This window comes from Hordeum vulgare, chromosome 7H (genome assembly GCF_904849725.1).
Source record: "Hordeum vulgare subsp. vulgare chromosome 7H, MorexV3_pseudomolecules_assembly, whole genome shotgun sequence".
NCBI classification, from domain to species: Eukaryota; Viridiplantae; Streptophyta; class Magnoliopsida; order Poales; family Poaceae; genus Hordeum; species Hordeum vulgare.
The window spans coordinates 534,938,441-535,010,529 of record NC_058524.1 but is presented as its reverse complement, the minus strand read 5'-3'; the positions used below and the strand labels follow the sequence as shown (position 1 = coordinate 535,010,529).

Here is a 72,089-nt window from a genome sequence, read left to right as displayed (position 1 = left end):
CGCCGCACCATGATCTCCATCAACGTGTCGCCATCGGGGTTGTCGTGCTACTCATGCTATTACTACTAAAGCTACATCCTAGCAAAATAGTAAACGCATCTGCAAACACAAACGTTAGTTTAAAGACAACCCTATGGCTCCTGCCGGTTGCCGTACCATCGACGTGCAAGTCGATATTATCTATTACAACATGATCATCTCATACATCCAATATATCACATCACATCGTTGGCCATATCACATCACAAGCATAACCTGCAAAAACAAGTTAGACGTCCTCTAATTTTGTTGTTGCATGTTTTACGTGGTGACCATGGGTATCTAGTAGGATCGCATCTTACTTACGCAAACACCACAACGGAGATATATGAATTGCTATTTAACCTTATACAAGGACCTCCTCGGTCAAATCCGATTCAACTAAAGTTGGAGAAACTGACACTTGCCAGTCATCTTTGAGCAACGGGGTTACTCGTAGCGATGAAACCAGTCTCTCGTAAGCGTACGAGTAATGTCGGTCCAAGACGCTTCAATCCAACAATACCGCGGAATCAAGAAAAGACTAAGGAGGGCAGCAAAACGCACATCACCGCCCACAAAAACTTTTGTGTTCTACTCGAGAAGACATCTACGCATGAACCTAGCTCATGATGCCACTGTTGGGGAACGTCGCATGCGAAACAAAAATTTTCCTACGCGCACGAAGACCTATCATGGTGATGTCCATCTACGAGAGGGGATATTCGATCTACGTACCCTTGTAGACCGCACAGTAGAAGCGTTAGTGAACGCGGTTGATGTAGTGGAACGTCCTCACGTCCCTCGATCCGCCCCGCGAACCGTCCTGCGATCAGTCCCACGATCTAGTGCCGAACGGACGGCACCTCCGCGTTCACCACACGTACAGCTCGACGATGATCTCGGCCTTCTTGATCCAGCAAGAGAGACGTAGAGGTAGATGAGTTCTCCGGCAGCGTGACGGCGCTCCGGAGGTTGGTGATGATCTTATCTCAGCAGGGCTCCGCCCGAGCTCCGCAGAAACGCGATCTAGAGGTAAAACCGTGGAGATATGTGGTCGGGCTGCCGTGGCAAAGTTGTCTCTCATCAGCCCTAAAACCTCCGTATATATAAGGAGAAGAGGGGGAGCCTTGCCTTGGGGTCCAAGGACCCCCAAGGGGTTCGGCCGAGCCAAGGGGGGGCAACCCTCCCCTTCCAAACCGAGTCCAACTAGGTTTGGATGGAGGAGTCCTTCCCCCTTTTCCCACCTCCTCTTTTTTTCTTTTCTCTTTGATTTTCTTCTTATGGTGCATAGGGCCTTCTTGGGCTGTCCCACCAGCCCACTAAGGGCTGGTGCGCCACCCCCAAGGCCTATGGGCTTCCCCGGGGAGGGTTGCCCCACCCCCCCCCCCCCGGTGAACACCCGGAACCCATTCGTCATTCCTGGTACATTCCCGGTAACTCCGAAAACCTTCCGGTAATCAAATGAGGTCATCCTATATATCAATATTCGTTTCCGGACCATTCCGGAAATCCTCGTGACGTCCGTGATCTCATCCGGGACTCCGAACAACATTCGGTAACCAACCATATAACTCAAATACGCATAAAACAACGTCGAACCTTAAGTGTGCAGACCCTGCGGGTTCGAGAACTATGTAGACATGACCCGAGAGACTCCTCGGTCAATTTCCAATAGCGGGACCTGGATGCCCATATTGGATCCTACATATTCTACGAAGATCTTATCGTTTGAACCTCAGTGCCAAGGATTCATATAATCCCGTATGTCATTCCCTTTGTCCTTCGGTATGTTACTTGCCCGAGATTCGATTGTCAGTATCCGCATACCTATTTCAATCTCGTTTACCGGCAAGTCTCTTTACACGTTCCGTAATACAAGATCCCGCAACTTACACTAAGTCACATTGCTTACAAGGCCTGTGTGTGATGTTGTATTACCGAGTGGGCCCCGAGATACCTCTCCGTCACACGGAGTGACAAATCCCAGTCTCGATCCATACTAACTCAACAAACACCTTCGGAGATACCTGTAGAGCATCTTTATAGTCACCCAGTTACGTTGCGACGTTTGATACACACAAAGCATTCCTCCGGTGTCAGTGAGTTATATGATCTCATGGTCATAGGAACAAATACTTGACACGCAGAAAACAGTAGCAACAAAATGACACGACCAATATGCTACGTCTATTAGTTTGGGTCTAGTCCATCACGTGATTCTCCTAATGACTGTTGGGGAACGTCGCATGGGAAACAAAAAATTTCCTACGCGCACGAAGACCTATCATGGTGATGTCCATCTACGAGAGGGGATGAGTGATCTACGTACCCTTGTAGACCGTACAGCAAAAGCGTTAGAGAACGTGGTTGATGTAGTGGAACGTCCTCACGTCCCTCGATCCGCCCCGCAAACAATCCCGCGCTCAGTCCCACGATCTAGTACCGAACGGACGGCACCTCCGCGTTCAGCACACATACAGCTCGACGATGATCTCGGCCTTCTTGATCCAGCAAGAGCGACGGAGAGGTAGAAGAGTTCTCCGGCAGCGTGACGGCGCTCCGGAGGTTGGTGATGACCTTGTCTCAGCAGGGCTCCGCCCGAGCTCCGCAGAAACGCGATCTAGAGGAAAAACCGTGGAGGTATGTGGTCGGGCTGCCGTGGGAAAGTCGTCTCAAATCAGCCCTAAAACCTCCGTATATATAGGTGGGAGGGAGGGGGGCCTTGCCTTGGGGTCCAAGGACCCTCAAGGAGTCGGCCGAGCCAAGGGGGAGAACTCCCCCCCCCCAAACCGAGTTGGACTAGGTTTGGTGGGAGGGAGTCCCCTTCCCTTCCCACCTCCTCCCTTTTTTTTCCTTTGATTTCTTATCCTTGGCGCATAGGCCCCTTTCGGGTTGTCCCACCAGCCCACTAAGGGCTGGTGCGCCACCCTCATGGCCTATGGGCTTCCCCGGGGTGGGTTCCCCCCCCCCCCCGGTGAACTCCCGGAACCCATTCGTCATTCCCGGTACATTCCCGGTAACTCCGAAAACATTCCGGTAATCAAATGAGGTCATCCTATATATCAATCTTCGTTTCCGGACCATTCCGGAAACCCTCGTGACGTCCGTGATCTCATCCGGGACTCCGAACAACATTCGGTAACCAACCATATAACTCAAATACACATAAAACAACGTCGAACCTTAAGTGTGCAGACCCTGCGGGTTCGAGAACTATGTAGACATGACCCGAGAGACTCCTCGGTCAATATCCAATAGCGGGACCTGGATGCCCATATTGGATCCTACATATTCTACGAAGATCTTATCGTTTGAACCTCAGTGCCAAGGATTCGTATAATCCCGTATGTCATTCCCTTTGTCCTTCGGTATGTTACTTGCTCGAGATTCGATCGTCAGTATCCGCATACCTATTTCAATCTCGTTTACCGGCAAGTCTCTTTACTCGTTCCGTAATACAAGATCCCGCAACTTACACTAAGTTACATTGCTTGCAAGGCTTGTGTGTGATGTTGTATTACCGAGTGGGCCCCGAGATACCTCTCCGTCACACGGAGTGACAAATCCCAGTCTTGATCCATACTAACTCAACTAACACCTTCGGAGATACCTGTAGAGCATCTTTATAGTCACCCAGTTACGTTGCGACGTTTGATGCACACAAAGCATTCCTCCGGTGTCAGTGAGTTATATGATCTCATGGTCATAGGAATAAATACTTGACACGCAGAAAACAGTAGCAACAAAATGACACGATCAACATGCTACGTCTATTAGTTTGGGTCTAGTCCATCACGTGATTCTCCCAATGACGTGATCCAGTTATCAAGCAACAACACCTTGTTCATAATCAGAAGACACTGACTATCATCGATCAACTGGCTAGCCAACTAGAGGCATGCTAGGGACGGTGTTTTGTCTATGTATCCACACATGCAAATGAGTCTTCATTCAATACAATTATAGCATGGATAATAAACTATTATCTTGATACAGGAATTATAATAATAACTATATATTTTTTATTGCCTCTAGGGCATAATTCCAACAGTCTCCCACTTGCACTAGAGTCAATAATCTAGCCCTCACATCACCATGTGAATTACATTGTAATAAATCTAACACCCATAGAGTTCTCGTATCGATCATGTTTTGGCCGTGGAAGAGGTTTAGTCAGCGGGTCTGCTACATTCAGATCCGTGTGCACTTTGCATATATTTACGTCCTCTTCCTCGACGTAGTCGCGGATGAGGTTGAAGCGTCGTTTGATGTGTCTGGTCTTCTTGTGAAACCATGGTTCCTTTGCTAAGGCAATGGCACCAGTGTTGTCACAGAACAAGGTTATTGGATCCAGTGCACTTGCCACCACTCCAAGATCCGTCATGAACTGCTTCATCCAGACACCCTCCTTAGCCGCCTCCGAGGCAGCCATGTACTCCGCTTCACATGTAGAATCTGCTACGTCGCTTTGCTTGGAACTGCACCAGCTTACTGCACCCCCATTAAGAATAAATACGTATCCGGTTTGCGACTTAGAGTCGTCCGGATCTGTGTCAAAGCTTGCATCGACGTAACCTTTTACGGCGAGCTCTTCGTCACCTCCATACACGAGAAACATCTCCTTAGTCCTTTTCAGGTACTTCAGGATATTCTTGACCGTTGTCCAGTGATCCACTCCTGGATTACTCTGGAACCTACCTGCCATACTTATGGCCAGGCTAACATCCGGTCTAGTGCACAGCATCGCATACATGATAGAACCTATGGCTGAAGCATAGGGGACGGAGCGCATATGCTCTCTATCTTCATCAGTTGCTGGGCACTGAGTCTTACTCAATCTCGTACCTTGTAAAACTGGCAAGAACCCTTTCTTGGACTGTTCCATTTTGAACCTCTTCAAAACTTTATCAAGGTATGTGCTTTGTGAAAGTCCTATCAGGCGTTTTGATCTGTCCCTATAGATCTTAATGCCTAGAATGTAAGCAGCTTCTCCTAGGTCCTTCATAGAGAAACTTTTATTCAAGTAACCTTTTATGCTCTCCAAAAGCTCTATGTTGTTTCCAATCAGTAATATGTCATCCACATATAATATTAGAAACGCCACAGAGCTCCCACTCACTTTCTTGTAAATACAAGATTCTCCAACCACTTGTATAAACCCAAATGCTTTGATCACCTCATCAAAGCGTTTGTTCCAACTCCGGGATGCTTGCACCAGTCCATAAATGGATCGCTGGAGCTTGCACACCTTGTCAGCATTTTTAGGATCGACAAAACCTTCGGGTTGCATCATATACAACTCTTCCTTAAGGAAACCGTTCAGGAACACCGTTTTTACATCCATCTGCCAGATTTCATAATCGAAAAATGCAGCTATTGCTAACATGATTCTGACGGACTTAAGCATCGCTACGGGTGAGAAAGTCTCATCGTAGTCAACTCCTGGAACTTTTGAAAAACCCTTTGCCACAAGTCGAGCTTTATAAACGGTCACATTACCGTCAGCGTCCGTCTTCTTCTTAAAGATCCATTTGTTTTGAATAGCCTTGCGGCCCTCAGGTAGTATCTCCAAAGTCCACACTTTGTTCTCATACATGGATCCTATCTCGGATTTCATGGCTTCTAGCCATTTGTTGGAATCTGGGCCCACCATTGCTTCTTCATAATTTGCAGGTTCATTGTTGTCTAACAACATGATTGATAAGACGGGATTACCGTACCACTCTGGAGCAGCGCGTGATCTCGTCGACCTGCGTGGTTCAACAGAAACTTGAACTGGAGTTTCATGATCATCATCATTAACTTCGTCCTCAACCGGCGTCGCAACGACAGAGGTTTCCCCTTGCCCTGCGCCACCATCTAGAGGGATGAGAGGTTCGACAACCTCGTCAAGTTCTATCTTCCTCCCACTCAATTATCTCGAGAGAAACTCCTTCTCGAGAAAAGCTCCGTTTTTAGCAACAAACACTTTGCCCTCGGATTTGAGATAGAAGGTGTACCCAACTGTCTCTTTTGGGTATCCTATGAAGACGCCCTTTTCCGCTTTGGGTTCCAGCTTTTCAGGCTGAAGCTTTTTGACATAAGCATCACATCCCCAAACTTTAAGAAATGACAACTTTGGCCTTTTGCCATACCACAGTTCGTATGGTGTCGTCTCAACAGATTTTGATGGTGACCTATTTAAAGTGAATGCAGTTGTTTCTAATGCATAACCCCAAAATGATAACGGCAAATCAGTAAGAGACATCATAGATCGCACCATCTCTAACAAAGTACGATTACGACGTTCGGACACACCATTACGCTGTGGTGTTCCAGGCGGTGTTAACTGCGAAACAATTCCACATTGTCTTAAGTGAGCACCAAACTCGAAACTCAGATATTCACCCCCACGATCAGACCGTAGGAATTTGATCTTCTTGTTACGATGATTTTCCACTTCACTCTGAAATTGCTTGAACTTTTCAAATGTTTCAGACTTGTGCTTCATCAGGTAGACATAACCATATCTACTTAAATCGTCAGTGAAGGTGAGAAAATAACGACATCCGCCGCGTGCCTCTACGCTCATTGGACCACACACATCGGTATGTATGATTTCCAACAAGTCACTTGCACGCTCCATTGTTCCGGAGAACGGAGTCTTAGTCATCTTGCCCATGAGGCATGGTTCGCACGTGTCAAGTGAATCAAAGTCAAGTGACTCCAAAAGTCCATCAGCATGGAGTTTCTTCATGCGCTTTACACCAATATGACCTAAACGGCAGTGCCACAAAAATATGGCGCTATCATTGTTTACTCTAAATCTTTTGGTCTCAATGTTATCTATATGCGTATCGCTATCAAGATTCAATATGAACAATCCTCTCACATTGGGTGCATGACCATAAAAGATGTTACTCATAGAAATAGAACAACCATTATTCTCAGACTTAAAAGAGTAACCGTCTCACAATAAACAAGATCCAGATATAATGTTCATGCTCAACGCAGGCACTAAATAACAATGATTCAAGTTCATAACTAATCCTGATGGTAACTGAAGTGAAACTGTGCCGACGGCGATTGCATCAACCTTGGAACCATTTCCTACGCGCATCGTCACTTCATCTTTCGCCAGCCTTTGTCTATTCCGCAGTTCCAGTTTCGAGTTGCAAATGTGAGCAACAGAACCGGTATCGAATACCCAGGCACTACTACGAGAGCCGGTTAAGTACACATCAATAACATGTATATCAAATATACCTGATTTTTCTTTGCCCGCCTTCTTATCTGCCACATACTTGGGGCAATTGCGCTTCCAGTGACCCATACCCTTGCAATAGAAGCACTCTGTTTCAGGCTTAGGTCCAGCCTTGGGTTTCTTCGGCGGATTGGCAACAGGCTTGCCGCTCTTCTTCGAATTGCCCTTCTTGCCTTTGCCGTTTCTCTTGAAACTAGTGGTCTTTCTCACCATCAACACTTGATGCTCTTTACGGAGTTCAGACTCTGCGACTTTCAGCATCGCAAACAACTCGCCGGGAGACTTGTTCATCCCTTGCATGTTGTAGTTCAACACAAAGCCTTTATAGCTTGGCGGCAGTGATTTAAGGATTCTGTCAGTGATAGCTTCTTGCGGGATTTAAATCCCCAGTTCAGCTAGACGGTTTGAGTACCCAGACATTTTGAGCACATGTTCACTGACATACGAGTTTTCCTCCATCTTGCGAGCATAGAATTTATCGGAGGTCTCATACCTCTCGATCCGGGCGTTCTTCTGAAAGATAAACTCCAACTCCTGGAACATCTCAAATGCTCCAGGACGCTCAAAGCGACATTGAAGTCCCGGTTCTAAGCCATACAAGACTGCACATTGAACTATTGAGTAGTCCTCCTTACGTGCTAGCCAAGCGTTCTTAACATCCTGATCAGCCGTAGCGGGTGGTTCATCTCCTAGCGCAGCATTAAGGACATAATCCTTCTTCCCATCTTGTAAGATTAGCTTAAGATTACGAGCCCAGTCTACAAAGTTGCTTCCATCATCTTTCAACTTAGCTTTCTCTAGGAACGTATTAAAATTCAGGATGACTGTCGCGTGAGCCATGATCTACAACACAAATATATTCAAAGTGGACTTAGACTATGTTCAAGATAATTAGAGTTCAACTTAATCAAATTATATGCTAAACTCCCACTCAAAAAGTACATCTCTCTAGTCATTTGAGTGGTTCATGATCCACTTACACTATCCCAAGTCCGATCATCACGTGAGTCGAGTATAGTTTCAGTGGTAAGCATCCCTATGCTAATCATATCAACTATATGATTCATGATCGACCTTTCGGTCTCATGTGTTCCGAGGCCATGTCTGCACATGCTAGGCTCGTCAAGCTTAACCCGAGTGTTCCGCGTGCGCAACTGTTTTTCACCCGTTGTATGTGAACGTTGAGTCTATCACACCCGATCATCACGTGGTGTCTCGAAACGACGAACTGTAGCAACGGTGCACAGTCGGGGAGAACACAATTTCGTCTTGAAATTTTAGTGAAAGATCACCTCATAATGCTACCGTAGTTCTAAGCAAAATAAGGTGCATAAAAGGATTAACATCACATGCAATTCATAAGTGACATGATATGGCCATCATCACATGCTTCTTGATCTCCATCACCAAAGCACCGGCACGATCTTCTTGTCACCGGCGCCACACCATGATCATCCATCAACGTGTTGCCATCGGGGTTGTCGTGCTACTTATGCTATTACTACTAAAGCTACATCCTAGCAAAATAGTAAACGCATCTGCAAGTACAAACGTTAGTATAAAGACAACCCTATGGCTCCTGCCGGTTGCCGTACCATCGACATGCAAGTCGATATTTCTATTACAACATGATCATCTCATACATCCAATATATCACATCACATCGTTAGCCATATCACATCACAATCATACCCTGCAAAAACAAGTTAGACGTCCTCTAATTTTGTTGTTGCATGTTTTACGTGGTGACCAAGGGTATCTAGTAGGATCGCATCTTACTTACGCAAACACCACAACGGAGATATATGAGTTGCTATTTAACCTCATCCAAGGACCTCCTCGGTCAAATCCGATTCAACTAAAGTTGGAGAAACCGTCACTTGCCAGTCATCTTTGAGCAAAGGGGGTTACTCGTAACGATGAAACCAGTCTCTCGTAAGCGTACGAGTAATGTCGGTCCAAGCCGCTTCAATCCAACAATACCGCGGAATCAAGAAAAGACTAAGGAGGGCAGCAAAACGCACATCACCGCCCACAAAAACTTTTGTGTTCTACTCGAGAAGACATCTACGCATGAACCTAGCTCATGATGCCACTGTTGCGGAACGTCGCATGGGAAACAAAAAATTTCCTACGCGCACGAAGACCTATCATGGTGATGTCCATCTACGAGAGGGGATGAGTGATCTACGTACCCTTGTAGACCATACAGCAGAAGCGTTAGAGAACGCGGTTGATGTAGTGGAACGTCCTCACGTCCCTCGATCCGCCCCGCGAACAATCCCGCGATCAGTCCCACGATCTAGTACCGAACGGACGGCACCTCCGCGTTCAGCACACGTACAGCTCGACGATGATCTCGGCCTTCTTGATCCAGCAAGAGAGACGGAGAGGTAGAAGAGTTCTCCGGCAGCGTGACGGCGCTCCGAAGGTTGGTGATGACCTTGTCTCAGCAGGGCTCCGCCCGAGCTCCGCAGAAACGCGATCTAGAGGAAAAACCGTGGAGGTATGTGGTCGGGCTGCCGTGGGAAAGTCGTCTCAAATCAGCCCTAAAACCTCCGTATATATAGGTGGGAGGGAGGGGGGCCTTGACTTGGGGTCCAAGGAGCCTCAAGGAGTCGGCCGAACCAAGGGGGAGGACTCTCCCCCCCAAACCGAGTTGGACTAGGTTTGGTGGGAGGGAGTTCCCTTCCCTTCCCACCTCCTCCCTTTTTTTTCTTTTCCTTTGATTTCTTATCCTTGGCGCATAGGCCCCTTTTGGGCTGTCCCACCAGCCCACTAAGGGCTGGTGCGCCACCCTCATGGCCTATGGGCTTCCCCGGGGTGGGTTGCCCCCCCCCCCCCCCGGTGAACTCCCGGAACCCATTCGTCATTCCCGGTACATTCCCGGTAACTCCGAAAACCTTTCGGTAATCAAATGAGGTCATCCTATATATCAATCTTCGTTTCCGGACCATTCCAAAAACCCTCGTGGCGTCCGTGATCTCATCCGGGACTCCGAACAACATTCGGTAACCAACCATATAACTCAAATACACATAAAACAACGTCGAACCTTAAGTGTGCAGACCCTGCGGGTTCGAGAACTATGTAGACATGACCCGAGAGACTCCTCGATCAATATCCAATAGCGGGACCTGGATTCCCATATTGGATCCGACATATTCTACGAAGATCTTATCGTTTGAACCTCAGTGCCAAGGATTCGTATAATCCCGTATGTCATTCCCTTTGTCCTTCGGTATGTCACTTGCTCGAGATTCGATCGTCAGTATCCGCATACCTATTTCAATCTCGTTTACCGGCAAGTCTCTTTACTCGTTCCGTAATACAAGATCCCGCAACTTACACTAAGTTACATTGCTTGCAAGGCTTGTGTGTGATGTTGTATTACCGAGTGGGCCCCGAGATACCTCTCCGTTACACGGAGTGACAAATCCCAGTCTTGATCCATACTAACTCAACTAACACCTTCGGAGATACCTGTAGAGCATCTTTATAGTCACCCAGTTACGTTGCGACGTTTGATGCACACAAAGCATTCCTCCGGTGTCAGTGAGTTATATGATCTCATGGTCATAGGAATAAATACTTGACACGCAGAAAACAGTAGCAACAAAATGACACGATCAACATGCTACGTCTATTAGTTTGGGTCTAGTCCATCATGTGATTCTCCCAATGACGTGATCCAGTTATCAAGCAACAACACCTTGTTCATAATCAGAAGACACTGACTATCATCGATCAACTGGCTAGCCAACTAGAGGCATGCTAGGGACGGTGTTTTGTCTATGTATCCACACATGTAAATGAGTCTTCATTCAATACAATTATAGCATGGATAATAAACTATTATCTTAATACAGGAATTATAATAATAACTATATATTTATTATTGCCTCTAGGGCATAATTCCAACAATGACGTGATCGAGTTATCAAGCAACAACACCTTGTTCATAATCAGAAGACCCTGACTATCTTTGATCAACTGGCTAGCCAACTAGAGGCTTGCTAGGGACAGTGTTTTGTCTATGTATCCACACATGTATATAAGTCTTCATTCAATACAACTAGCAGGGTCACCGCACATTTGCGCGGCTAGATTTAATGGTTTATTCCTTTTGGTATTTTAAATATATGTTCGATTATATTGTCTTGATGATTAAATATGATAACTTGTTATTAAAATGAACAATTAAATAATTTTCTTGTCAATAAAAATGGAATCATTTATGAATATATGTTTGAATATCAAATTTGTAAAAAAATAATGGCTCGGTTAATTATTGTGCATTAGAGCTGCAAGTGCCCTTATAAGATGAGTGACGTTCCTGTAGTCCATTATTTAAATACTTGTGGGTTCTTAATTAAAAAAATTTTGTCACTTAGTGTAGGCTGCATTTGGGTGAAGCAATCATTTACATCTTCATTTGTATTATATAGATACTTATCTCTCATCGCTATGTTATTACGTGGAAAAAAGCATTTATCTCTCCATTTTTTCAGTAGCAAGACCATCGTCACTACCTATCAATCTACTATATTTTTGTAGTGACCTGAGACACTATATGTTTTCTATCTCAGCATGGATAAATTAATATTCCTACAACAAATCCCATGTGTTTCTTCTCTTTGTCGCTCCTCTCTTGGCTCCCTCACCATCTGCCTCATGTAGATCATGCTCCTTTTAGCGAAAGAAGTTCATTGTACGTCTTGTGAATTTGATTTTATATTGTTTTTACTTAATGATTTACTCAAAAACTTTACATGCCTAAGGGAAAGCAAATAGTTTGCATGTTTTTATTTTATTTTGCAAGTTCGTTTATTTATTTTTGTTCTGTTGTGTTTGGAACATCTGTTTTCTATTAATGCGTCGGATATTTTTTGCATTCTTATTTGGAAAATAGCCCTCACATCTGAATACTTCTGTTTTCCTCAGAAAAATGGAATGGTCTAGTTGATAAATGTGACCTCATTAATAATGGTTAGGGGAGTAAATATGATACACTAAGAAAATGCTTATGTTATTGCAAACCTTCAGTAGTTGCAATGTAATTTGAAGTATGAAATGATATTGCTCTGTATTGATGTCGAGGTAAGCCCGCAAGACGACATGGAGAGATCATGCAACTGTTCACCTAAGCTAAAGCAAATACATATTTACATAGATCAATCCCACACACTAAAAAATGGACCTGCCATTATAGTTGGTTCATCTATTTTTTTTTCTTTTCATCTAGCAAAAGACAATTGGAATTCCTGTATTCTCCATAGTATTACTTAGCATTAACTATAAGTCAAACAACTAAAAGTGCAACTCATTTTTTTATTTTTATTTTCTTGTTAAAAATTATGGCATGTTTGGATAGGGTTTACTTTTTGTGTGCTCCATGATAACATAGTTTAAGTTTAAGGTAAATATCTTAGGGCACAAAATAATACACTTATTATGATAGAGCGTAAGATATGTTAGTAGGTTTATTTATTTATTGATAGAGTTGGTACAACTCAGAAGATAAAAGTAGCGAAAATATGTATTAGGGTGACCTACTCCAGCCTGTGGTGCAGCAGCATACTTAGAACAGTGAACCGATGGCGATGAGCTATATAAAAAATGGTGATGCTCCCAGGGGTACAAAGTGAATGTTGGTTCATGGTCAGATCATCGTAGTCTTTTTTTGTCGTGTGGATATAATGCAGTTGCGTGACAAATCGAGTTTAGGAGGAGCGAGACAAATATAATGGATTCCTGATGTACTCTATCTTTTGATTTTCATCGCCGGCAGCACCAACCCATAAATTAAGTACTGCTATATGCAAGACATGAATATCAATCTTTTTGACTAAGCCGGTCGGCCGAGACGTGCTTTGCTCCCAAGCCAATAATTTCAGTAGATATATCTCCCCTAATAATAAAGCGCGAGCGCTTCTGTCGTCCGTCGCTGGCGTTTTACAGAAAAGTCCTTCTGTTCCTTCGAAATCAACCCGCGGTCCTATAGTAAGTGGAAAAAACATTTCGTTGTTTTTGTAAAAAAGCCCCTCGGCAGAGTCGCTCCCCTCCCATGACCAAGCTCTACCACTCCGGCGCATCTCGCATGCGCAGTGGATGCTCCCCTTCTCATCCTCCCTCGTCGTCGTCCGTGTGCGTCCTCCGGGCGAAGCCCCCGCACAGATCCGACAACGGCGGGCCCTCTGGTGCGTAGGAGCAGCTCAGATGCGACCATTTCATCAAGTTTTTCTCTCTCGACCCTCTTGCAGATCGCGGCGACGTCCGCTCCGGGCGAAGCCCCCGCACAGATCCGACAACGGCGGGCCCTCTGGTGCGTAGGAGCGGCTCGGATGCGAGCATTCCGTCAAGTTTTTCTGTGTCGACCCTCTTGCAGATCACGGCGACGTCCGGTGTTTCCTACTGAACTTTGGTGGAGAACGACGCGTTCTGGTTCTCGGCATTGAACCAACACAGAAACAAGTCCTTGCGCCTGTGGAGACCGTGGGCAGGTATGCCATCTTCATCGGTCATCAAAAGTGCCTGGTTGCTGATGCCGCCAAGTTCCCATCCGTTCAGGCAGACTGCGTCTACCACACTCTAGATTTTGGTAAATTTGCTTCTATCTGGAAGCACAGCATCAGTGATGGGAAAGACGAGAGGGTGTTTGATGCCATCGGTTTCGTCAAGGAGGACAAGCGGTTTGTACATGTCGGTGCCCGTCCTTTCACCATCATCCAGCTACTCTCGAGCCACACCATCAATCTCAGCGATTCTGAACCGGCATCAAAACAAAGCTCATAAGGTGCCCACAAATCTAGCTCTGTCTTTTGGGATAGTGATTTCAATGACCGACAATGCTATGTCTTTGTTTTGCCTTAATTTGTTCCGGACAAAACCAGGTTTGACTCTATGGGGATCGCGGGGATCCGAAGCGATCTGGCTGAGATCGGGGGTAGGGTGAGGTGAATCTCCCAGATCGCGTCGTCGCTGCTGCCGTTCGGGGAGGAGGAGCCGGACGAAGGGGAACCCGTCGCCTCGACGTGGCCGGAGAAGTAGCTTGATTTCCCCCTCTTCATCAGCGAGCGTTATGCAAATGGTAATATGCAGCGCCGATTCAGATAATGGGTAACTTAATTTAGTGCACTGGGATGAAATGGGTGGACATTGTGGTCTCAGTTTGAGCGTATTGATTAGTGAAAAAAGTAGATACTGGAGGTAGTGTTAGAACTTTCGTGCAAAGATCTCAATCACGTTCATCCTGAATTAGTTAATATGTGCATCTTTGTGTCCACAAACTCCTTTCTCGATTGGAATAATTCTATGTGGCTGAAATGGTTTACTGATGCTTTGGTAGCTAGCTTTTGATACTTTTTGATTAGTTACTAAATAATGTTATGGCATAATTGATATCACGTAGTCAGCATGAGAAAGATCTCTATTGATGAAATAGAGCTTCTCAATTTCTTCAATATATGCAACGGTACACTGTTAATATTTACAGTAGTAGTTGTCAAATTGATATGTATTTTTTTACAATGTGTATTTTTCGTCTCTGCAGAAGCGCTCTCTGCTTAAGTCTGACCCAGAATCCCATGTTCCAGGAAGGTGGGAAGCTTCTTGAAAGATGGTATAGAATCCCAATCTGCATGTTCCAGGAAGGTGGGCAGCTTCTTGAAAGATGGTATGGAGGTTCTAGATACCATGTCTGAAGTATCACCAAGAGAAGAAATAGTAGAATCATATCCTATTGGATTTGAAACAATATCTAATTCTGGAAATGAATTGAAGCTAATTCATACTGAAAGTACGTCAACTGATTATTCCACAGAGCGCTCTTCACAGAACTTGTCTGCTCAAAATACTTCAGGTGTTCAGCTGCCAGTTGATAACTCTTACCTGGTAAATTCAGTATGCTTTGTACCTGGTTATCAGAATGATCTTGCTGTTACTAAGTTATTGGCATAAGATTTGGTATGTGGCAAAAATAAAGTAACATTGTGCTCCGCGCATGTCATGCCAATATACAAAGATCCTGGTTGGATTCGTTTTTAGCTTTCCATTTTCTTGTTAGGGAGTAATTGTAAGGTCTATAATTCTAAGTTCAACCTTTAATTGGCAACTAATAAGTGAACATATGATTGATGATTTATGCGTAGAGAGAAAACTTAGTTCAGTTTTTAAAATAGTAGTTGTACTATTCCTAAATTTTGTTCGAATATCTCGCTATTCTCTTAGACTTGAACTATTCTCAGTTTCCCTTTCACTCGATACTTCAGTGCTAACAAACAATCTTTTCTTTAATTGGCAGCAATTTCCAGTTGGGTGGGTATTGCTCGTTTTCATTTACATATATTTTCCAGGGCTTTTGTTGAAACACAATAAATTGTCGTAGACTACAATGATCATATTTGTCTTTTCATTCCTTGGCTAGCTTAAATTTTACCAATCTGGTACATGGTTGGCATAGGAACTAAGATGTGGAGATACACTTAGCTAATGTCAATCATACTGGAGGAACAAAGAAGTTTATGTCAGTATTTTTTCTGTTCAAGAGATTTTGTGGCCCTTCTTGTTATGTCCAATTGTTAAATATAACACTGCATCAACCAGACCTTAATCCTCCACTTTTGCATCAACCAAATTATTTATAGCATTTACATCAGTTTGGTGCAATTTGATGAACTTGAATTGTTTTCTATTGGACATTATAACTTTTATGAGTTTTTGGTGTTCGCCCGTTGCAACGCACGGGTACTTTTACTAGTAGTCCCTATGAGAATTGATGGATTGTGTTTATAGTAGTACTTAAGTGTCAAGCTTCTTTCCTTTTAAAAAAAATCGTAATCAGAACAGGACTTCTTTTAGCGGAAGATTTCTTCCCAATTTCCTAGTCAATCACTTCTTCCCTAAGAAAATAATCACAGTCGTGGATATTTGGTGTATTAGAAAAATATTGGTGGGCCATACAGAGTCTGCTTAGAATAATTTAGACGTGCATGCAATAGTCTGGTTCTGCACCATTGATGCATGCATGCGTGCATGTCCTAGAACGTTTTCCATTAATACGTGTTTAGTTTACCCCTTTCAACGCTTTTTATAGCTTGCACGCGTCGTACTGCGGAAGGAAAGGTCCATCCCAATACCACGGTATAAAAAAATAGTACTTGTTTCCTGAAAAAAAAATAGTTCTGTGTACGTGCTTAATCATCACCGTTGATACATCTTAGTTTTTAGAGTGTCAAATCTTCATCGTTCGTTTTCTATTGTTTTAAGTATATAATAGATTATAGCATGGATAATAAACGATTATCTTGATACAGGAATTATAATAATAACTATATTTATTATTGCCTCTAGGGCATAATTTCAACAATATGGAAAACACGATATCGGTTAAATATTAACCGGTATAGGAGGGATTCATTATCCCTCTCAAGGAACTGATAGCGTGTCATAGCGGCGCGATCAAGGAAAGTTGTATGGAGCGGGGGATCTCCTTCGCGGATGGGTACTTCAAGAAAATTTGATATGCAAGTGGCATAGATCCCACCAAAGAAATCCCCTTCATTAGCATTATTATTCAGCCTCCTTGCTATTATAGCTCCCATGTTGAAACTTCTATCACCCGTTACTGCGCTCTTAAGAATACTAAGGTCAGGTGCACAGAGGTGACAATGCTCAATCTTGCCGTTAATGCATCTACCTATGAAGAGGGCAAAGTAATGCAAGGTAGGAAAATGAATGCTCCCCATGGTAGCCTGTGTAATATCTCTAGTTCCTCCAACAGTTATACTAGAGAAAAAATCTCTAACCGAAGATTTAGGAGGATCATTGAGACTACCCCAATCAGGTATCTTGCAAATTCTATTGAAATCCTCTAAATCCATGGTATACGATTTGTCATACAGATCAAATAGTACGGATGTGTCACGGCCAGCTGAAAATTTCAATCTACGAACAAAAGAGGCAGTGAGAGTAGTGTACTGTTCACATTTATCGAAGATGAATTCTTCGAGCCCGACGTTGTGAAACCTGCATCAGTCATGAATTCATCAGAAGGCCATTCACATGGTTGTACTTATGCGTTCCTCGGTTGGTAGTTTGTGGTGGTATTTATGCAACTCGCTTAGCAAAACATTTGATTTTAATATATGCCAAAATGATTATTTACTAGTTAAAGTTTACCTGGGTCACGAAGCTATGATAGATCACCACTTTATTGATGAACTTGAGCTACCTCACCACATCCGCTATAACTAGGTTTACAACGAGAGGACTCACAATCTTATTCTAATGCTTGCACCTTCTTTATTTGACTTTCACACCAGGCACGGATATATTATCATGCCATCGGACATCATCGCCTACTGGAACGAGTTGACCGCGTTGGAGAGCGAGGCTCAAGCTTGGGACGCTCAAGAGCATCCTCCTAACAACTTCCATGTTGGACCCAATGGCTACAATGGATGGTGATTACCAAGCTAGGCTAAAATTCTAAGCATGCGGGAGTACGTTTTCTCACCTACACTACATTCATGCTCACACATTTCATTTTATTTTGGGTGTTCATCCTCTTTCTTTGTATATGCATATTAGTTTTATTTTCACCTTCTTCTTGTGTGTTTGAAAAACTTTCAGAAATCCAAAAATATTTCTCGCTTATTTTTTATTTTTCATTCTTGCTTTCTAGTTTGTAGTATTAAAAATAAAAACCAAAACAATTTCCTTTGCTTGTTGCACTACTATTATTTTCACGTCATTCATTCGTGTAAGTGAAAGGCAATAATGATGATAACTTGATGAAGTGATTGTGGTAAAGGAAGCTGGTATGAACTCTTTTTGTTTTCCGTTTTTGTAAATATGTTTAGCTTGTTCGATCTTGATTCAGCATATTATGAGTAAACATGCTTATGATGACAATTAGAGTTTATAGTTGTTCATGCCATGCTTAAATAGCTAGGAGTGGATAATGATTTATATTGTGTGTCAACATGTATTAAAATGGTTGTGATGTAGTATGTTAGTATGGTATCCTCCTCTGAGTAATTCAAGCGGCTTGACTTGGCTCATGTGTAAAACTGTAGTTGATATAAAACCAATGCAGCCAGTATGATATTTAAATTCGGAGTATTCATATCCTACTCATGCTAGCGTTCAATGCTAATTATTCTCAATGCATGATTATGACTGTTTTCGCTCTTTAGTTGGTCGCTTCTCGATCAATTGCTAGCCTTCAATTGTACTAAGCGGTAATACTGCTTGTGCATCCAAAATCCTTAAACCCAAGTTGTTCCAAATGAGTCCATCATACCTACCTATATATGGTATTACTCGGTCGTTCCAAGTAAATTTACACGTGCCACCTCTAAACATTCAAACAAACATTTGTTTTGTGTACTCGTACTGCTCATGGAGCGATGGGGCAGTCAGTGTCTTCCATGCTAAGCGGTGTTTCTCAAGATGGGCATTTATTCATCTGTCCTTGCACGAGAGAGGTTAGTAAAAAAGGATTCCCTGTCCTGCATAACAAAACATATTAAATATACTCCCTTGGACAGCAGATTGTCAGAGGGCACTCGAGGATTCGGTCAGCCATGGCTTGTGTATATGTGGTGCATGGGAATAAAATTTACATTTCCTCTTGGGAACTGCCAATAATGTGTTTAGAATGGAAGATACTAAAATCTTTGTTATGACGTTCAAGGAAAAGCACACCACTCGAAATTACAATTCCATCTCAGTTTTTAACCTTGAGCTCTACCACCTATGGAAATCAATGCTTTCCTCTTAGAAGGGTCTTTCTATTTACTTTTATGTTATTTTATTTTATTATTGAGTCGCCATCTTCTTATCAAAACACCAGATCTGAGTGCGCTATTGTCATTCTTATGAATTGATTCTAGTTAATGTTGGATGTGAACATGACTGGATCTTTTCTACTCTGAATTACAATGTTTACTTGTTGCTTGAACTTGAGAGGTGCTTTGTGTTTTGTGGTCTCAGAAAGGGCTAGAAAGCTACCATATCATCATATTATATGATGATTGTTTTGACAAATTGTTGGCATGTGAGATATTTAATTATTCCTTGATAGTTGGTTATGTTATTGCCATGGGTGAATATAATGTTTAAGTGTTATCATTGATATGGTTAGTTATGATCTATGTTGAGAACCTGAACACTAGCTAAGTATATATACAACAACAAGAACAAAAGAGTTTGTAAAATTTTAATTTATCACTTTCAGTTTGTCAACTAAATTGCTTGAGGACAAGCAATGAGATATGCTTGGGGGAGTTGATACGTCTTCAATGTATCTAATTTTCCAAACACTTTTGCTCTTATTTTGGACTCTAATTTGCATGATTTGAATGAAACTAATCTGAACTAACATTGTACTTAGTAGAACTACAATGGTGTTGTTTTTGTGCAGAAATAAAAGTTCTCGGAATTGGATGAAACTTTTTTGAGATTTTTTATGGAATGTATAATAAATACTGGAGCGGAGATCCACTGGAGTGGGGCCACCAGTTGATGACAAGGCAACAGGGTGCACCCACCCCCTACGATGTGGCCTAATGCCTTGTGAGGCCCATGTGACTCCGCTGACCCTAATACCAAGCCTATAAATTCCTATTCTGTGAGAGAAAATAGGAGAGAACTTCCATCTCGTTTTACAAGACGGAGCCGCCGCCACCTCCTGTTCTTCCTCAAGAGGGCTGATCTGGAGTCCGTTTGGAGATCTAGTGAGGGAGATTCATCGTCGTCCTCATCACCAACCCTTCTCCTTCAACAATTCCATAGTGCTTACTACCGGGAGTGAGTAATTCCATTGTAGCTTGCTTGATGGTGATGGGATTGGATGAGACTTATCATGTAATCGAGTTATTTTGATAGGGTCTGATCCCTAGTATCCACTATGTTTTGAGATTGATGTTGTTATGACTTTGTTATGCTTAATGCTTGTCAATAGGGCATGACTGCCATGATTTTAGATCTGAACCTATTATGTTCTCATAAATAAGAGAGTGTTTTCGACACTATCTTGCAAGTTATATGCACATATTACATGTCATGGTCCGCATACCCTTAGGTGGCAATAATTGGGATTCTTTCTAGTGATCACCGTAGTTTGAGTTCATGTATTTAATATGTGTTGATGCTTTGTTTCTGTTCTCTATTAAAAGGAGGCCTTAATATCCCTTAGTTTCCTTATGGAGCCCGCTGCTACGGGAGGGTAGGACAAAAGATGTCATGCAAGTTCTTACTATAAGCATGTATTACTATGTACGAAATACATGCCTACATTACTTTGATGAATTGGAGCTAGTTCTGTGTCGCTCTAGTATGTAATTCTTACATGATGAATGTTATCCAATATACGTATCCATCCCCAATCCAATGCCTACGCTTTTCACATATTGATCCTTGCTAAGTTACTATTGTCGTTGTTGATGTTACAATCATTACAAAAATGTTGTTGTTACTATTAATGTTCCTACTATTATTTTGATGTGCTACTAAATTTTTGTTGCGGAGAGATATCTCAGGTGCGGCTGAATTTAGAACTCAACTACTAAGGCCAATAAATATTTTTGGCTCTCCTTGTGTCAAATTAAAAAATTAGGATGTAATACTACACCTGAAGACTGTTGCGATTCGCTATAACTGTGGGTTATCAACAGTGCACCACAAAATATTGTGTGTGATGATAATGTGATCTCACACGAGTAAAAAGGATGGGCCGTGTGGGAAATATGTCATATCTCAAACGGTTGACCGATGACTCTCATTTGTGATGGATGAGGACATCCCATACACATAGTTTTGCCAAACGTTTGCGTTCATTGGTCACTATCGCCAATGATTATTTCATGTCATGTGGGATGGTCCCCCCTATCGCCAACACAGTCAAGGCGGCGGTTTGAAAATACGTCGCGGAAAGGGGATAAAATCGTTTATATAGGACGTTGCTACACTAGTGTAAGAAGCAAGGAGGTTTAGGTATTGTTAACTTGGAATTAATGAACAAAGCCCTCTTAGATAAATGGTTCTGGAAGTTAGAAATGGAAGAGGGGATTTGACAAGATATTCTTGGAAGCTAATGTTGGAAATATGCCCTACAGGCAATAATAAATTAGTTATTATTATATTTCTTTGTTCGTGATAATCATTTATTATCCATGCTATAATTGTATTGATTGGAAACTCAAATACATGTGTGGATACATAGACAAAACATTGTCCCTCGTAAGCCTCTAGTTGACTAGCTCGTTGATCAAGGATGGTCAAGGTTTCCTAACCATAGACAAGTGTTGTCACTTGATAACGGGATCACATCATTAGGAGAATCATGTGATGGACAAGACCCAAAACTATGAACATAGCATATTGATCGTGTCGTTTTATTGCTATTGTTTTCTACATGTCAAGTATTTGTTCCTATGACCATGAGATCATATAACTCACTGGCACGGGAGGAATACCTTGTGTGCATCAAACATCACAATGTAACTGGGTGACTATAAAGGTGTTCTACAAGTATCTGTGAAGGTGTCTGTTAGTATGGATCAAGACTGGGATTTGTCACTCCGTGTGACAGAGAGGTATCTCGGGGCCCAATCGGTAATACAACATCACACACAAGCCTTGCAAGCAATGTGACTAAGTGTAAGTCACGGGATCTTGTATTACGGAACGAGTAAAGAGACTTTCCGGTAACGAGATAGAAATAGGTATGCGGATACCGACGATCAAATCTCGGGCAAGTAACATACCGAAGGACAAAGGGAATGACATACGGGATTATATGAATCCTTTACACTGAGGTTCAACCGATAAGATCTTCGGAGAATATGTAGGATCCAATGTGGGCATCCAGGTCCCGCTATTGGATATTGACCGAGGATTACCTCGTGGCATGTCTACATAGTTCTCAAACCCGTAGGGTCTGCACACTTAAGGTTCGATGATGTTTTAGTATAGTTGAGTTATATGTGTGGTTACCGAATGTTGTTCGGAGTCCCGAATGAGATCACAGACGTCACGAGGGTTTTCGGAATGGTCCAAAGACGAAGATTGATATATAGGATGACTTCACTTGGTTACCGGAAAGATTTCGGGCATTACCAGGAATGTACGGGAGTGACGAATGGGTTCCGGAAGTTCATCGGGAGGAGGGGCAACCTTCCCGGGGGAAGCCCAATGGACTTATGGGTGGCGCACCAGCCCTTAGTGGGCTGGTGGGACAGCCCAAGAAGGCCTATGCGCCATAGAGAAAAAACCAAAGAAAAGAAGAAAAAAAGGTGGGAAAGGAGAGAAGGACTCCACTTTCCAATCCTAGTTGGACTAGGATTGGAGTTGGACTCCTCCTCCTCCTAGCCGGCGCACCCTTGAGGGCTTGGCCCTCAAGGAAAGCCTCCTCCCCCGCCCTCCTATATATAGTGGTGATTTAGGGCTGATTTGAGACAACTTTTGCCATGTGCAAACTCAGATCTAGACACCATAGTTCTTCCACTAGATCGTATTTCTGCGGAGCTCGGGCGGAGTCCTGCAGGAGTAGATCCTTCACCACCACCAGAGCACCATCACGCTGCCGGAGAACTCATCTACTTCTCCATCTTGCTTGCTGGATCAAGAACGCCGAGATCATTGTCGAGTTGTACGTGTGCTGAACGCGGAGGTGTCGTCCGTTCGGCACTAGATCGGAACGGATCTTGAGACGGATCGCAAGACGGTTCGTGCAACGGATCGCGGGACGGATCATGGGACGGTTTGTGTGACGGTTCGTGGGGCTGATCGAGGGACGTGAAGATGTTTCACTACATCAATCGCGTTTCTTAACGCTTCCTGCTGTGTGATCTACAAGGGTACATAGATCCAAATCTCCTCTCGTAAATGGACATCACCATGATAGGTCTTCGTGTGCCTACGAAATTTTTTGTTTCCCATGCAACGTTTCCCAACAGCTAATATGTTAAGAATGATTATCTCTCTTGAGTTTGACAGAAAGTGGGAGACTCTGAGTTATGGACTGGTTTACTCTCTATCAGGACTTATTCTTTAGTTATGTGTAGAAAAAGTAGGAAATGGAAAACAATATTAGATTTTAGGAAGATTGGTGGATGGATGATAAACTAATCAAACAACTTATCCCACATGCTATATAATTCATGCTTTACTAAGAATGAGCTGATGTCTAAAAAAGGATGGGAACAGTTTAAATTCAGAATACTCTGTTAGATCGTTTTATAACCAGTTGATGACTACTAGTTAAATTTCCCTTTCAAATATCTATGGGAGATCAAAAATTACCCCAAGATTAATGTTTTCTGTGGCTTGTGGTTTGAAATAGGGTGCTTACTAAAAATAATTTGCACAAAAGAGGGTGGAATGAAGACTCTAAATGTGTTTTTTGTGCATCTGATGAATCTTGATCATGTGTTCTCGCATTGCTTTGTTGGTCAAGAATACGGTGTGTGTTGTAGTGCACCTTCAGTTTGGACTCTACTCCCCTGGTTGTTAAGAGCCTTTTTACTGCATGGCTCTCTTCTTTTGACAAACTTGGGGGAAATATATTTATGTTGGAATTTCAACATTATTGTGGTTGATTTGGACTTGCAGAAATGATATTTTCTTTGATCGCAAGGTCGGTGATCCTTTTGGGGTTCTATGTAAAACATGTTATCTTATTGACTCTTGGTCTATTTTATAGATGGATCTCACTTGCTCGGCTCCCGCGAGCGGACGGGCGACCATGCGTCGCCCCATCCTCCCCCTCCCTCCCTTCCTTCCTTCCCCCTAGCCGCCACCAGAGGGCGCGGTCGGTCGAAGCCCGGCCAAAGGCAGTCCTTCCTCCTCCCTCGGCAGGTGGTGGCACAAGACACGGCCGCAGGGTGGATGCGCCATCTTTGTGCGGGACATGGCGGCGTGCGGCTACAACGGTGATGTAGGTGCTCGTTGGCGGCACGGAGGCTGCACGACAGCGGGGATGAGCGTGCTCAGTCGGCCCCTACGGTTGGGTCTGCTGGGGTTCAACCTCCTCAAATCTGATGCGGCAGCTACCATGGTGGTGTGAGGCGTCCACCCTCCGGTGGCTGCGTGCAGACCTCTTGGTGGTGGCGTGCTGCACGGGTGGTGCCTAAATCTGGTGGTCTTGATGCGAGATGGCCCAGATCCGGCGGGCAGCGCGGGCTGCGGATGGCTTAGGCTATGGTCGACTGTTTCTTCCTGGTTGTCAAGTGGAGGTAGAGCAGCATGGTGGTGGTGGTGCGGACCGGGGTAGCTCCGGACAGCTTGGTGGTGGTGTTCGGGGAGGCTGACTGGTGGTGCAAGTGCGTGCCCGGCGGCTTCGATGCTTGGAGCCCGTCGGGTGGCACGAGTTGGGCAGTGACCCGGTGTGGTTGCTACTCCAGTCGTGGGTGGCTCTACGACATGTCAGCTGCGGTGGCGGCTGGCTTATCCCGGCATCAGCCCGTCCGTAGATGGCTTGTGTCGACCTTCGTTCCCTCTCCTTGTTGTCCGGTCACTTCTTTTGCCTGAGGGCTGGCCTTCTCCCACCTGCGGTTCATCGCATGTCTCGCACCCGGGGCCAATGGACCGATCTCGCACCCGACAATAGAACCGAGCCCGTCTCGTGACCGGCAGCAGGACCACGCCCGGTACGCGCCTGGGGCTACACGACGGAGCGATGGAGGCTAGTTTTGGCCGGCCTATTGGGTCTCAGCGTTGGGGGCGCCCGGGGTGCCAAAGGCAGGACATTTTCACCCATCTCTTTGGTTGGGGTAGCGGCGGGTCTCGGGTGAGGTGGTTTCAAGGTCTTGGATGTTGGGGCGGCGGCCCTAGTGGTGGTAGTGCGGTGCTCATGGGCACATCACGTGGAGCACTGCTGCCCGGTAGCCCTGGTCATGTGGGCGGCGTGATAGCCGGGGTGTGGCATTCGGTGGCGATGTGTGTTGGCCGGGATGAAAACACGTGCTATCTTCGGACGGATCGATGGCGGCAAAGCTCGTTCCCTTCTTGAAGGCGTCGTCGTGGCTCTCATTGCCCATCGTGTTGCTTCGGGGGAAACTCTGATCCTCAGATCGGGCGATGATGATGTCCCTATGTTGCTTCCTTCCTGAAGGCACCGTCTTAGAATACACAGTTCGTCATATATGCTTGCATCTCTTCGTGCTAGGAATGGTGTTGCTGCGCTCAGCGACTATGTATCTTGTCTTGGATGTATGTGTGTTGTGACGTGCGTTTGTACCTGACTGTTGTTGATCGTTGCTTTATATATAAAACAGGAAAAAATCTTTTCTCGGTATTCTACAGATAAACCGGAAAAATTAAAGGGAGGTGGAGTGAGGGGTAAGGCTTCTATAGTGAGTAGCGAGGAAAAATTACAATGTTTCGTGGCTGATGTGCACATCCTGCTCTTGAAGATGATGTCTCTTCCACTATGGCTATCTTGCTCTAGCTTTAGTTTTACTGTTACTTTGTTTCTGTTATACCTGCATTCAGTTTCCTCTTTGGGGTTTCTAGCTGGTTAGTTTAAGTTTGTAATCGACTTGCTGGGATGTTTGTTTAGGTCTTTGCTTTTGTTTCGCTGGTAGTCAGTTGGTGCTATGGAGCTCACTGGTTGGATATGTCCATTTTAGTGGCGTTTTGGTGGTGTAAGAACTACTAAAGTTGGATATCACACATATCTAATAAAGGTTGTGTTACAAAAATCAGGGTGAAGCCTCTTTCGCCAAAAATAATGATATACAATACTTCTATCCTTTTGAAAATGGGGGCCGCACGCGTCGGCCGTGCGAGTCGTTGGATCTCACATATTTAATAAAGTGAACCTATTTTTTCTACTTTGCAACAAAGATTTTGTTGTAGAAATATTTATAATAAAGTTTGTGTTACGAAAATTTTATGCAACAAAGATTTTGTTGTGGAACTTTTGTGTAACAAAGATTCTGTTACAGATCTATTTTTGCAACAAAGGTTGTATTGTGAAATATTTTTTTGCAACAAATGTTTTGTTACGATTTTTTTTTTTGCAACAGAGGTCTTATTGTGAACTTTTCACAGTAGAAAATCTTGTCGCATATTTGTTTTTGACAACAACAATGATATTGCAGAAGTGGATAAAGAGCTCCGGCGTGCACGCTCGAGCGGCCATGATGACTAGTCACGAGCTAACACATGGAGACGGGAAGAGGTGACCTCGTCGGCGTGCTTGTTGGTGGTCTCGTCCGCGTGTTGTCTGTGGCCTCCAGAGGCGGAGGCAGTGGCGGCGAGCGGGGGTAGACCCCCCCCCCCCCCCCCCCCCATGGAACTTCAGTAGGGACTAGGCCTAATATATAGGCTTACTTATACATGGGCTTAATTAGTGCCAGTTATCAGCAACGGCCGAGCCGCCAAAGGCAAGCCCAAGGCTGCATGTTCTCAGTACGTACGATATCCATCCATTCGTTGACTGATCTGATGATTGACCCGCACATGCTAATTGATCCACACGATCGATTTGAGTAGGCGATCGACTTTTTCCTCCACGACGCGCCAACCGCTAGGGTTTCATTACTTAGTAGTTAGTAATAATATATTTTGATACTTGTCAGATCAATTACATATTTGCTTTTTACTAATGGGAGAACTAAAAACTGCATAGGTCATGAATAAGAGGAAGACACCATCTATAAGTAATTTTTTCAAGCCAATTGCTACAAACTCTAACTCTGCAGCTGAAAATGCAAATGCAACCGTGGAGGTAGGTGTCACACAGCAACCCACTAGTCATAATGTCCCCAATCTTAGTTCAGTTGATATGCCACCCCCCGAGCAAAATATGCACGCATCTGTGGAAGTTCTAGAATAACAAAGAATTGAAAGCACACCGTTTGAGCGAGACCCTGGAAGGCGCAAACAAATTTGGGAACTCCCTCTTGAGAAGCAAAATGAAGCGCGTCGATTCTATATTTCTGAAGATCGATACAAGCCATACATGAGAGAGTATCCATATAATGATGATCCTCCAAAACATTGCTGACGTTTCCAGTACAGTTGGTTCAAGGATTTTGAATGGCTCGAGTATTCACCTTACACAAAGCGTGCATATTGCTTTCATTGTTCCCTCTTCTCACGAAAGCTAATTGGGAAGTGTGGCTCACAAACATTTACTGTTTTGGGCTTTGATAGGTGGAAGAAGGTGAATAACGGGAAAGAGTGTGCTTTTCTAACTCATATGCGTAATGCTGGTTTAGCTCATAACTTCTCGGTTTGTTGTTATGACAATTTTAAAAACAACATGACTCATATCGATAAGGTGTTTGCGAAAGCATCCACCAAAACGATTGTAGATGCAAGGCTAAGGCTGAAAGTTACAATTGATTCTGTCCGGTAAGCAATATTTTTCTTTCATCTTCTGTGTACTTAAAATATTGTATATGTGGTAGTATCCTCACAAAAAAATTATACGATACGATGCAGGTGGTTAACATTCCAGGCTTGTGCATTTAGAGGCCATGATGAATCTCCAGGATCCATCAACCGGGGTAATTTCCTTGAATTGGTAAAACTTTTGGCTTCTTATAACAAGGAGGTGAAAGATGTTGTCTTGGAAAATGCTCCTGGAAATGCAAAGTACACATCTCATTCGGTTCAATAGGAAATTCTTAGTATACTTTCTCGGAAGGTGCAAAGAACAATTAGAGAATAAATTGGTGCTAGCAAATTTCGTATAATGGTATACGAAGATCGCGATGAATCCAAGAAAGAGCAAATGGCATTGGTCCTCCAGTTTCCCGACACGGAAGGATTCATACAGGAGCGTTTTGTTGATGTCATTCATGTGAATGACACTCTTGCATTGACTCTCAAGGAGACAATTTGCACTATTCTAGCAGATAAGAATTTAAATGTGGAAGATATCAGAGGTCAAGCCTATGACGGGGCTAGCAATATGTGAGGTGAGTGGAATGGATTGAGTGCTTTAATTCTGAAGGAGTGCCCTTATGCATATTACATTCATTGTATGGCGCATCAACTTCAATTGGCCCTTGTTGCACCATCTCGAGAGGTACATGAATGTGATAGCCCGAGACCTACGCTCCAAAAGATTCCCCTTTTATTTCATTCTTGTCCTGTGGTTCGTTTGTCTGTCGCATTCATCATCGCATCATGTGCATCATCTGCATTGCTTCGGCACTCCGTTGCCACAGGTTTTCCAAAACTTGCATCCGCTATTAGTTGTCGGTTATCTTCGTTTTCGTCGTGGCCGTGTTGAACCCGACCACACACGCACGTGTCCGCGACATCGTCAAAACCTTGTGTTTAAAAGTGTGTGTAAAATATTCTCGGATTGTGTTGGAACTTGGCGTGCGGTCTTATTTTCATATAGGTAGGTCGCCTGCCAATTTTCGTCGCAATCGGAGTTCGTCTGGTACCCGAACGGTCGACCGTAGCGGCACCGTCTTCGGTTATCGTCGGACTTTTTTGGTTTTAAAATATTGTTGCCGGGTCGCACCATTCCCCTCTCGTATAAGCCCACACCCCTTTACACGGCCTAACCTAACCCTAGGACGTTTTCGGAGCGCCCGATCGAGATCGGAGGGTCCGAAAACGCCCTGATTAGCTAACCCTGGCCCACGTGTCTATAAAAGATACCAAACCCTTCTTCAACCTCAGTTCCCGTGCCATCCTAACCATAGCCTCTGTAGCCTCCTCCAACCTTCTCTCTCCTCCCAGCCGCTAGGGCCCGCCAGGCCCGCAGCAAGCCCTCCCGAGCCTGAACCGCCGCTGCTAGCCCGCGCGCCCAAGCGCCTCCACCCCCGAGCGCTGCTCCTGCTCGGCCATGGCCGAGGCAGCACCAGCGCCGGCACCTCCCGTCGCCTCCCAGCGCAACTGCACCGCCAGACCGCCGCGCCGTATCCCGTCGCTGGGAGCTCCCCCTCGCCGGATCTCCCTCTTCCTATCTCTTCTACTCTCCCCCTCACCGAATCTCTCTCTTCTTCCCGCAAGTACCCCGGAGCCGCCGGCCGATGTGCCCGTAGCGGTGCCGCCTCGAGCTGCCGTCGCCGGGAATGGGGAGCCGCGCCCCTGATCTACCTGAGCTCGACTTCCTCGGCTCCTCCGGCGTCCCCATGGCAACCCCGCGTTGGAGCTCTGTAGTCGTCGCGCCATCGCTCTGCTCAGGATGGAGCAGAGGGGAACGAACCCCCAGCGCCCCGCGGCTGGGCTGCCTCGCTAGGCTCAGCCGGCCTCCTCCTCACCTGGCCTAGATCCAACACCAGGAGTCGGCCCAGCGACCAGCTCCACCCCGCGTCCCGTCAGCGCCCGAAGGCCCACCTCGTCGCCCCCTTCCCCCGGCCTGCTCGCCCCATCCATCATCTTCAGCCCAAGCCGGCCTGGCTCCTCTCCCCGCATGGGCCGAGCCCATGAGGTGAGCCTCCCCCTGCTGCCCAATCTATCGTCGTAAGCGCGTTATATTATCCTGCGCCCGTGCACTATTTAGGCCCTTATGCATTTTGGCCCGTAGTATTTTAGGAATTTTTCTGTGAATTAGTATTTTCAGGATTATGCTAGATTTTAAAACGCTCGTAGGTATTAAATCGTACATCGGATCGCGACGATTTATATATGTAACTTGTGTAGATATTCATGTAGAATATTATTTGGCAACTTGCATGCATATTTGAAGTAGTTTGAACCGCCATTTACCTATATTTGTGTGCTGTCCTAATAGGTTAACTGTTGCGTAGATATTTTTGTGCACGTCCGGATTGTTCAAATCCCGTAGATAAAATGTTCATGTTGTTTGGGACCCTTTTCCATGTATTTTAGGGTAGTTTCTTGCATTTTTGCATCTAGGAGCTATCAATAGTTTGCTATGTCCTGATTAGGACATATTCTCGCATATATGTGTGACATTAGTTTTATTTTGCAACCCCACATATTATATATGTTTTTGGGATAGAAAAATCCATAGAATTTAACTGTGCAATTAGTTTTGCCTTTCGAGTAAGTTAGTGCGCGTGATATTTCTGCCATGTTGCCCTCTTGTCTATTTTGTGGGATTATTCCGTGCATGACATGCATGAGTTGTGAACTAGAGATATGCCCTTGGATGTGCATGCTAGCCCCTGATACTTTTGGTTGCATTAGAAATCCATATTTAGGTGTTGTTTGCTTGTTTCAACATGCTAGAAAATAGTGCTGATTTGGAGATGCTGAAATATTTCTAAGTTCGAGATCTGTAATATTTTATTGTTGTTTTGTCATGAGTGTTTCTAGTGATCTACAGCTCATTTGGGGTTCATGCAATGGAGTTATTTGTAGTCCTTCAGATTCTCTAGCATGCTGTAAATTTTCATGTCATTCGGTGCCATGTAGCATATAATTTTGGTGGTGCCAATATGCCGTCTGGTTGAAAACTGTACTGTCAAAAACTGATATTTTCACTAAGTCTGAAACTGTGTGTGAGATGCCATTTTGTGAGTTCTTTTTCTAGTGATCCATGCTGCCATGCTAGATTTATTAGTAGGATGTTGTAGTGCATATTCACTACTTATGTCTCATGCCTTGTTTGAGCGTTTTAGATTTATGTAGCTTGTTGTTTTGGAGTGTAGAAAATGCCATGTTGCTGTTTTTGGCAGATTATGACTATTTCTTGTGTAGCTTGTATTTGTTGAACCGTTGCTCCGTTTTGATCGTGTTCTATATGAAACTTGTTTAGAATCTCGTGTAGGTTCATATTATCTTGTTTTTTGTTTGTTTTGGGACGCGTGTGACTGTCATTGCATACATATTGCATTCATGCCATCATATCTTGCGGTGATCATATCTTTTGAACCGTAGCTCCGTTGGAGATGTTCCATATATGTAAATGGACTAGAACAACGTGTAATTTTACGTGAACCACTTTATTTTACTGTTTAACAAGTATTAAAACATGTTAGTTAAGATCTGGACATAACTCTAATTTAACGTGTGGGGTCATCTCGGGGACGCTATATGTCGTTCCGGCCTCATTTAAAATGCCTAGATAGGTAGACTAATTTGTGCTTCGCCCCTTGCCATGCTTAACCACATTTAATATGGCGTGTACCTAAATGGGAGTGAACTAAATAATTCATATGCGGAGTTTCGTCAATATGCAACTCGTTGCATATTTAACTTCACTTAATGTGTAGTGTTTGATTGTGTGAATTGCCATGTCGTACCAGGCATATTTGATACCGTTCATGCATCATATGTGTTGTGCATCGTGTGGTGAATATCGTGTGTTGATTCTTGTTTCCGGTTTGCTTCGTCTCGATAGAGTTCCGCAAGCGTGTCAGAATGTGAGGACCCGTTCGACTACATCGGTCCGTGTGCTTCACGGAGTCATTCTTCCTTCAAGCGGGATCTCAGGCAAGATGACCATTTCCCTAGATACCATTACTATCATTGTCATGCTAGTTGTCTCGTTTCTTTCGATATGTCTCGCTGCCTACCACTTAAATGTCAACCTCTCAACATTGCCATGAAACCTTCAACCTTTCTACAACCTAGCAAACCACTGATTGGTTATGTTACCGCTTGCTTAACCATGTGTTAGTGTTGCTAGTTGCAGGTGCAGTTGCTTCCATGTGATAACATGGGTTCCTTGTTATATCACCCTATTAATGTTATTTAATTTAATGCATCTATATACTTGGTAGAAGGTGGAAGGCTCGGCCTTTCTAGCCTGGTGTTTTGTTCCACCTTTGCCCCCTTAGTTTTGGCTACCGATGTTATATTCCATAATTGAGCGCTCTTAACACGATTGGGGTTGTTATGGGGACCCCCTTGATAATTCGTCTTAGATTAAAGCTGGTCTGGCAAGGCCCAACTTTGGTACTACATTTGCCTAATAACCTAATAAAATTGCATAGGGACTTTCTGGACCCCGTGGATAATTAATCAACCCCCGGGCCAGTGCTCCGCATGAGTGTTGGTCCAAACCGGGCGATGTCCGGCGCCCCCTGGTCACCCAGGGTTTAGCCAACCCGGCGTCTTTCCCATCCGTCATGTCCTGAGAACGAGATACACGGCTTCTATCGGGATCGTCGACACGTCGGGCGGCCTTGCTGGATTAGTTTTACCTTTGACGAATGTCTTGTGCATCGGGATTCCAGTGATGCTTTGGGTTATCTCAAAGTTGAGGTTTTCCACTAAGGAATCCGACGAAGTCACGAGTTTCTTGATCGAGGCTTTCTATGCGGCTTGTGGTAATTTATGATGGACTAGTTGGAGCACCCCTGTAGGGTTAAATCTTTTGGAAAGCCGTGTCCGCGGTTATGTGGCAACGTGGAAACTTTGTTTAACACTGGTTCTAGATAACTTGAAGTTAACTTAATTAAAATATGCCAACTGAGTGTGTAACCGTGACTGTCTCTTTCGTAAGCTCCTTCTCCGATCGAGGACACGGTAGGGTTATGTTCGACGTAAGTAGGTATTCGGGATCAATCATTTGGTCATCAGTAGTTCACGTTCGCTATGCGTACATCACCCCCCCCCCCCCTCTTATTCTTGTACTCGTAAGTTAGCCACCTCAAATAAATGCTTAGTCGCTTGCTGCAGCCTCACCACTTAACCTTACCTCACCTAATAAGCTTTGCTAGTCTTGATACCTTTGGAAATGAGATTGTTGAGTCCCCTGTGGCTCACACATTACTACAACACCAGCTGCAGGTACAGGTAAAGGATATTAAGACGTGAGCACGATGATTGTTCATTTGGAGTTTCTTCTTCTTCCTCTTCGTCGATCTAGGATGGGTTCCAGGCCGACAGCCTGGGATAGCAAGGATTGACGTCGTTCTTTTCTCGTTTGTTTCCGTCCGTAGTCGGACCCTACTCTTCTTCGTGATATTTATGTATTGTATTGATGTGACTCTAATGTAGCTTGTGGCGAGTGTAAGCTAATTCCATATACTCTTCTCTTCAGTACATGTACTTGTAACGATATCCATTCTCGCGAAACGACGAGATGCGTTTCTATCCCTGTCGAGGCCCTCGCGCCAAAATAAGGATAGGGTCGCATCTTGGGCGTTACAATGAAGTGCATAATTTTTTTTAACATGCCAATTTTGGCATAAATGTTGTTAGTGCTTCACCTAAACGCAATGATGAGTTACTAGCAAATCAAGCCACCAAGATTGCACGTGAAATTGAACTGGGGGAGCTTGATACGGGAAAAGGGGAAAATCAGATAAGCTCTTTACGGAGACCAGCAAACACTAGATGGAGTTCACACTTTAAGTCAATTCAGAGCTTAAAGAAGATGTTTGGTGCTATAGTTACAGTCCTACAAAGTATAGCGAATGATCGCTCGGTCACACAATATTCCCGTGGAGATGCTAGAGGCGTCCTAAGGATAATTGTTTCTTTTGATTTTGTTTTCATTTTGCACCTCATGGAGAGGATTATGAAAATCACAGATGTCTTGTGCCAAACACTCGGAAGGAAATCATTGGACATTTTGAATGCCTTAGATACACTCTCTAACACGAAGGCGCTCCTCGCTGATCTAAGAGAAGAAGGATGGGAACCTCTCGTCGAGGAGGTTAAGACCTTTTGTGTGAAGAACGAAGTTGAGATCCTTGATATGAGTCGCAAGTATGTGCCTTTCGACTATTTGTATAATGGAATAATATTAATCAGAGTTTTTAATGTGACACATATATTGTATTTGTAATTTGCAGGTATGTTGATGTGACGAAGCCTTGGATTAAACATAATAACATCACAGTGCTTCACCACTACAAAGCAGATGTGTTCAATGTGGCGATAGATCCAAGGCATGAGTCATTTGACATGTCGAATATTTGCACGCTTGTGGAAAAATTATATCCATCAGATTTTTCTAGTCAAGAGCAGGCTCATCTGGAGTCACAACTTCCACACTATCAGTTTGATGTTCGCAACCATCCAGAGTTGAGATCTTCGGCATCACTTGTTGATTTGACTATTGCATTGCATAAAACAGGTAAAGCTTTTGTGTATCCAATGGTTGATATATTATTGCGATTGGTTATCACTCTCCATGTGTCAACTGCAGCTACGGAGAGAGCTTTTTCAGCAATGAAGATTATCAAGACGCGTCTCCGAAGTAAAATGGGTGACGATTTTCTTCGACATTACATGGTTGTATACATTGGGAAGGAAATAGCTGCAAAGTTCAATGTTGAAGAGATTATTAATTTGTTCGATCGACCGGCTGGGGGGCGTAGATCTTCATTCAAACTAGTAGAAATGTAGTTTTCTTTTCGTAAAGCTTATAATGTTACATGTTTCAAATTTCTGTAATATTCAAGACTTGAAATATTTTTGTGTTATGTCTCTTGTGTGTTTTAATGTGTTCTTTGCCCCCCTATGGTGAAATCCTGGCTCCGCCCCTGGTGGCCTCGTCCACGTGTTGTCGACGGTGAGCAGCGATGGCAGTGGTCAGAGTAGCGCATGGTGGTATCAGCGTGATGACGAGCTCGGGACAACACGAGAAGATCTAGAACCCGCAACACATCACTTTTTACGGTAGGGGGATTGCAACAACGGCTCAATTGTGAAAACTAGTCTAGATAATATGTCGCCCTCGAGTCATTAGTAAAATCCGATCCGACGGCCACAGAGTCGACGAACGCAAAATACGGGACTGCTACGCGTCCACCGTTCGACGTACGTTATACGTTTGCCCACCTCGATGAACGTTGGATCTACGCGTGGACAACCGTCCAGTCGATCTTTTGGCACGCCCCGCTTATCCACTCCTCATTCATAAATTTTTAAAACAATGTTCGCGTTGCAGAAACAACTACTTTGTCCCGGTCCCGACAGACTTGCGCCCAACATCACCTTGCAACGGTTGCGCTGCAGCCCAGCGTCACCTTGCAACGGCGGCCTTGCAAAAACAACGGTCACGTTGCGGAAATAATTTCTGAAACAACAGTCGTGTTTCAAAAATAACGGACACATTGTACTCCCTTCGTCTCGGTTTATAAGTCATCTTACGAAAAACAAATAATCCCAAAACACGAAGGCACGATGCATTAACTTTCATATCGTTTCTTGTTTTTTGACATGAATAAAGGAATCGATCAATAAAAGATGTGAGACGTATATGTTTTTAATGACTTGAGACTAACTAACACGACATGCAATAATCAATTCATTATGTGCAATGGTATTAATTAACATGTTAATATTAAAAAAAATGTTTTTATCTTCGTCTTAGTGGCGATGCACAACCTAAAATGATTTATAAACCGAGACGAATGGAATAGAAAACAAACTTCTTTATCCCGGCCCCATGAGCATGATCTCAATCGTTACATCAACGACAAGCAGCCGGCGGGACGGTCGCACAGATCAGCCGGTAGGAGCTATGAGTTTTCCTTAAAGATACGGTCTCAAATATTACTTTGCTTGGAGATACATTTGGTTTCTGTACGTGCAATTTATTTTTCAGGTGTGATACGAGTTGAAGGAGATGACCATACATTCTCTACTTATTTATGATACGACAAGTCGACAACATCTCATTCTTATGTAGTAGTACATAACAGCATATTACTACTACCATAGATGCGCGCGCTACTAGAGTTCCGTACTACTCCAGTCACACCAAAGCTACAACGAGCAAAGATTACACTAGTGATGGACCGATCGGTTGCTGCGACGGCGTGAGCGATTGACACCCACGCTGGCTGGTTCACATGCACCAGAACGACGACGGCCGCGCCCGCTTGGCCGGCGGCGTCGAGATCTCCGGCACGGCGAACACGTCGCTGTCGCTGTGGTACCACTCCCGCGCGTGCCCCTGTTTGGCCCTCGCCGCCGCTGGAACCTCCTCTAGGCCCCAGGCCGGCGCCGGCGTATGCGGCACGTGGGGCGCCCATGCGCCGCGCTTCCCGGGACGCTCGGCGGCGATCACGTCGAACAGGTCGGCGTCCAGGAACGGCACCTGCTCGTCGCGCCCCTTCTGCTTCTGGCATGATGCAAAGGCTTGGGCGTTTAGTTTTCGGCCATGATGCGGCGGGCAGAACCGGGGTAAAGTCAAGAGATGGTCGGCGACTTACGGCGACGAAGGCGGCGTCGTCGAAGAGGATGTCGTCGACGCGCCAGCCTGGGCAGATGTTGGTGAGGTAGTCTGAGATGCTGCTTCCTCCTCCTCCACCTCCTCCCCCGGTGTGGCTGGCGTCATGAACTGCAGGGGCTTCCTCGGCGGCCGAGGCCGAGCAGTCGTCCTGCTCGTCGGAGCTCTCGTCCGGGGAGGGGATCTCCTGGTCCACGGGGTCGGCGGAGAGCTTGGCCCCGACGAGGAGGAAGCGGCTGTGCTTGGCCGTGAGGTCGTTGGCGCTGTGGATGGGCTCGTCGCAGTCGGCGCACAGGATCGCCCGGTCCTCCACGCAGAACACGAGCCCCCTCCTCTCCTGCAAACAATCCAGCAGACAGACACCATCAGCTCAGTTCAGTGTCGCGCTAGGCTCGCAGCATCGAACGGACAGAAACCGCACGCACCTTGCAGACGTCGCAGAGCGGCCCGGTGGCGGCGTCGCCTGCAGCATCGAGCTGGAGGAGGGTGAGGCGGCGGTGCTTGCCGGCGAGCTTGTTGGCGCGGTGGACGCGGCGGTTGCAGGGGGAGCAGAGCGCGGCCTCGTCGGCGCAGCAGAGCACGGCGGCCGGCTCGAGGCCGCACACGTCGCACTGCACACGCATGGCGATCGATCGGCTGGCTCTTCTTGCGGGCAAGTCAAAGGAGGAGAAGAGAAAGCTTTGCGGCTGGATGCGAGGAAGGAGGTGGAGGGAAATAATGCAAGAAGAACAGGAAAGCAAGCAAAGCAAAGAGAAGAGGAGGCATGTGGAGGGCGATGTGGGCTATTTTATACACGCCATGACAGGGAGACGAGAGAGATCTTTAACCCGGAGTTTTATTCTGCTGCCGCATGGGTTTGTTCAAAAGATTGGAGTAGGGTGGGGTGGGGTGGGGTGGGGCATGGAACTCCAAAATATCCTTAACAAAACCAAAAATATCTAGCCGGTGATCTGCTGTTCAGGGTGGAGTACAAGTCACTGCTGGCATTTGCCCCTCCCAAATGAAGGAGCCGGAGGTGGAGATGGGCAACCGTGTCAGCTTAAAATGTATCTTCTTTTTTTCCCTTTTTGGTATAAGGTTCAAAAACTTATCAGACTTTTTTGTTCCACATGTCACTGAATCTTGGTGAACTTTCTCACCGTTTTGATTTTCCCTGTGGTTTGGCGAGGTTGAGAGTGCCGAGGGGGTGGTGTCGAAGCCCGTCTTGATGAGGTCTAGAGAGTTGTCGAGGCCACGTGGCTAGGAGGTGAGGAAGGTGGCGGTTATGCTATTTGATTACTAGGTGACAATCAGTGCGGACGGAGGGAGGAAGGAAGCGGCGACGAGCAAATTTGAAGGGAGAAAACTAAGTTGGGGGGAGGGGAGGAGTCAATCAAGAAAATAGAATGGTAATGGAGCATTTCACCTAAATTCAATTGTTCTATCATCGTAAGCATTTTCAAATCACCAAGCGTGAAGGTGGAATGAGGTGATAAAAAATGTGTGCTTTATTTTCCATGATTACTACAATTCTGTATCCTCTACTATTTCGAGCTTAATTGATTTGCTTATTCTTTGCTTCCTTATTTTCTTCTTCTTTGGATATAATTATGGTGGGAGGCGACTCAAGTTGGCAATTGTGACGAAGTTCAAACTAAATGGGTCAAGATTCGGGATCTCAAGACTATGGCTCGTGGTATGTGTATGTCTATATGTGGAGGGGGTGAGGGGATGCTTTGACAGAAAGGTGCCAACTAGACGGGTGGAGTGAATAGTCCCTGACAAATTTCATACAAAATTAATCATTTGCTTATGATTTGTGGAACCAAAGGCTTCCAAGTTAGAATTCAAAGTGAAGCAGCGTATCTAAGTTAACAAAACACAAGCCATCGGCTAAGCAAGAATATAAGCTCGTAATGCGAAGAAAGTAAAGAAACAGATGGAGACGACAATTCGTTGATTTGCTAGAATTTTGAATATCCATTAGTAGTAAACTTGAATTTTGCTTGGAGATGAACATAGTACTTGGATGCTCAATTAAATTTTGGGGAATGCACCTCCTCATATTGACATATCAAATGTTAATTGCTAGGTCTAAATGCTTAGAGTCCTTTATCTCATAAACCACTCATTAGGCTGAAAAGTCTGGAAATGTGTTTAATTAGGCTTAAAAGTTAGGAGAAGTGTTCATGACTAGTGCTGCAATTAGTACGGACAAAACAACATAGCCTTTCAGTCTCAAACAAGTTGCAGTAGGCTGGAATTGAAACGGATAAGATCATGAAACCTAGTCATGGTTATGACACGTGTATAGCTAACTTACATGCATCGCCTGGTTTATGGCTACTTTTTTGTTGATATTCCAGCCCTTCAACTCTCCATTTACAAGTAATTATGGTTCATGAGGGGAAATAGTGCATGTTCTAGCTTAGCCATCGAGTGATTGGTGACGTCCTCCAGTGCGTACTCCAGCAAGCTACTGGTAATTAATCTGCATTGCATAATTGCCAACTAACTGTACAAGTAGCACTAAGCACATCAATTTAGTTGCCCCAGCAATGTACACATAATATTTGTTTTTTGTTGCTTCCATAAAGCAGGGAGGGACCAGCTTGATCTGGCTTTGATCGATTGGCTAATCTCTTCCTAGAATCTCTAGCCAGGTGCGTGCACCTTTATGCCCACCTGGATAATGCCACTAGAGCGAACAAATCTTAATAAACTCAACTCATAAGAGCATGATTAATAGTATAGCCAACTGCTGGCTATAAGCAGTCTTATAGCCCGTCTTATAGTTAGCTTGTACAATAGTTGAGTATAAAAGAGTACTATTTTTATCATATATGACCCATCTTTCATTCTCACAAAGCACCTATAAGCACGTGCTAGAGCTGGTTCTTCACGAAGAGCCCGCTTGCCTTCTATCTCCTCTTCTCTCTCATCCAACTCAATAAAAATATAGTATTTTAATCCTTACAGCCTACTGAATGTACCTTATTGTACTTGCTTTAATGAGTCAAAGAGAAAGGTGCACAAGTTGAATGTTTGAAATAGTCCCTAAGCATACAGCTCGACCGATGACAGTCTCCAACAGACGATCGCGTCGGAGTGAGTCTCCAACAGACGATCTTGCTGGAGCGAGTCCTCGCTATGGGTATCACTCCAGCGTGAACACCTGTTGGCGATGCTCCAAGTTGGTATGCACTAAGCTCAGTCTCCGTGCCTGCACATGTTGCATCTGATAGTTGTACGAAGACTCGAGTGTTCTCTATTAGAAAAAAGAAAGAAAATCTCGAGTTGTCTGCGGAATTCACCTGCACTATTGTCCTTTTGTCACATGGTGTTAGCCTAAAAAATGCCAAAATCAAGATCAAGGCCATTGATGAGAAAATCTCCATGCGATCACCAAGTAGAGCGACGACCCTCCCTACTTTGAGGTTTAATCCCGAGTGAGTAGTTCGCGGTCTCTTTCAGCTAACCCTTTCCATCTTAATTAATAGTAGCATCTCGTCCTTGTGCGCAAACTTTTCTTCACTTGCTTGAGGGATTAGCAACTCTGTGATGGTGCGATGCTACTAACACCTAGCCCATCGCCTTAAAACTCGAGGTAGTACACTGATCACATGGCGCCACCGTGCCGCTCTCGCTCTGCCACCTTGAGCGAGCCTCGATGGGAGAGTGCACACATGGGTGCGTGTCCCGACGACAAGGACCACAGAGGATCCCAAACTATGGTTTAAGGTTGGCCGGGGACCAGCGTGGGTATGGGGCGGGGAGGGTCGGCGTCGGATTATTTATGGCCTGGCTTTTGAGCCCATCACAGGGATCGGCGAGCGAGTACGGCGCGTAGGATTTGGTGTTTAGATCTATCGGGATGCCAGTGTACATAGACCAGAGACATTTTAGCATGGGTCTGGCCATTGGGTTGGACCAACGGTATTTATGTACTACGTTCGCACACCACAGCCATGCCGATGCCGATGCCGATGCCGGGATCGATCTCCTGTTTGTTTCTGTATCTTGAATTTGCAGGGACCAAAGCAGGTCCGAGCTTGATCAAATTTGATTACTAGATTAATTACTAGACGGTGTGCATAAAGTGTGGTACTACTAAAATCGTTCTAGCCGGGGCAGAACTACGACGTTTTCCAACGAGAATTGAACTGTTTCCCTCCCCCCGTGCAATTCCTCTTATCTTATCCTACGTGCAAACAGATGTCTCGGAGAGCGGGATGTGAGCGAGGAATGATTTTGAAGGTTTTACTGAAGAAGATAGACTAGGAAATGTCGACTTCAGGTCGGGCTTTCGGTTTCAACCGCAACTGTTCCGAGTGCCTATCAGGGCCGGGACTCACCAATCAGAATCAGCTCACCTCACCTCGGCCGCGATGGTTCCATGTGCCTTTCAGCGCCCACGTGAACGCGGTGCCAACTTGCGTGCGGTCTCGTCTCCTTTTGAGGTATGGATATGGTTCTCAGATTATGCTACTAATGGGCAGCACCGGCTCAGCACCCCCGGAGTATAAACTAGTACTAGTCCTCCTTTTCCATGCACAGCAAGACAAAACTTGGGGAGTTGGGGTTTCAGTGCGTGCACCACATATTCGCAGTACAATTGCAATGCTACGAGTACCAAATTTGAGTATCACGACAACAGACGTTTAGGGAATCCAGTTTATATGCCGCCAAACAGCCCTGCGACATACAGCGGCTCTAACATGTGTTGGCGACAGCTAAAAGGAGAAGGAAAACATCAGGGAAAGAAGTAGTATCAGGTAGGGAAATATCAATGGTCTTCCTTCACTGCTAGGATTAGATGTCCACAGCGTGTTACTTCAAGATAACAGAGACTTCCGCGTCGGCAGACAGAGGAAACAAAGCGACAAAACCACGAAGCTCAAGCACAGGTAAAGAATCATTTTGGCTGTATTCCTTGTGCAGGTCGATCTATCTTACAGGTCTTGAGGAACTTTTTCACTCTCTAACAGATGTTACAGCATTCCCCTGACCAAGTTTTGCCCCCATTGAAAAAACTAGGAACATAATCGCAACTATCCTCTTTGTGGCCTCCATGGATAAATGGGTAAGCGAAAGAACATGTGTTCGGGTTCACATCACGATGCGGAGAACGGCGAGTCCAACGGCTGATATCGAAACGATGGTACCTATGCAGTATTTGATGACATCATACTTTGCTGCCTCCAGCTGGGCTTTCAGTGAATGAATTTCCTGCAGATTGTGCCAAAACAGAAGGGTCCAGTTAGGAGTCATGTCTATGATAAAGTGGTGATGCCAAAACCCCACATATGCAGGCGCTTTTGCTCACCTTGTCAAGCTTTGTGGTGAGATCTGTGGTTTCTTCGTTCTGCTTGGCGAGTTCATCACGTATGCGCCTGGAGCAATCATGTTTTAATCATATAAGACCCAACAAAACAATCTTAAGCAGAAATGTGACAAAGACAGAGCAACCACTGGAATTGTCATGTAAGTAAACAGGTAATGCCCAGTATAAGCACTAATAGATGAAACTACTTTGTTTTATTTTTGAAAGGTCAACAGGGGCCAAGGGGAAGAAGAAATTAAGGTTCCCACTTCCTGCTAGCCTGTTCTGTGTTCTACAAAAAAGTTTGTTCTCCCGTATCTCATTATGCTTCGGAAATCAACTACAAATGTAAATAATGTCTTCATATACCATTAAGTGTTAAAGGGTGGCAGTGGAATTCTCAAGATAGAAATATAAACCTAGACACTTAATGGTATATTAAGACAAGAGTTAATAATTTTGTACTATGCTACTTGCATCCACACCATCCGAGGATTTTGTTAAGAGAAATTATGAGCAACCCAACCAAAAAGTAAAAGGTGAAAGTTCAATACAGCAAACCAAATTTAATCTTGAAGACTACGTAGGTTGGACCCAAAACTTAAACACTGAATGACAATGTTTTGTTACACACAGAAGTGATCAATAAATAATTGCATAGAACAGACAAACAGTCCAAATTAAAGGGCACAAGGTCATAGAAAGATTCAAAGAACAATGGCCGCTTAGACATCACATGATCTTAGAAATGAGAAGTTTAACCATTCCTCAATTATGCATTCTTACATAAATCCAAGTAAAGTAATATTTCTGATGCTTCAATAGTCAGCAAGAGCAATTACATAGATCGTGGTTTAATCAGATATAATACCAACAAAGCAATCTTAATTATTGTGGCAGAAATGTGATAAAGACAGAGCAACCACTGGAATTGTCCTGGAAGTAAATAAGTACTCCGTCCCAAAATAAGTGTCTTGAGCTTAGTATAACTTTGTACTAGAGCTAGTACAAAGTAAAGACAGTTATTTTGGGACGGAGGGAGTAATGCCCAGTGTTAACACTAACAGATGAAACTATTTCGTTTCAGTTTTGAAAGGTCAACAAGGGCCAAGGGGTAGAAGAACTAAGGTTCCACTTGCTGCTAGCCTGAACTATTTGGAACTGATCTACAAAAAGTTAATTCTTGCATAACTCAGTAATACTTCAGAAATCAACTACTCCCTCTGTGCCTAAATATAATTCCTTTTAGAGATTCCACTACGAACTACATACGAATGTATATAGACATACTTTAAAGTGTGGATATATTCATTTTGCTCCGTATGTAGTCCATAGTGGATAGTACAATCCCTAAAAAGACTTATATTTAGGAACAGAGGGAGTACAAATGTAATTAAAATCTTAAAATACCATTAAGGATTGAAAGGTGGCAGTGGAATTCTCAAGATAGCAATATAAACCTAGACAGTCCGGTTAATCAATGTCATGACTCAACAGGCGCAGTAAGATGCGCATGACAAGAGTTAATAATCTTGTATGGTACTTGCATCCTGACCATCGGAGAATTTTGCTAAGAGAAATTATGAGCACTCCAACAAAATGTAAAAGGTGAAAGTTCAATACAGCAAAACGAATTTTCTCTTATACACTGTATAGGTTGGTCCCAAAACTTAAAATACTGAATGGCGATGTCTTATTACACACAGAAGTGATCAATAATTGCATAAAACCGATAAACCGTCCAAATTAAAGGCCACAAGGCCACAGACTCAAAGGTAATGGCCACATAGACATCACATGGTCTTAGAAGTGACAAGTTTGACCATTCTTCGATTATTTAAGAATGATTTCTGACGCTTCAATAGTTAGCGAGAGCTTTTACTGTTAGCCAATTGCAAGTATAGTACATGCAGCATATATAAAAAAGAGAAGTAATCTTACCCTCTTTCAAGGTTCAGATCCAACCGTTGCCCTGCAGTGACCTTGTCAATCTCATATCTGTTTCACACAAAATAGCCATTAGGTTGAGTATGCTACTCCCTCTGTTCACTTATATAAGACGTTTTAGCAAATTCAGACAGTGTACTAAACAGTTCAAAGTCAGCTGTCTGAAACGCCTTATAAAAATGAACGGAGGGAGTATTTAAAAATTGTAGTATAAACAGCTCATAAACTCAAAAGTTAATACTCACTTCAGTTCACTCCTCATCTTATCAATATCTCCACGGAGTTTTTCAGTCTCCCGCTGTAACAAAGAGAAATGGTTTTCCTGCATACAGAAATGTTCCATGAGCTTATTTAGTAAAAAAACACATCAGTTCTGACTAAAATGGGCAATTGTAAGTCGTATCGTATGCTGTAGTTATTACTGAACACATTTTGCTCCAACCAAACTCTAGAGAAATAATGCAAATATACTAATATAGTGCACACAGAATGTATGACCTGTACATGAGAACGGTTCAACAAAATGGAAGTCACAAACACCAATAGATGGAAAAATGAGCGTATGACCTGCAATCAATGTGAATATACTGCACACAGAATTTGTTGCACTGCCACCAGTGATTTTTATATAGTGTTTTAGTCTAGCCTTTTTGGCATGTACACATGTCTCTACAATGATGAGCATTTCCATTGCAAGCATTGTACAAAGCAAAACAAAACTGAAAATCAATAAGCCACACAGCATGAACATCCAGAGACCACTTTGGTTTATTTGCTGAATAAGCTCTCTCTTGTTCTTTTCTTTTAAACTACTGATCAACATACCCAACGCCATGGAGTGAGCACGAAAATACATATAAAGGGTAACTTATTAGCGGAATGAGAGTTCATGACTTAAGTGGAGAGTCTCAGTTCTGCCCCGCAACATTGGCTAATCAGCTGAATGAGAGTTCATTGCCATGGAAATTCTAATCACTGATCATCGTACTTTCAAGAATCAAGAACACTAAAGATTGGAAATACTATAAGTACCAAATGGCAGAAAATGCAGGCTGCTAAACTATGGCTAAAGAATAAATATCAAAATAATCCTATTAAATCTACTGATCAAATAGGCAACGCTGTCGAGTACAAAAACATCTCTAAATATAAATAGTGACTTATTTGCAGAAAGGAGAGTCTCAGTTCTGTCTCCGCGATATTGACTAATTAGCTGAATGGGACTTCATTGCCAAGGAAATATTAGTCACCAATCAGCATACTTTGTAGAATCAAGAACACTACAGATTGAAAATACTGTGCATTTGAATACCAAATGGCAAAATCCAAGTTGCTCAACTTTGGCTAAAGAATAAAGATTAAAAAAATCCATATATTGCGTTGAACGATTGTTTAGAGATTTGGTAGCATTTGCAGGTTCAAACAAAACTTTATTAGAAACAACAAACATCGACATGAACCAAATTATCCTTCTAGGTGAAACAATAGGTAGAGTGTGTGAAATTGTGAATACATGTGCTCCATGGTAAGAGCTAGAAAAAACTACTAATCTCACTTCAAAATACAAGGTGAGATGTTACTGAAAAAACAAATTATGGCAGACTATGTAAGAGATAACATATGAAACCAAGAAGAACTAAAAGTATATGTGAAGGGCATAAAACAAGGCAACACTCTCGGATTAGACGCTTATACAACAAGGGGAGTCCAAAACTGTCAAGTGCCAACAACAGTAACCTAATTGGTCTCAAAGATAAACTAAGCATTTAAAAAAAAACAATCTAGATTATAAGGTCACTGTTATTAAGATCAAATAGCACAGAATGATTGGGCATTGGAGCAAACGGTGACCCCAACCCCTAATTACATGCCAAACCAACTGTTTGCACAAGCCAATTGTTATAAGTCAAATGGGGGCTACTTCTTCCAAGTACCGACATACAATCACGAAATGAAGTAATGCAGGATAACCCAGAGAGAAGCAATGGTAAGTAGAACTTGCACAAGTTATATGATGAAGTCTTAATTACATACGAAACCAGCTGTTTGCACAAACAAATCACTTATAAGCCAAATGGGGGCTACAACTTGAAGGTACCAACATACAAACAGGAAATGGAGTAAATGCAGAATAACCAAGTGAGAAACAATGGCAAGTAGAAAATGTAGAAGCTATATGATGAAGTTCAACAGAAGGGCAGCAATAGCCATAAGAACACTAGTGCTAGAAACGTCAGTGGTCGTCGTATTCGCATTGACCTAACAGTTTTGTTGCAAGCATACCTGCGAGCTCTGCACTTGCGACTTGAACTTGGAGATATGGGCCTCCTGCAGCATCTCACTCTGCACACGGCAAAGCAAAAGCAGGAAACGGACGAGTAAGCTGACGATTCCCCAGCAGAAATACAGTCAGACGGTGACGGCGTTACCTTCTGCATCTCGGCCTTGGAGACGAAGGACTCGGAGATGCTCTCGAGGCTGTCGTTGAGGACCTCCGTGATGGCGGACGTGATGGCCTCCGCCTGCTTGGTGGGCACGCCCTGCGACTCCAGCTTCCTAACCTGCGAACGAACGCGATCACCCACGCGATCTCAGCATTGCATTCCGTCGAGCACCTCCGGGGCGCCAATTCCCCCCCCCCCCCCCCCCCCCCCCCCCGTAGACAGCGGCCATTTCGCAGGCAGGCAGATGGTAGCAACAAGTAAGCGTGGCGCGCGAGCAGGGTAGGCTTACCAGGGCGAGGGTGTCGACGAGGAAGGCGCGGCGGCCGTTGGTCTTGACGAGCTGCGAGATGCTGCGGGCGGCGGCGGGGCCGGCCCACCGCGTCGGCCACTGGTGGTGGTGGCTGTGCAGGAGCAGGCCGCGCCTGCACGCCGCGGCGGCCGCTGCGGCCATCTCCTCCCCCCCGCGCGAGGCGTCGACCGGAGGAGACGGGGGGCGCGTGGGCGGAGGAGGCGGGCTAGGAGGGGGGCGGGGTCGGTGCGGGGCGGGGCGGGCGGGGCTGGGCTATAAGCGGGGGCGGGCGGTGGCCTATGCGGGCGGCCCGGCTTGGTTTGAGGGAGGGTGGCGGTGGTGGGATTGGAGGCGGGGGCGGTGCTAATTTGGGAAAGGAGGGGGATGGAGACGGTGGGGAGGCGGAGGAGGATGGCGAGGCGTGGAGAAGAAGAAGACGCCGAGGACCCGGGGGGGAAAGCGGAAGAGAGGAACGTGTTTGGGAAGAAAACTAACTGCTTCCGTGCTTCGTGCCTGTTTGCTCCCTTCTCGTTTGTTGGTTTTCTGAAACGGCCCTCGGCTCGTCGCACGGTGCGGTGCATCTGCCATTTCCTTATCTCACGTGGGTGTTTTTGAAATGTTTCGCATGAACTGAACCGTGACGTGACGCAGAATATTGTTCAACAACCGGAATGGAAGCAGTGCGATTACGCGGAGCGAAATCTACTTTTTTAAGTTTTTTATTAAAAATATATTCTTATTCTTATTTTTATTTTTGCGGGAAATCTATTAGTTAGAGAAAGAATATCCAATGGAAAACAAAAATTGCCAAAAGCGGAAGAGGAGAGAACGTGCCTGGGAATCCAATGCATGCCAAAAAAAACAAAATTGCCGCCCTGGTCTGGTGACTGGTGGTGGTCTCCCAGCCTGGTCCGCGTTGGTCCGACCCGACCTGTTAGGAAGGGCGGCCACGGCTGGTGACTGGAGAAGGGGCGGACGGTGATGATTTGACTTGACGGTGATGGATTAGAGTAAGTACAATAGAGCTGAGTCAGCTGGCTATAAGTAATAAAGTAGTATATTTCTGCTTAGTTGGAGGAGAGAGAAGGTAAGCGGGCTCTTAGCTAAGAGTCAGCTCTAACACGTGCTCCTAGGCACTTTGTGAGAATGAAATGTGGGTCATATAATAAATAAGTAGTACACTCTTCTAACCAACTATTGTACATGTTAGCTATAAGATGGACTATAGGTGACATGGCATGAGCTTACAGCCGGCAACCGGCTCTACTATTGTACTTGCTTTTATTGGATTTGCTCGGGTAAACGTGTTCAACGAGGCAAAATGCTCGTCTTCTTGGCTGACTCGCACGGGTCCCCATCCATCCACGGACGACGGATCCATCGACCCAAGCCGGCGTCACTCGCGCTTCCCTAGGCGTCGCCGTCCACGTTTCGACGCGCGCCCCGCCGCGTCTGGCCCAAACCAACGGACGGGCAATGAGTAGGTAGCCCACGCCCCACGGGGCCTCCTTATCCAGCACGATGGGGCCTTGGCCCAGCAAGCATAGTCAAAGCTGTGACAAAAGCTCATGCCTGCCTTTTATTACTATTATTTCGGTCTGTTTAATTTTATATGTTGAAAATATATATATAATTTTTTAATCAAGCAGCAGGCAAATCTGCCTTACACTGGTTCAATACATCTCCAGGTCCAGATTCACAAATTCAAGAAAATATGTTCACAACTCAAAGAATGTAAGCAAGTTCAGAAAATGTTCATAAATTACGAAAAATGTTCTGAACTAAAATAAAATCATGAATTAAAAAAAAGTGTTCACAGACTCGAGAAAAGTTTGTGAATTCAAAAAATCAAGCAAACATTAGTTCTTCTTTTTCTACAGGTGTTTCACATCTTTGCTCCCACCTTTCAATTGCTTATGTAATTCCTTCTCCTTGCCTTTCTTCAGAACACACTTGAAACATTGTCCACTTCCTGATTTGCCTTTAATAAATGGACCTGGCATAAAAGAAACGGTACGCTTGATGCGATCATTAGGCCTTGCGAAATCAAAGGGAGAAGAGTGTGCCTTTGAATCTGACTCGATGATGCTAACCATGGTATGATCGAGATAATAATTGTTCATAGCGCTATACAACACAAGACATCATATGTACGAGGTCACTATTATCCGAATGGAAACATATTCAAGGTACAACTTTACTTCAAACAGATTCTAAAACATTCACATTACAACAAAGGCTCACACTAACAGAGTTCAGAATTGATCTTATTCATAATGGCAGTTCACATTATGCTTCATGGATCTGAACTACCTACTTCACACGGATCTGCATGGGAATTAAACCATAACTGATGAAAAGGTACCTATAGGCAAATCTAGCGAGTGTTGACGGTGCTACTTCAAAGATCAAGAGCCAACAGCAGCATGGAAGAGCTAAGACTTGACGAAAGGAAATGACTACCAAATGGATACTTGCAAACACATGCGGTGACGTGAAATGTGTTGGGGAACGTTGCACGGGAAAAAAAATTCATACGCACACGAAGACCTATCATGGTGATGTCCATCTACGAGGGGAGATTTGGATCTACGTACCCTTGTAGATCGCACAACACGAAGCGTTAAAAAACGCGGTTGATGTAGTGGAACGTCTTCACGTCCCTCGATCGCCCCACGAACCGTCCCGCGATCCGTTCCGATCTAGTGCCGAACGGACGGCACCTACGCGTTCAACACACGTACAGCTCGACGATGATCTTGGTCTTCTTGATCCAGCAAGCAAGACAGAGAAGTAGATGAGTTCTCCGGCAGCATGACGGTGCTCCGGTGGTGGTGATGATCTACTCCTGCAGGGCTCCGCCCGAGCTCCGCAGAAATCCGATCTAGAGGTGGAACTATGTGGTTTAGGGTTGAGTTGCACGTGGCAAAAGTTGTCTCAAATCAGCCCTAAATCACCACTATATATAGGAGGGAGGGGGAGGAGGCTTGCCTTGAGGGCCAAGCCCTCAAGGGTGCGCCGTCCAAGGAGAGAGGAGGAATCCTACTCCAATTAGGTTTGGAAGGTGCAGTCCTCTTCCTTCCCACCTCCCCCTTTTTTTCTCTTTGGTTTTTATTTTCTTGGCGCCAAGGCCTTCTTGGGATGTCCCACCAGCCCACTAAGGGCTGGTGCGCCATCCTAAAGCCATTGGGCTCCCTCCGGGTGGGTTTCCCCCTCCCGGTGAACTTTCGGAACCCATTCGTCACTCCTGGTACAATGTCGGTAATGCCCGAAAACTTTCCGGTAACCAAATTAAACCATCCTATATATCAATCTTCGTTTCCGGACCATTTCGGAAACCCTCGTGACGTCCGTGATCTCATCCGGGACTCCGAACAACATTCGGTAACCACACATATAACTCAACTATACTAAAACATCGCCGAACCTTAAGTGTGCACACCCTGCGGGTTCGAGAACTATGTAGACATGCCCCGAGGCACTCCTCGGTCAATATCCAATAGCGGGACCTGGATGCCCATATTGGATCCTACATAATCTCCGAAGATCTTATCGGTTGAACCTCAGTGTCAAGGATTCATATAATCCCGTATGTCATTCCCTTTGTCCTTCGGTATGTTACTTGCCCGAGATTCGATCGTCGGTATCCGCATACCTATTTCAATCTTGTTACGGCAAATTTATTTACTCGTTCTGTAATACAAGATCCCGTGACTTACACTTAGTCACATTGCTTGCAAGGCTTGTGTGTGATGTTTTATTACAGAGTGGGCCCCGAGATACCTCTCCGTCACATGGAGTGACAAATCCCACTCTTGATCCATACTAACTCAACGGACACCTTCGGAGATACGTGTAGAGCACCTTTATAGTCACCCAGTTACGTTGTGACGTTTGATGCACACAAGGTATTCCTCCGGTGCCAATGAGTTATATGATCTCATGGTCATAGGAATAAATACTTGACACGCAGAAAACAATAGCAATAAAACGACACGATCAATATGCTAGGTTCATAGTTTGGGTCTAGTCCATCACATGATTCTCCTAATGATGTGATCCATTTATCAAGTTACAACACTTGCACATAGCCAGAAAACCTTGACTATCCTTGATCAACTGGCTAGCCAACTAGAGGCTTGCTAGGGACATTGTTTTGTCTATGTATCCACACATGCATCTATGTTTTCATTCAATACAATTATAGCATGGATAATAAACGATTATCTTTAAACAGGAAATGTAATAATAACTATTTATCATTGCCTCTAGGGCATATTTCCAACAGTCTCCTACTTGCACTAGAGTCAATAATCTAGTCCTCACATCGCCATGTCATTTACATTGTAATAAATCGAACACCCATACAGTTCTGGTGTTGATCATGTTTTGCCCGTGGAAGAGGCTTAGTCAGCGGGTCTGCTACATTCAGATCCGTGTGCACTTTGCAAATATTCACGTCCTCTCCTTCGACGTAGTTTGGATGAGGTTGAAGCGTCGTTTGATGTGTCTGGTCTTCTTGTGAAACCTTGGTTCCTTTGCTAAGGCAATGGCACCAGTGTTGTCACATAACAGAGTTAATGGATCTAGTGCGCTCGGCACAACTCCAAGATCTGTCATGAACTGCTTCATCCAGACACACTCCTTTGCTGCCTCCGAGGCAGCCATGTACTCCGCTTCACATGTAGAATCTGCTACGACACTCTACTTGGAACTACACCAGCTTACTGCACCCCCATTAAGAATAAATACGTATCCGGTTTGCGACTTAGAGTCATCCGGATCGGTGTCAAAACTTGCATCGACGTAACCTTTTACGACGAGCTCTTTGTCACCACCATAAACGAGAAACATTTCCTTAGTCCTTTTTAGGTACTTTAGAATATTCTTGACCGCCGTCCAGTGATCCACTCCTGGATTACTCTGAAACTTGTCTGCCATACTTATGGCCAAACTGACGCGTGGCCTAGTGCACAACATTGCATACATGATAGAACCTACGGCTGAAGCGTAGGGGACGTAACTCATTTGTTCTCTATCTTCCGCAGTTGCTGGGCACTGAGTCTTACTCAATTTTATACCTTGTAATACTGGCAAGAACCCTTTCTTGGACTGATCAATTTTGAACTTCTTCAAAACTTTATCAAGGTATGTGCTTTGTGAAAGTCCTAGCAGGCGTCTCAATCTATCCCTATAGATCTTTATGCCTAGAATGTAAGCAGCTTCTCCTAGGTCCTTCATAAAGAAACTTTATTCAAGTAATCCTTTATGCTCTCCAAAAGCTCCGCGTTGTTTCCAATCAGCAATATGTCATCCACATATAATATTAGAAACACCACAGAGCTCCCACTCACTTTCTTGTAAATACAAGATTATCCAACCACTTGTATAAACCCAAATGCTTTGATCACCTCATCAAAGCGCTTATTCCAACTCCAAGATGCTTGCACGAGTCCATAAATGGATCAATGGAGCTTGCATACTTTGTTAGCATTCCTTGGATCGACAAAACCTTCGGGTTGCATCATATACAACTCTTCCTTAAGAAAACCATTAAGGAACGCCCTTTTGACATCCATCTACCAGATTTCATAATCGTAAAAGGCAGCTATTGCTAACATGATTCGGACGGACTTAAGCATCTATACCGGTGAGAATGACTCATCGTAGTAAACTCCTTTAACTTGTGAAAAACCCTTTGCCACAAGTCGAGCTTTATAAACAGTCACATTACCATCTACATCCGTCTTCTTTTTAAAGATCCATTTGTTCTGAATAGCCTAGCGGCCTTCAGGTAGTACTTCCAAAGTCCACACTTTGTTCTCGTACATGGATCCTATCTCGGACTTCATGGCCTCCAGCCATTTGTTGGAATCCGAGCCCACCATTGCTTCTTCATAATTTGCAGGTTCATTGTTGTCCAACAACATAATTGATAAGACAGGATTATTGTACCACTCAGGAGCAGTACGTGATCTTGTTGACCTGCGAGGTCCGATAGGAACTTGATCCGAAGTTTCATGATCATCATCGTTAGCTTCATCCTCAACCGGCGTCGCAACGACAGGAGTTTCCCCTTGCCCTGTGCCACCATCTAGAGGGATTAGAGGTTCGACAACCTCATCAAGTTCTATCTTCCTCCCACTCAATTCTTTTGAGAGAAACTCCTTCTCAAGAAAAACTTCATTTTTAGAAACAAACACTTTGCCCTCGGATTTGAGATAGAAGGTATACCCAACTGTCTCTTTTGGGTAACCTATGAAGACACACTTTTCCGCTTTGGGTTCCAGCTTTTCAGGCTGAAGCTTTTTGACATAAGCATCACATCCCCAAACTTTAAGAAACGACAGTTTTGGTCTTTTGCCATACCACAGTTCGTATGGTGTCGTCTCAACGGATTTTCATGATGCCCTATTTAAAGTGAATGCAGCTGTCTCTAATGCATAACCCCAAAAACGATAACGACAAATCGGTAAGAGACATCATAGATAGCACCATCTCTAATAAAGTACGATTACGATGTTCGGACACACCATTACGTTGTGGTGTTCTAGGCGGTGTCAACTGTGAAACAATTCCACATTATCTTAAGTGAGCACCAAACTCGAAACTCAGATATTCACCCCCACGATCAGACCGCAGGAACTTGACCTTCTTGTTACGATGATTTTCAACTTCACTCTGAAATTGCTTGAACTTCTCAAACGTTTCAGACTTGTGCTTCATCAAGTAGACATAACCATATCTACTCAAATCGTCAGTGAAGGTGAGAAAATAACGATATCCGCCGCGCGCCTCCACACTCATCGGACCGCATACATCAATATGTATGATTTCCAACAAGTCACTTGCACGCTCCATTGTTCTAGAGAATGGAGTCTTAGTCATCTTGCCCATGAGGCATGGTTCGCACGTGTCAAGTGAATCAAAGTCAAGTGACTCCAAAAGTCCATCGGAATGGAGTTTCTTCATGCGCTTTACACCAATATGACCTAAGCGGAAGTGCCACAGAAACATGGCGCTATCATTGTTAACTCTAACTCTTTTGGTCTCAATGTTATGTATATGCATATCATCGCTATCAAGATTCAATATGAACAATCCTCTCACATTGGGTGCATGACCATAAAAGATATTACTCATAGAAATAGAACAACCATTATTCTCTGACTTAAACGAGTAACCATCTCGTAATAAACAAGATCCTGATATAATGTTCATGCTTAACGCAGGCACTAAATAACAATTTTTTAAGTTCATAACTAATCATGATGGTAACTGAAGTGAAACTGTGCCGACGGTGATTGCATCAACCTTGGAACCATTTCCCACGCGCATCGTCACTTCATCCTTCGCCAGCCTTCGCTTATTCCACAGTTCCTGTTTCGGGTTGCAAATATGAGCAACAGAACTGGTATCGAATACCTAGACACTACTACGAGAGCTGGTTAAGTACACATCAATAACATGTATATCGAATATACCTGATTTTTCCTTGGCGCCTTCTTATCAGCCAGATACTTGGGGCAGTTGCGTTTCCAGTGACCCATACCCTTGCAATAATAACACTCCGTTTCAGGCTTAGGTCCAGCTTTGGGTTTCTTCGTCGGATTGGAAACAAGCTTGCCACTCTTCTTGGAATTACCCTTCTTTCCTTTGTCGTTTCTCTTGAAACTAGTGGTCTTATTCACCATCAACACTTGATGCTCTTTACGGAGTTCTAACTCTGCGACTTTCAGCATCGCGAATAACTCGCTGGGTGACTTGTTCATACCTTGCATGTTATAGTTCAACACAAAGCTCTTGTAGCTTGGTGGCAGTGATTGAAGAATTCTGTCAGTGATAGCCTCTTGCGGGAGTTCAATCCCCAGCTCAGCTAGACGGTTTGAGTACCCATACATTTTGAGCACATGTTCACTGACAGACGAATTCTCCTCCATCTTGCAAGCATAGAATTTATCGGAGGTCTCATACCTCTCGATCCGGGCATTCTTCTGAAAGATAAACTTCAACTCCTGGAACATCTCAAATGCTCCATGACGCTCAAAGCGATGTTGAAGTCCCGGCTCTAAGCCATACAAGACTGCACATTGAACTACTCAGTAGTCCTCCTTACGTGTTAACCAAGCGTTCCTAACATCTTGGTCAGCCGTAGCGGGTGGTTCATCTCCTAGCGCAGCATTAAGGACATAATGCTTCTTCCCAGCTTGCAGGAGCAACTTAAGATTACGAGCCCAGTCTACAAAGTTGCTTCCATCATCTTTCAACTTAGCTTTCTCTAGGAACATATTAAAATTAAGGGTGACTGTCGCGTGAGCCATTGATCTACAACACAAATATTTCAAAGTGGACTTAGACTATGTTCAAGATAATTAGAGTTTAACTAATCAAATTACTTGCTAAACACCCACTCAAAAAGTACATCTCTCTAGTCATTTGAGTGGTACATGATCCAAATTCACTAACTCAAGTCCGATCATCACGTGAGTTGAGAATAGTTTCAGTGGTAAGCATCTCTATGCTAATCATATCAACTATACGATTCATGCTCGACCTTTCGGTCTCATGTGTTCCGAGGCTATGTCTGCACATGCTAGGCTCGTCAAGCTTAACCCGAGTGTTCCGCGTGTGCAACTGTTTTGCACCCGTTGTATGTGAACGTTGAGTATTTCACACCCGATCATCACGTGGTGTCTCGAAACGACGAACTGTAGCAACGGTGCACAGTCGGGGAGAACACAATTTCGTCTTGAAATTTTAGTGAGAGATCACCTCATAATGCTACCGTCGTTCTAAGCAAAATAAGGTGCATAAAAGGATTAACATCACATGCAATTCATAAGTGAAATGATATGGCCATCATCTTGTGCTTCTTGATCTCCATCACCAAAGCACCGGCACGATCTTCTTGTCATCGACGCCACACCATGATCTCCATCATCATGATCTCCATCAACGTGTCGCCATCGGGGTTGTTGTGCTACTTATGCTATTACTACTAAAGCTATGTCCTAGCAATATAGTAAACGCATCTGCAAACACAAACATTAGTTTAAAGACAACCCTATGGCTCCAGCCGGTTGCCGTAGCATCGACGTGCAAGTCGATATTAACTATTACAACATGATCATCTCATACATCCAATATATCACATCACGTCATTGGCCATATCAAATCACAAGCATACCCTGCAAAAACAAGTTAGACGTCCTCTAATTTGTTGTTGCATGTTTTACGTGGCTGCTATGGGTATCTAGTATGATCGCATCTTACTTACGCAAAAACCACAATGGAGATGTGCAAATTGCTATTTAACCTCTCCAAGGACTACCTCGGTCAAAACCAATTCAACTAAAGTTGAAGAAACCGACACCTGCCAGACATCTTTATGCAACGAGGTTGCATGTTAGTCGATGAAACCAGTCTCTCATATGCATATGAGTAATGTCGGTCCGGTCCGCTTCAATCCAACAATAGCGCCGAATCGAGAAAAGACTAAGGAGGGAAGCAAATCAAACATCACCGTCCACAAAACCTTTTGTGTTCTACTCGAGATAACATCTACGCATGAATCTAGATCATGATGCCACTGTTGGGGAAGTTGCATGGTAAACAAAAAAATTCCTACTCACATGAAGACCTATCATGGTGATGTCCATCTACGAGAGGATATTTGGATCTACGTACCCTTGTAGATCGCACAGCAGGAAGCGTTAAGGAACATGGTTGATGTAGTGGAACGTCTTCACGTCCCTCAATCCACCTCACGAACCGTCCCACGAACCGTCCCGCGATCCGTCCCACGATGTGTTCCGATCTAGTGCCTAACGGACGACACCTCCGCGTTCAGCACACGTACAACTCGACGATGATCTCAGCCTTCTTGATACAGCAAGCAAGACGGAGAAGTAGATGATTTCCCCGGCAGCGTGACGGCGCTCTGATGGTTGTGATGATCTACTCCTGCACGGCTCCGCCCGAGCTCCGCGGAAATCCGATCTAGAGGTGGAACTATGTGGTTTAGGGTTGAGTTGCACGTGGCAAAAGTTGTCTCAAATCAGCCCTAAATCACCACTATATATAGGGGAGAGGGGGAGGAGGCTTGCCTTAAGAGCCAAGCCCTCAAGGGTGCGCCGGCCAAGGAGGAGAGGAGGAATCCTACTCCAATTTGGTTTGGAAGGTGGTGTCCTCCTCTTCCTTCCCACCTTCCCCTTTTTTTCTCTTTGGTTTTTCTTTTCTTGGCGCCAAGGCCTTCTTGGGCTGTCCCACCAGCCCACTAAGGGCTGGTGCGCCACCCTAAAGCCATTGGGATCCCTCCGGGTGGGTTGCCCCCCTCCCGGTGAACTTCCGGAACCCATTCGTCACTCCCGGTACAATGTCGGTAATGCCCAAAAGCTTTCCGGTAACCAAATGAAACCATCCTATATATCACTCTTCGTTTCTGGACCATTCCGGAAACCCTCGTGACGTTCGTGATCTCATCCGAGACTCCGAACAACATTCGGTAACCACACATATAACTCAACTATACTAAAACATCGCCGAACCTTAAGTGTGCAGACCCTGCGGGTTCGAGAACTATGTAGACATGCCCCAAGGCACTCCTCGGTCAATATCCAATAGCGGGACCTGGATTCCCATATTGGATCCTACATATTCTCCGCAGATCTTATCGGTTGAACCTCGGTGTCAAGGATTCATATAATCTCGTATGTCATTCCCTTTGTCCTTCGGTATGTTACTTGCCCGAGATTCGGTCGTCGGTATCCGCATACCTATTTCAATCTCGTTACCGACAAGTTTCTTTACTCGTTCTATAATACAAGATCCTGTGACTTACACTTAGTCACATCTCTTGCAAGGCTTGTGTGTGATGTTGTATTACCGAGTGGGCCCCGAGATACCTCTCCATCACACGGAGTGACAAATCCCACTCTTGATCCATACTAACTCAACGGACACCTTCGGAGATACCTATAGAGCACCTTTATAGTCACCCAGTTACGTTGTGACGTTTGATGCACACAAGGTATTCCTCCGGTGCCAATGAGTTATATGATCTCATGGTCATAGGAATAAATACTTGACACGCAGAAAACAATAGCAATAAAACGACACGATCAATATGCTACGTTCATAGTTTGGGTCTAGTCCATCACATGATTCTCCTAATGATGTGATCCAGTTATCAAGTGACAACACTTGCACATAGCCAGAAAACCTTGACTATCCTTGATCAACCGGCTAGCCAACTAGAGGCTTGCTAGGGACATTGTTTTGTCTATGTATCCACACATGTATCTATGTTTTCATTCAATACAATTATAGCATGGATAATAAATGTCCATCTTTAAACAGGAAATATAATAATAACTATTTATCATTGCCTCTAGGGTATATGTCCAACAAAATGGTGACCTTCATCCTAGGTAATCTATGTTAGGGGACCAGATGTGATGGCCATGCCTGGGGGTTCTAGGGGGGAATAAAACTATTGCATGGAAAGATATTGAAGGATAGACGATTCAAATTACTATACATGCTTGTCATTTTGACTATTGAAGATTGTAAACATTTAGTCCCAATTAGAAACATTATATTCGAGGCTCTCACAACTTTCGTGTGACAAGCCAAATAGTTACACTAGTTAAAAATGATATTGGATACCCCGACAAGAACAATTAGAGGCTGTGGCAAACCAATTAGGCCAACGACTCTATTAAGAAAAATATGACAAATGCTTTTGTGGATCCATATCGCTACAAAGGTAGTCAGAAAAATCATCAAAAGTTTTAGAGTAATTGTGGTTGTATTTTTTTGGAGGCTCTTTTCTAGTGTTGTGGTTTTTTGGGGCAATTTGTTTTGGTCGTTTGTACTTCTTCTCCACCTTTAATATAATACATTCAGCTCTCATACATGGTTCCAAAAAGAAAAATCGACAAAATATTTAGTAAATATAAATGAAAAATGCATATTACAAAGGCGCGACGAGCTGCAGAAGGCACCTAAATTTTGTAGCTTCAATGGATACTACTATCGCGCCTGGCCATTAGGCGGGAGAAGGAGGTGCCACGTTGACGGTGCGGCTTGCGATCGTGGACCAGCCGAGGTGGTGCTCCCGGCCAGCCTATAAAACTTATGTAAATTGCCCGTTGTTGGTGCTAAGTCTGACATACCTCGTGATAGGGGTGCTAAGCTAGGCGTCTTGGAGCGATGGTAACATAAAAATGTTGAAAATATGCCCTAGAGGCAATAATAAATTGGTTATTATTATATTTCCTTGTTCATGATAATCGTTTATTATCCATGCTAGAATTGTATTGATTGGAAACTCAAATACATGTGTGGGTACATAGTCAACACACTGTTCCTAGTGAACCTCTACTTGACTAGGTCGTTGATCAAAGATGGTCAAGGTTTCCTCGTCATAGACAAGTGTTGCCACTTGATAACGGGATTACATCATTAGGAGAATGACGTGATGGACAAGACCCAAACTATAATCGTAGCATATGATCGTGTCAGTTTATTGCTAATCTTTTCTGCATGTCAATGTATCTGTTTCTATGACCATGAGATCATGCAACTCCCGGTCATCGGAGGAATACCTTCTGTGTATCAAACGTCGCACCGTTACTGGGTGACTATAAAGGTGTTTTACAGGTATATCCAAAGGTGTCTGTTGGGTTGGCATGGATCAAGATTGGGATTTGTCACTCGTGTGACGGAGAGGTATCGGGGCCCACTCGATAATACAACACCACAATAAGCTTTGCAAGCAATGTGACTAAGGAGTTAGTCACAAGATCTTGTATTACAGAACGAGTAAAGAGACTTGCTGGTAACGGAACTGAACTAGGTATGGAGATACCCACGATCGAATCTCGGGAAAGTAACATACCGAAGGACAAAGGGAACAACATACGTGATTAACTAAATCCTTGACATAGAGGTTCAATCGATAGAGATCTTCGTAGAATATGTAGGAGCCAATATGGACATCCAGGTCCCGTTATTGGTTATTGACCGGGGAGTGTCTCAGGCCATGTCTGCATAGTTCTCGAACCCGCAAGGTCTGCACACTTAAGGTTTGGTGATATTTCGGTATAGTTGAGTTATAGGTCTTGGTAACAGAAGGTTGTTTGGAGTCCCGGATGAGATCCTGAACGTCACGAGGAGCTCCAGAATGGTCCGGAGGTAAAGATTGATATATAGGAAAGTGGTTTTTGAACTCCGGAAAAGTTTCGAACATTTCTGGTAGTGTACCGGGAGTGACGAATGGGTTCCGGGGGTCCACCAGGTGGGCCCAGCCACCCCAAAGGGTCTCATGGGCTGTGAGAGGACGTGGACCAGCCCTTAGTGGGCTGGCCAAAGCCTCCACTAAAGCCCAAGGCGGATTGGAGGTGGGAAGGAAAGAAACCCAAAGGTGGAAAAGGTGGAAAGGGTTTCCAAGTGGAGAGGAGAAATCCTACTCCTAGTAGGATTGGAGTAGGACTTCTCCACCTCCAATTTTGGCCAAACCTTGAAGGTTTGAGGCTGCCTCCTCCCCTTCATTCCTCGTATATATATACTATAGGTTTTAGAGGTGAGGGCTAACCCTAATTGCCACGTGCTCCGTCTACTTCTCTCTAGATCTGTTCTTCCTCTAGATCAGTTTTTCAACAGCGCTTAGGCGAAGTCCTGCTGGAATATATCCACCACCACCACCATCATGCCGCCGTGCTGGAGAACTCATCTACCTCTCTGCCCCTCTTTCTGGATCAAGAAGGCGGGGATCGACATCGAGCTGTGCGTGTGCTGAACGCGGAGGTGTCGTCCGTTCGGCACTAGATCGGGATGGATCATGATGGGATCGCGGGACGGATCATGATGAGATCGCGAGACGGGCTAGGATTTGAATCGCGAAGATGTTCCACTACATCAATCATGTTATATACGCTTCTGCTTAGCGATCTACAAGGGTATGTTGATTCACTCTCCCCTCTTGTAGATGATCATCACCATGGATAGGTATTGCGTATTTGCGTGTGCGTAGGAAATTTTTTGTTTCCCATGCAACGTTCCCCAACAGTGGGACCATGATCTTGGTTCATGCATAGATGATATCTCGAGTAGAACACAAAAGAGTTTGTGGGCATTTATGTTCAATTTGCTGCCCTCCTTAGTCTTTTCTTGACCCAGCGGTATTGTTGGATTGAAGCGGCCCGGACCAACTTTACTCGTACGCTTACGAGAGACCGGTTTCATCGACTGACATGCAAATTTTTGCATAAAGATGACTGACGGGTGTCTGTTTCTTCAACTTTAGTTGAATCGGATTTGACCGAGGCGGTCCTTGGAGAAGGTTAAATAGCAATTTTCATATCACCATTGTGGCTTTGCGTAAGTAAGATGTGATCATACTAGATACCCATAACAGCCATGTAAAACATGCAACAACAAATTAGAGGACATCTAACTTGTTTTTGCAGGGTATGCATGTGATGTGATATGGCCAAAGACATGATATGATATATTGGATGTATGAGATGATCATGTTGTAATAGTTAAATATCAACTTGCACGTCAATGCTCTTGCAACCGGAGGAGCCATAGGGTTGTCTTTAAACTAACGTTTGTGCTTGCGGATGCTTTTACTATATCGCTAGGTTGTAGCTTTAGTAGTAATAGCATACATAGCGCGACAACCTCGATGGCGACACGATGATGGGATCATGATGATGGAGATCATGGTGCGGCGCCGGTGATGATGGAGATCATGTCGGTGCTTTGATGATGGAGATCAAGTAGCACAAGTTCATGGCCATATCATGTCACTTATGATTTGCATGTGATGTTAATCCTTTTATGCACCTTATTTTGCTTAGAACGACGGTAACATTATAAGGTGACCCCTCACTAAAATTTCAAGATAAAATTGTGTTCTGCCTGACTATGCACCGTTGCGACAGTTCGTCGTTTTGAGACAACACGTGATGATCGGGTGTGATAGACTCAACGTTCAGATACAACGGGTGCAAAACAATTGCACACGCGGAACACTCGGGTTAAATTTGACGAGCCTAGCATGTACAGACATGGCCTCAGAACACAAGAGACTGAAAGGTCGAGCATGAATCATATAGTTGATATGATCAACATGGAGATATTCACCATTGAAAACTATACTCAACTCACGTGATGATCGTACTTGAGTTAGTGGGTTTGGATCATGCGCCACTCGAATGACTAGAGGGATGTCTATTTGAGTGGGAGTACTCAAGTAATATGATTAATTGAACTCATTATCATGAACATAGTCAAAAGGTCTTTGTAAATTATGTTGTAGCTTGCGCTGTAGCTCTACTGTTTTAGATATGTTCCTAGAGAAAATTTAGTTTAAAGTTGATAGTAGCAATTATGCGGACTGGGTCCATAAAGTGAGGATTGTCCTCATTGTTGCGCAGAAGGCTTATGTCCTTAATGCACCACTCGGTGTACTGAACCTCAAGCATCATTTGTAGATGTTGCGAACATCCGACATACACGTTTTTTATGACTACAAGATAGTTCAGTGCATAATGCTTAAACATCTTAGAATTGAGGCGCTGAAGACGTTTCAAACGTCACGGGACATACGAGATGTTCCAGGAGATGAAATTGGGATTTCAGGCTCGTGCCCTTGTTGAGAGGTATGAGACCTCTGACAAGATTATTTGTCTACAAAGTAAGGGAGAAAAGCTCAATCGTTGAGCATGTGCTCAGATTGTCTGAGTGCTACAATTGCTTGAATCGAGTGGGAGTTGATCTTCCAGATGAGATAGTGATGGTTCTCCAAAGTCACTCCCATCAAGCTACTAGAGCTTCGTGATGAACTATAACATATCAAGGATAGATATGATGATCCTTGAGCTATTCGCGATGTTTGACACCGCGAAAGTAGAAATCAAGTAGGTGCATCAATTGTTGATGGTTAGTAAAACCACTAGTTTCAAGAAGGGCAAGGGCAAGAAAGGATACTTCATGAAACGGCAAACCAGTTGCTGCTCTAGTGAAGAAACCCAAGGTTGAACCCTAACCCGAGACTAAGTGCTTGTGTTATGAGGGGAACGGTCACTGAGGCTAAACTACGCTAGATACTTGGTAGATGAGAAGGCTGGGAAAGTCGACAAATGTATATTGGATATACATGATATTGATGTGTACTTTACTAGTAGTCCTAGTAGCACCAGGGTATTAGATACCGGTTCGGTTGCTAAGTGTTAGTAACTTGAAATAAAAGCTATAGGATAAACAGAGACTAGCTGAAGGCGAGGTGACGATATGTGTTGGAAGTGTTTTCAAGGTTGATGTGATCAAACATCGCACACTCCCTCTACCATCGAGATTAGTGTCGAACCTAAATAAGTGTTATTTGGTGTTTGCGTTGAGAATGAACATGATTAGACCGTGTTTGTTGCAATACAATTATTCATTTAAAGAGAATAATGGTTATTCTATTTGTTTGAATGAAAACCTTCAATGGTTTATTGAATCTCGATCGTAGTGTTACACATGTTCATAATATTAATGCCAAAAGATACAAAATAGTAATGATAGTACCACTTACTTGTGGCACTGCCGCTTGAGTCATATTGGTATAAAACGCATGAAGAAGTTCCATATTGATGGATCTTTGGGCTCACTCATTTTTGAAACGTTTGAGACATGCGAACCATGTCTATTGGTGTAAACGCATGCAGAAACTCCATGCAGATGGATCGTTTGGACTCACTTGATTTTGAATCACTTGAGACATGCAAATCATGCCACATGGGCAAGATGCATGAAGGCATTGTTTTTCCAGTGAGATGGAACAAGAAAGTTACTTATTGGAAGTAATACATTTTGATGTATGCGGTCCAATGAGTGCTGAGGCACGCAGTGGATATCATTATGTTCTTACTTCACAGATGATTTGAGTAGATACTAGTGTATTTGCTTGATGAAACACACGTCTGAATTATTGAAAGGTTCAAGTAATTTCAGAGTGAAGTTGAAGATCGTCATGACAAGAGGATAAAATGTCTACGATATGATCATAGAGATGAATATCTGAGTTGCGAGTTTGGTACACAATTAAGACAATGTGAAAATTGTTTCACATCTCATGCCGCGTGGAACACCATAGTGTGATGGTGTGTCCGAATGTCATAGCCGCGCCCTTTTTGATATGGTGCATACTATGATGTCTCCTATCGAATTACCACTATTGTTTATGGGTTAGGCATTAGAGACAACCACATTCACTTTGAATAGGGCACCACGTAATTCCGTTGAGATGACACCGTATGAACTATGGTTTGGAGAAACCTAAGCTGTCGTTTTTTAAAAGTTTGGGGTTGTGATGCTTATGTTAAAAAGTTTCAGCATGATAAGCTCGAACCCAAAGCGGATAAGTGCATCTTCATAGGACACCCAAAACAGTTGGGTATACCTCCTATCTCAGATCCGGAAGCAAAGTGTCTGTTTCTAGAAACGGGTCCTTTCTCGAGGAAAAGTTTCTCTCGAAATAATTGAGTGGGAGGATGATGAAACTTGATGAGGTTATTGAACCGTCACTTGAACAAGTGTGTAGCAGGGCGCATGAAGTTGTTCATGTGGCGCCTACACCAATTGAAGTGGAAGCTGATTGTCGGTGTTTACTCACGACATAAGCCATGGGTAGGCTAAAGATATGAGGTGGAGACTCAAAGGACACCGACGGGCTCTGCGAAGGGGGTTATTACAAGCGAGGAATGCACGATGTACCCAGGTTCGGGGCTCTCCGTAGAGATAATACCCCTAGTCCTACCAGAATGTATAATGCACCAGAGTAGCTACAATGTGCTCCTTGAACTGTTCGACAGAGGAGGAAGAAGGAGTTGCCGTCTCGCTACTACCTGTCCTATATGGGTGTGTGTGTGAAGGATTGACCGACCCTCTGCATGGAGGAGGGTCGAGCGGTTTATAGACGAACCCACCGACCTACAATAAGGATAAAAGTACAAAGGTGGGATCCGGCTGGCAGCCTCGCCGGCTAGCCAGGGGGTCCACAGTGGTCTTATCTTGTCACTGAAGGGGCCCACCAGCTGCATGGTCCCATCTGGCTATGGGACCCGCCGGCCAGCCAATGAAGCTCTCGCGTAAGGCCGCCGCAGGACACATGTAGTACGTCCGGAGTCGTCTTGCGAGATTCATCATGGGTCACCAGTACGGCCGTCTCCACTGTTCCCACGCTGAGTGTGGTAATGGAGTGGGTGTTTGACGGTCTGACACTGTGCGGGGATGATGGATCGGAGCCGGAGTAGGTCAGCGGCATGGCCGTTGACACTGTACCTGCCGTGCGCTCCAATCATGTACCCTTGCTGACGCGTGTTCAAATTTAATCGTAGGGTCTCGTCATGACCTACGATCTGATGTGACTTGAGCTCCCTGGCCGGCTAGCGGCCTCGCTAGCCGGCCTAGGAACGGTCGTCTCGCCTCTAGCCGGCAGATGCCTCCCAGACGGCCAGAACGTGGTAGCCGTCTCGCCCCTAGCCGACAAGTGATTCCTAGCCAGCTAGGAGAAGTTGACCGTCTCGTCCCTAGCCTGCAGGAGCTTCCTAGCCGGCCAGGGGGATTCGGCTGCATGGAGAGAGTTGTGCTTTTCCTTCAATATAGAAGGCAAAGGAGTAGGCTCGATGAGGCTACCCCGGGGTTATCCCCCCGTCACTGATGATAGTGATCATGGAGCTTCATATCAAGTTACTACAAACCTAGTAGGTCGACAAGGTCACATACTGCTCCAGAGTGGTACGGTAACCTTGTCTTGGAGGTCATGTTGTTGGACAACAATGAACCTACAAGCTATGGAGAAGCGATGGTGGGCCCGGATTCCGACAAACGGCTGGAGGCCATGAAATCCGAGAGAGGATCCATGTATGAAAAGAAAGTGTGGACTTTGGTAGAACTACTTGAAGGTCGTAAGACTATTAAGTACAGATGGATCTTTAAAAGCAAGACACACAATGGTGGTGAAAAGTCACCATTAAGAAAGATCGATTTGTCGGAAAGATGTTTCCGACAAGTTCAAAGAGTTGACTATGATGAGACTTTCTCAGTCATAGCGATGCTAAGAGTCTGTTGGAATTATGTTAGCTATTGCTGCATTATTTATGAAATCTTGTAGATAGGATGTCAAAACATTGTTTCCTCGATGGTTTCCTTGAGGAAAGGTTGTATGTGATACATCCAGAAGGTTTTGTCGATGCTAAGGATGCTAACAAGTATGCAAGCTCTAGCAATCCTTCTTTGGGCTGGAGCAAGCATCTCGGAGTTGGAATATACACTTTGATGAGATGATCAAAGATTTCCGTTTTATAAAAGTTTATGAGAAACTTGTATTTCCAAAGAAGTGAGTGGGAGCACTATAGAATTTCTGATTAGTATATGTGGTTGATATATTGTTGATCGGGAATAATGTAGAATTCCTGGAAAGCATAAAGGGTTGTTTGAAAGGAGTTTTTCAAAGGAAAACCTGGATTGATCTACTTGAACATTGAGCACCGAGATCTATGGAGATAGATCAAGACGCTTGATAAAACTTTCAATGAATACATACCTTGAGAAGATTTTTGAAGGAGTTCAAAATGGATCAGTTAAACAAGGAGTTCTTAACTGTACTGTAAGGTGTGATTTTGAGTAAGACTCAAAAAAAAAACTTGACCACGGCAGAAGAAAGAGAAAGGACGAAGATCGTCCCCTATGCCTTAGCCATAGGCTCTAAAGTATGCCATGTTGTGTACTGCACCTGATGTGTGCCTTGCCATGAGTTTGACAAGGGGTACAAAGAGTGATCCAAGATTGAATCATTGAACATCGGTCAAAGTTATCCGTAGTAACTACTGGACTAAGGAATTTTTCTCAATTATGGAGGTGATTAAAGAGTTCATCGTAAAGAGTTACGTCGATGCAAGCTTTGACACTAATCCGAATAACTATGAGTAGTAAACCGGATTCGTATAGTGGAGCAGTCATTTGGAATAGTTCCAAATGGCGCGTGGTAGCAGCATCTATAGGATGACATAGAGATTTGTAAAGCACACACGGATCTAAAAGGTTCAGACCCATTGACTAAAAACCTCTCTCGCAAGCAAGACATGAGTGAACCCCATAACTGTATGGGTGTTAGATTCAATGCAATCACATAGTGATGTGAACTAGATTATTGACTCTAGTGTAAGTGGGAGACTGTTGGAAATATGCCCTAGAGGCAATAATAAATTGGTTATTATTATATTTCCTTGTTCATGATAATCGTTTATTATCCATGCTAGAATTGTATTAATTGGAAACTCAAATACATGTGTGGATACATAAACAACACACTGTCCCTAGTGAGCCTCTAGTTGACTACTCGTTGATCAAAGATGGTCAAGGTTTCCTGAACATAGACAAGTGTTGTCACTTGATAACGGGATCACATCATTAAGAGAATGATGTGATGGACAAGACCCAAACAATAAATGTAGCATATGACCGTGTCAGTTTATTGCTACTGTATTCAGCATGTCCATGTATCTGTTCCTATGACCATGAGATCATGCAACTCCCGGATACCAGAGGAATACCTTGTGTGTATATAACGTCGCAACGTTACCGGGTGACTATAAAGGTGCTGTACAGGTATCTTCAAAGGTGTCTGTTGGGTTGACATGGATCAAGACTAGGATTTGTCACTCTGTGTGACGGAGAGGTATCTCGGGGACCACTCGGTAATACAACACCACAATAAGCCTTGCAAGCAATGTGACTAAGGAGTTAGTCAGGGGATCTTGTATTACAGAACGAGTAAAGAGACTTGTCGTTAATGGGATTGAACTTGGTATGGAGATACCCACGATCAAATCTCGGGCAAGTAACATACCGAAGGACAAAGGGAACAACATACGGGATTAACTGAATCCTTGACATAGAGGTTCAACCGATAGAGATCTTCGTAGAATATGTAGGATCCAATATGGACATCCAGGTCCCGCTATTGGTTATTGACCGGGGAGTGTCTCAGGCTATGTCTGCATATTCCTCGGACCCGCAGGGTGTGTACACTTAAGGTTTGGTGACGTTTCGGTATAATTGAGTTATAGGTGTTGGTAACCGAAGGTTGTTCGGAGTCCCGGATGAGATCCTGGATGTCACGAGTAGCTCATGAAGATTGATATATAGGAATGTGGTTTTTGAACTCTGGAAAAGTTTCGGACATTTTGGTAGTGTACCGAGAGTGACGAATGGGTTCCAGGGGTCCACCAGGTGGGCCCACTCACCCCAAAGGGTCTCATGGGCTATGGGAGGACGTGGACCAGCCCTTAGTGGGCTGGTCGAAGCCTCCACTAAAGCCCAAGGCGGATTGGGGATGGGAAGGAAAGAAACCCAAAGGTGGACAAGGTGGCAAGGGTTTCCAAGTGGAGAGGAGGAATCCTACTCCTAGTAGGATTCGAGTAGGACTCCTCCACCTCCAATTTCGGCCAAACCTTGAGGGTTTGAGGTTGCCTCCTCCCCTTCCTCCCTCCAATATATACTAGAGGTTTTAGAGGTGAGGGCTAACCCTAATTGCCATGTGCTCCCTCTACTTCTCTCTAGATCTGTTCTTCCTCTAGATCGGTTTTTCGGCAGCGCTTAGGCGAAGCCCTGCTGGAATAGATCCACCACCACCACCATGCCGCCGTGCTGGAGAACTCATCTACCTCTCCGCTCCTCTTGCTGGATCAAGAAGGCGGGGATCGACATCGACCTGTACGTCTGCTGAACGCGGAGGTGCCGTCTATTCGGCACTAGATCGGGATGGATCGTGATGGGATCGCGGGACGTATCATGATGAGATCGCGAGACGGGCTGCGATTTGAATCGCAAAGATGTTCCACTACATCAACCACGTTATATACACTTCTTTTGGGTAATGTAGTAAATTCAAAATTTTCCTACGCCATACAAGGATCTATCTATGGAGAAACCAACAACGTGTGAGGTTGTAGAGCATCTCCATGCCTTTGAAGATCGCTAGGCGGAAGCGTTATAACGCGGTCGTTGGAGTCATAATCGCAGCGATTCAGATCGCAGTCGGTTTCGATCTATGTGCCAAATCACAGCACCTCCGCGTTCAACACACGCACAACCCGGTGAAGTCCCCCACGCCTTGATCCAGCAAGGAGGAGGGAGAGGTTGAGGGAGAGCTCCGGCAGCACGACGACATGGTGACGGTGGAGCTATGAGGTATTCTGACAGGGCTTCGCCATGTACCGCGGAAGAGGAGGAAGAGGAGTAGCAGGGCTGCGCCGAGAAAGAGATTTCGTGTGTGTTGCAACCCTCCCCATCACCTCAATATATATAGGAGAGAGGGAGAGGGGCCGACCACCCTAGGTGTCGTGGTTTTATCACGGCAGATGTCCTCGTGAAAGGACTTAAAGATGGAGCCATCGCACCTTGGTGGAGACTCGAAGGGGGTGAGTGAAAGCGAGACTCAGATTTACCCAGGTTCGGCCCCTCGTGTGGAGGTAAAAGCCTACGTCCTGCTTTGTGTGGATTGATGATGGTTTCGATTACAAGGAGGGCGTAACTCGCCTGACCTAGCTCTCGATTCTCTCTAACTCACCTGACCTTTCCCCGGGACCCGCATTTATATACAGGTCGAGACCCTAGGGTTTACAAGAGTCCTGGCCATGCTATCTATCGTAGCTTTCCCTATCTCTAAGTCGTCGTGTCTTCCAAGATTGGGAACTCCTTTGGTAGTTTATCACCTGCATAGTCTCTCGAACCGCCATCCGGCTCTCGGGCCAAGGGCCGCACTTCTAATGTTGAGTCGCCCCTTTGATGACCCGGACCACCAAGGGCGGGTTACCCGCAGGTAATATCCCCACCATTAGGCCCCAGATTGCCTTGAATTCATTCACGTCAATAAACCTTCACCCACTTGGGGCGACTCATACCATCTTTGCCTTCAGATGAAAAATAACTCGCCATTCGTTGTGAATTTATTTGACCCGCTGGGTAATCTTTGATGACATCACCTTATCCCCTTAATCCCCGGGCTTTTAATGCCATAACCACCCAACGGATCTTTTGCTCCGTATTCAATTATCCCGAAAACCTAGGCGCCATCATTGCAGATTCTGACTTGTCGCCTCGATCTCCGCTCTGACCGTCTCGATTCCTGCTCTGGCCGCCTCGATTCCTGCTCTCACCCCTTTAAATAACCGCAGGGGGAATGGGGGGCATCGTCACTAACACGTCTCAAACGTATCTATAATTTTCGATGGTTTCATGTTGTTATCTTGTCATCTTTGGATGCTTTATGTACCTTTTATATCTTTTTTGGGACTAACTTATTAATTCAGTGCCAAGTGCCAGTTCCCGTTTTTTCTGTGTTTTTGGCTCTTTTCAGATCTGATTTTGGAACGGAGTCCAAACGGAATAAAAACCCCGAAATGATTTTTCCCCAAACGGAAGAAGATCAGGGGGGCTCTGGGCCAAGCCAGGTGGGCTCCAGGGAGCCCACAAGCTCCCACTCCGCCACTAGGGGGAAGCGGCGGTGGCAGGGCTTGTGGCCTCCCTGGCCGCCCCCTGACCTAGATCTTTGGCCTATATATTCCCAAAAATTCAGCAAAAAATCAGGGGAGCCTCGAAAATACTTTTCCGCTGCCGCAAGCTTCCGTCTCCACGAGATCTCATCTGGGGACCCTTCCCGACGCCCTTCTGGTGGGGACTTTGGAGTTGGAGGGCTTCTTCTTCATCATCATCGCCCCTCAAATGACTCGTGAGTAGTTCACTTCAGACCTACGGGTCCGTAGTTAGTAGCTAGATGGCTTGTTCTCTCTCTTGGATCTTCAATACAAAGTTCTCCATGATCTTCATGGAGATATATCCGATGTAATCTTCTTTGGCGGTGTGTTTGTCGAGATCCGATGAATTATGGATTTGTGATCAGATTATCTATGATATATATTTGAGTCTTTGCTGATTTCTTATATGCATGATTTGATATCCTTGTAAGTCTCTCCGAGTCTTGGGTTTTGTTTGGCCAACTAGATCTATGATTCTTGCAATGGGAGAAGTGCTTGGTTTTGGGTTCTACCATGTGGTGACCTTTCCTAGTGACAGTAGGGGCAGCAAGGCACACATTAAGTAGTTGCCATCAAGGGTAAAAAGACGGGGTTTTCATCATTCGTTTGAGATTTTGGGTTCTACCATGTCATCTTGCTTGGTTTTGGGTTCTACCATGTCATCTTGCTTAAGGCGTTACTCTGTTCTTTTGGACTTAATACACTAGATGCATGCTGGATAGCGGTTGACGTGTGGAGTAATAGTAGTAGATGCAGAAAGTATCGGTCTACTTGTTTTGGACGTGATGCCTATAGATATAATCATTGCCATAGATATCACCATGACTTTGCGCGGTTCTATCAATTGCTCGACAGTAATTTGTTCACCCACCGTCTACTTGCTTTTATGAGAGAAGCCACTAGTAAACACTACGGCCCCCGGGTCTGTTCACATCCATCGTTTACACCCCCGCTTTTACATTGCTTGTTACTTTGTTGCTTTCAGTTCTCACTTGATGAACAATCTATAAGGGATTGACAACCCCTTCATAGCGTTGGGAGGAAGCTTTTGTGTTTGTGCAGGATCTTGAGATACTGCTCCACTGGATTGATACCTTGGTTCTCAAACTGAGGGAAATACTTACCACCGTTGTGCTACATCACCCTTTCCACTTCGAGGGAACACCAACGCAAGGCTCCAAGGCCACGGTGGAAATCCTTTGCATACTTTCCTAGGAAGTCCCTTAAGGCGTAGCCGCAGCTGAAGGATTCCTGGTGCCATTGCTGAGGAGTATCAAGTAACACTCCTATTTCTGGCGCTGTTGGAAGGTCTTTTGTTGCAGCAGCAAAAGTATTTCTCGCGCCGTTGCCGGGGAGGAGAAATCAAGATCTATCCAAGTAGGTCTCACAAACTCTTCTCTTGCATTTACTTTTGTTGCCAGTTGCCTCTCGTTTTCCTCTCCCCCACTTCACATTTTCCGTTTTCATTTGCCTTTCTCCTTTGCCGTTTTCTTTTGCCCGTTTCACTCTCTCTTCCTGCTCGTGTGTGTGTGGGATAGTCCATCAATGGATAGACCCACCACTCCAAACGATACTCCTGAGAATGAAGTTCTCAATTTCAGGCAGAATGAGGAAGAAAATTTAAAGGACGCTTGGTACAGGATTTGCAATGCTCAAAGTAGATCTACTCGTAAGCAATCCACTACCGTCCTCCTTCGCAGTTTCTATGTTGGGATTTATCCTTGGAATAGGTATATCCTTGACACCATTGTAGGCGGGAATTTTTTGGGGAGCCATACTGTTGACTCCTATAGAGATATCATGAATTTGGTAGGCTCACCCCCGCTCATGGTTAATGGAACTATCTTGACCTTGGAACACGGATGCAAAGGCTTGACGCTATTGAAAACAAAATTGCCACAGTTGAACTTATTGAGGGTTTGGATAGAAAGATCCACAATCAAATTACTCATTACAGATCCAAAGTGGGAAACTTTTTGAAAATTTTAAAGGAGAAGGAACTTATAGTTAATGATTCTTCTAGAATTGGCAAATTAGAAGATGTCATAACCAACTTGGGTTCCGCTTTTGCCGCTGTGCAAAATATTCCAAATCTTACTCTCAAAAAGACCGTCAGGCCTGTTTTTGTTCCTAAAGCTAGCGGTGAGTCATCCAATAAAGATGAAGATCTTA

General features: G+C 44.5%; 2 protein-coding genes across 2 annotated transcripts; both read right to left on the bottom strand.

Moving 5' to 3' along the window:
* Positions 1–35,726: 35,726 nt before the first annotated feature.
* Positions 35,727–37,174, bottom strand: LOC123409932 (B-box zinc finger protein 20-like). Its single transcript, XM_045102803.1, has 3 exons — positions 36,767–37,174; positions 36,325–36,678; positions 35,727–36,233 (listed from the first exon to the last, which is right to left on the bottom strand). Exons 1-3 carry the CDS (start codon positions 36,962–36,964, stop codon positions 35,958–35,960), a joined length of 828 nt encoding a protein of 275 aa, XP_044958738.1. The 5' UTR covers positions 36,965–37,174; the 3' UTR covers positions 35,727–35,957.
* Positions 37,175–41,096: 3,922 nt separating this feature from the next.
* LOC123411000 (protein FMP32, mitochondrial-like) lies at positions 41,097–46,767 on the bottom strand. Its single transcript, XM_045103918.1, has 7 exons — positions 46,324–46,767; positions 46,020–46,151; positions 45,874–45,933; positions 43,836–43,912; positions 43,585–43,641; positions 41,647–41,713; positions 41,097–41,549 (listed from the first exon to the last, which is right to left on the bottom strand). Exons 1-7 carry the CDS (start codon positions 46,483–46,485, stop codon positions 41,430–41,432), a joined length of 675 nt encoding a protein of 224 aa, XP_044959853.1. The 5' UTR covers positions 46,486–46,767; the 3' UTR covers positions 41,097–41,429.
* Positions 46,768–72,089: the final 25,322 nt, after the last annotated feature.

Bases quoted from the DNA above. Each gene is read 5' to 3' on its own strand.
- LOC123409932 (XM_045102803.1), bottom strand. From the start codon at position 36,964: ATGCGTGTGCAGTGCGACGTGTGCGGCCTCGAGCCGGCCGCCGTGCTC. The intron at 36,679-36,766 runs GTGCGTGCGGTT...GATTGTTTGCAG, and splicing joins CGCTCTGCGACGTCTGCAAG to GAGAGGAGGGGGCTCGTGTT. The intron at 36,234-36,324 runs GTAAGTCGCCGA...GCATCATGCCAG, and splicing joins ACGACGCCGCCTTCGTCGCC to AAGCAGAAGGGGCGCGACGA.
- LOC123411000 (XM_045103918.1), bottom strand. From the start codon at position 46,485: ATGGCCGCAGCGGCCGCCGCGGCGTGCAGGCGCGGCCTGCTCCTGCAC. The intron at 43,642-43,835 runs GTGAGTATTAAC...TGTGTGAAACAG, and splicing joins AAGATGAGGAGTGAACTGAA to ATATGAGATTGACAAGGTCA. The intron at 41,714-43,584 runs GTAAGATTACTT...TGATTGCTCCAG, and splicing joins GATCTGAACCTTGAAAGAGG to GCGCATACGTGATGAACTCG.